General features: G+C 38.2%; 8 protein-coding genes and 1 non-coding gene across 9 annotated transcripts; 4 read left to right on the forward strand and 5 right to left on the reverse strand.

Moving 5' to 3' along the window:
- Positions 1–1,247: 1,247 nt before the first annotated feature.
- LOC135627317 (nuclear pore complex protein NUP54-like) lies at positions 1,248–9,778 on the reverse strand. Its single transcript, XM_065133369.1, has 9 exons — positions 9,278–9,778; positions 9,090–9,143; positions 8,912–8,971; positions 8,691–8,801; positions 2,345–2,410; positions 2,184–2,270; positions 1,973–2,074; positions 1,740–1,889; positions 1,248–1,654 (listed from the first exon to the last, which is right to left on the reverse strand). The coding sequence occupies exons 1-9, from the start codon at positions 9,710–9,712 to the stop codon at positions 1,520–1,522; spliced, it is 1,200 nt and encodes a 399-aa protein (XP_064989441.1). The 5' UTR covers positions 9,713–9,778; the 3' UTR covers positions 1,248–1,519.
- Positions 9,779–12,073: 2,295 nt separating this feature from the next.
- LOC103979622 (cytochrome P450 94B3-like) lies at positions 12,074–13,785 on the forward strand. Its single transcript, XM_009395791.3, has one exon. It carries the CDS (start codon positions 12,074–12,076, stop codon positions 13,604–13,606), a length of 1,533 nt encoding a protein of 510 aa, XP_009394066.2. The 3' UTR covers positions 13,607–13,785.
- A 285-nt stretch (positions 13,786–14,070) lies between these two features.
- On the reverse strand, positions 14,071–22,013 carry LOC103979360 (SNF1-related protein kinase regulatory subunit gamma-1). Its single transcript, XM_009395478.3, has 6 exons — positions 21,734–22,013; positions 19,702–19,874; positions 17,389–17,484; positions 17,033–17,308; positions 15,165–15,328; positions 14,071–14,620 (listed from the first exon to the last, which is right to left on the reverse strand). Exons 1-6 carry the CDS (start codon positions 21,996–21,998, stop codon positions 14,323–14,325), a joined length of 1,272 nt encoding a protein of 423 aa, XP_009393753.3. The 5' UTR covers positions 21,999–22,013; the 3' UTR covers positions 14,071–14,322.
- A 254-nt stretch (positions 22,014–22,267) lies between these two features.
- TRNAM-CAU (transfer RNA methionine (anticodon CAU)) lies at positions 22,268–22,339 on the reverse strand. The gene has a single exon. It is a non-coding gene; the product is annotated as a tRNA-Met (tRNA).
- Positions 22,340–23,363: 1,024 nt separating this feature from the next.
- On the reverse strand, positions 23,364–25,078 carry LOC135627328 (F-box protein At1g67340-like). Its single transcript, XM_065133391.1, has 3 exons — positions 24,753–25,078; positions 24,502–24,664; positions 23,364–24,373 (listed from the first exon to the last, which is right to left on the reverse strand). Exons 1-3 carry the CDS (start codon positions 25,019–25,021, stop codon positions 23,678–23,680), a joined length of 1,128 nt encoding a protein of 375 aa, XP_064989463.1. The 5' UTR covers positions 25,022–25,078; the 3' UTR covers positions 23,364–23,677.
- Positions 25,079–32,785: 7,707 nt separating this feature from the next.
- Positions 32,786–33,959, forward strand: LOC103979621 (arabinogalactan O-methyltransferase 2). Its single transcript, XM_009395790.3, has one exon. It carries the CDS (start codon positions 32,861–32,863, stop codon positions 33,722–33,724), a length of 864 nt encoding a protein of 287 aa, XP_009394065.3. The 5' UTR covers positions 32,786–32,860; the 3' UTR covers positions 33,725–33,959.
- A 1,325-nt stretch (positions 33,960–35,284) lies between these two features.
- LOC103979358 (uncharacterized) lies at positions 35,285–39,163 on the reverse strand. Its single transcript, XM_009395476.3, has 7 exons — positions 38,982–39,163; positions 38,855–38,895; positions 37,794–37,851; positions 37,089–37,182; positions 36,071–36,155; positions 35,915–35,980; positions 35,285–35,609 (listed from the first exon to the last, which is right to left on the reverse strand). The coding sequence occupies exons 1-7, from the start codon at positions 39,091–39,093 to the stop codon at positions 35,496–35,498; spliced, it is 570 nt and encodes a 189-aa protein (XP_009393751.2). The 5' UTR covers positions 39,094–39,163; the 3' UTR covers positions 35,285–35,495.
- A 536-nt stretch (positions 39,164–39,699) lies between these two features.
- Positions 39,700–45,968, forward strand: LOC135627338 (uncharacterized). The gene is made up of 2 exons (XM_065133408.1): positions 39,700–40,215; positions 44,712–45,968. Exons 1-2 carry the CDS (start codon positions 39,826–39,828, stop codon positions 45,642–45,644), a joined length of 1,323 nt encoding a protein of 440 aa, XP_064989480.1. The 5' UTR covers positions 39,700–39,825; the 3' UTR covers positions 45,645–45,968.
- Positions 45,969–47,340: 1,372 nt separating this feature from the next.
- On the forward strand, positions 47,341–57,559 carry LOC103979356 (cytochrome b-c1 complex subunit Rieske-4, mitochondrial). The gene is made up of 2 exons (XM_009395473.3): positions 47,341–47,655; positions 56,675–57,559. Exons 1-2 carry the CDS (start codon positions 47,472–47,474, stop codon positions 57,313–57,315), a joined length of 825 nt encoding a protein of 274 aa, XP_009393748.2. The 5' UTR covers positions 47,341–47,471; the 3' UTR covers positions 57,316–57,559.
- Positions 57,560–57,918: the final 359 nt, after the last annotated feature.

Here is a 57,918-nt window from a genome sequence, read left to right on the forward strand (position 1 = left end):
TTTGTCTCGATTCTGTCCAAACTCTTAAAGAGTTTTGTTATTTAGTGCAAGCGTAGTTAACTTTTCTTCCAAGTACTGCATCTGTTCTTGAGTTTACGATTGACTACTACTTTGTTTTCTACTTGCTTTTTTTAAGGATAAATTCTCTTAAAAATATTTTTTTTCGATCAGTGTTTTAGTTTTTATTTATTCTCATGAAGTATTTTTTATTTCCTAAAAGATGAAATTATTTTTGGCTTTCGTCTCGTGAATCGTTGCCTTTGCTTTATAATATCATCTCCTTTGTCTCTCAGACTGTCACCTTTGCTTTCGTTCATCTTGTGGTAGATCTCAATACCATTGGTTCCCGATTGAGCCAGTAGTAATTACAAAAGGATTCGTCACCACCATCGGTGCTCTCGTTTGTCATGGTGTCACTTTGTCACTTTCACCCCTCATCCATTGTTGTCATCAGGAGGAAAGAGGGGTTTCACAGATGAGTGGGGGGCGTGATCACTATTGTAATGATAACATCACGATGGGTGATGGTAGAGCATTTGTGATCGAGTCTCGAAAAGAGTAGGCAAAAGGAGGCGGGGGGGGGAGGGAGTGGGGTGGTGTTGGGGTGGGAAGGCGTTTGAGAGTGGAGGTAAGGGATGTGATGACTTTAAGACTAGCTCACATAGGCCCAAACCATCGTCGATCACCTGTAAAAGCAACATTAGAGGGACGAAGACAATAGACAAGACGAGTGTTGAGGCGACGGATAAAAGCACAATAATAGAGGCAGTATGTGACAAGCAATGGCATGAGACGAATACAATGACCAACAGCACAATAATAGACGCAGTATGTGACAAGCGATGGCATGAGACGAAGACAATGACTAACAGGGCAATTTCATCTTTTAGGAAGTAAGAAACATATATGAAAATAAATAAGTATTATCAATGAAAAATATTAGCTAATTTAGACGATAAACATTTTGACCTAAAGTTTCGAACAGTTACAAAAGAAAACAAATGCAATAAAGCAACATTGATTAGTATTATGATATCGAAATCATAAATGTATCAAAGTCAATGTGGTCTTCCCCTTGAACACAATCACAAATTATAAAGGAGCAATATTACCATAGTATGAAGCGTGCAATCTATATATTAGCATGGAAGCAAGTAATAGTCTATATTTTCCAAGAAAATTTAACAGGCCAACTGTCTGATGAGCTCAGGAGGCCAATTGGCATTTGCATATGCACCACTTCTGAATGAAGAGTAAATTTTCCTCTGTTGATAAAAGCCTGAGGCAGAAAATTCGTGACTGAATCCTGTCAAATAATAGATCCCAACATAAGTATACTTCACCCAAGAGTTGCCACTACCTAAAAATTGCCACATTTTGGCAGTCCCAGTGAGAATTTTGATGCCAAAGACAACAACTACTACATGCTGAATCAGCACTAGTTTTCATCCTTTTTCATTCCTATACAGTCTGACTTCCTTTCATATCCCATTTCCTTGCATGCAAAGGTTAGAAGATATCAGCTCATCAGACTCCGTCCTCTGTCGTCTTCTAAGGTGTCTGTGCCCTCAGACATGATAATCTCCAAGTCCCTCATATCCCGCTTCAAGACATTCCCCAATCTGGCAATTGCTTCGGTTTCCTGTTGCAGGACCTAACGACAGAACATGTACAAATTATGAGAAAAGGGAAGCGGAAGACGATGACTACATGCAGCCTACACGCCAGGCTTTCCTTACCTCCTGCAAGTCAGCAAGGCTTTGCTCTCTTATCTTTGCTGACCCCGGAATGTAGATTGAACCATTGAGCTCACCAGTATTAGCTCGCGCACGAGATATTGAAACCAGATTGTGCACCCTCCTTGATAACTCTGCTCCAGGTCCCTTCAGCTGAAGAGTGTCACATAAAAGCACTAACTCAACGAGAATATACAAAATGAGACCGGAGATGGGATCCAAAATAGAGGACCAACCTGTTTTGCTATTGCAGCCAACTTTTCAGTCAGTTCAGCTTCACCTTTCATCAGAGGCATCCTGTAACCCTTGCTCTCCAGAGCTTCCACTATCCTCATTATCTTTTTGACACATCATGTTAGAGAGTACGGTCAGAATTATAATGACATTTACTAATACCGATAAACACTTCTAGATTTTAACACTAACTACTAGAGTAGCATTTCCTACCCTCAGTAGACGCCTTAGAAGCACTTGTTCTTTCTGTTTCAATCTTTGGGTCCACTGGAGAGTGTCTACTTGAAAATGTCTTTGAAGCTGAAATAAGGTAATGTATTAGATGAACAAGTTAGATTGTACTGCTTGTAAGAGAATTGCTAAGAGAGACAAACCAGCTTGACATTAGCTTGGGTCATCCTCAGCCGCTCAGCATCTGAAACAAGAACTTCATCTTGAAGCTGCAGGAACATTAGAGATGGTATTACTGGACAAAGCAGGCACATCTCTGGCCAGAGTAATTTTAGTTTGTCATGACAAGAAAGTAGAGCAAAGTTCTAGATGGTAACTAATATTTGAGTAATTTAAACTCTCGTAGTTACATGATTGAGAACTTCTTCATGCTTCTTGCTTAGATATGTAATTTAACTCTCGTAATTCATTCTTCAAGATGGTTCACACTTAACACAGACAAATTTGATTGATTGATTGATTATGCTACAACAAAACACATCAAATGAGAACTAGAAGAAAGTTAATAATTAGTAAACAGATATCATGCAGACTATGGAAGCAATGTAGTTGGGAAGTTGATGAAAACACCAGTGATCCAGCAAAAAGGCAGAGAAATCAGCTAAAATTAGGTTCACACAGGCCTCTCTACATTAGATCTGGCTCAGCAGTGGCCAATCAGGGAATTCATACATAAATAAAGCTTTCATTTTAATCGTGCATAATTTTATAGCTTGGAATGCAATAGTAGATTGAGGTTAGCAAAAATTTGAAAATCAACTGTTATTGGTGGACAACCAACTGATGGGGCATAGGGAGTGATATCTTCACACAAAGGTTCAATAGTTATGCCAGTGCATCGCAAATAGCAAGAAAGCCATAACACAAGGATTTTTTAGCAACATCAACACCCAATAAACTAAGAAACCATGATAGCATTAGCATTGGTATTAACACTAGAACTATAGTGAGCTGTACAAGTAGAATAGTCATTAAACCTTAGTACGACTAAATCATCCTGTAATCAATAGGAATAGGACTCCGTAACTCTTGGGAACAATTATAATCTTGGTATAGTTGATTATCTGCTTGTCATTGACTGCTACATCTGCATTCTTATAACATCCAAATTTCTACCGACATCCATCCACAATGGATCAGCCAAGAAAGTCTTTGGAATCAACCATAGCACTCTCCAATGAAGCCTTTCAGCACTAAAGCATTCAGCACGAGCAAGTCCTCTGACATGATTACGGGGACAACCTCGTTTTGTCAAGCAACTATCCACTATTGAGCAAGGCATACCTCACTGTCAGCTTGGTCGACCAAATGGTCTGATTTGAAGCACAAGAATATCCAGCATGGAGAAGCCAAGGTGTGTCCGAGCACATAACACAAATTTAAGTCATGGTCCTTCCATTTTAATACGAAACACTTAATCACGGAATTTTAACCACAATTTCTGTATGTTTCTTTCTTTTCCTCTTTCTGATTATGACAAAATACTTCTTATTCATCTTCTGTATATATTCTAATAACTCCGCATATTTATTCTAAAATTAAAATACTTCAAATTATTAGCAAATTAATTTTGAAAGTCAACATATCATGATCTTAAGCATCCTAGATAAAACTGTCTCATTTTAAGAAAAAAAACCTCATATTTTAGATGCATCATGTAGGACATTCACATAAAAGTGTTGTTAATAGAAGGTGTGTCAAGTGTGGTTCACGCCTATTTGCTCTTTTCAATTTATAGGTGTAGATTTTGAAGAAAATTGTGTCAAAGTACTGGATATGCTCAAGCAAGATATTGTTTTCCAGCAAATACCTTATATATTGATATATGCAGGTATATACTAATAACATACTGAAGAAATATTTCAAACAGGTAACAGTACACTAACCAGCCTCTATAAAGATGAGTAACAATGCCATGGAAGATTTTACATCTCAAACTAATGCTAGATGAACAAAATAATGTGCAACTTTAAAGTCATCAGAACTAGGAATGACATTACAGAGAAGGATTGAAACTTCGTGTAATTTTTCAGAGCAATCATTCACCAAATATAAGAACACAATATCATGAGTTCCTTTCATTAAGCCCAATAAGTATATTCCGACTCATAAGTTAAAAGCGTAGGAAGCTTGTTCATCTAATTGTATCCACTAAAAAATGGTTAGACATTATCTACAAGGAACAAGAATATTCTGTATCTACGTACACCTAAATGAACACACCACAAAACAATACAAATACGGAACCTTGAGGATCTGAAAAAGGAAATCAAGATAAATGGTCCTTATCAAAGCTTATAACATATTTGATATTTGTCAACTAAAATTCCCAATGGACATTCAATGAATTTACTTATAACATATTTTGCAATAATCAAGGAGTTGAACCCTTTGACTAATGAATAAGCCAGTGTTGTCAAAAGGTGCTAGGCCATGTGCTTAGGCACTAAAGCAAAGCAAGGCAAGGCTTAAGCGCCTCAACAAAGTCCAATCAAGGCGCATTCAACTGAGTGCCACCTAAGCGAGAGCCTCAATTGGAGTGCTGTATGTCCCAGTAGCTCACCTGAGCCAACCCAACCCTCGGCCGAACCATACCCCTACTTACCTCGCCAAGTTCGCAAGCTAGGCATGGTTCAAACCAGAACCGAACCAGATCGAAATCAAACAGGCCTGACGGTTTGCCAGTTTCAAACTGAACTGGAACCAGGCCTAGGTGGTTTGATTTTGGTTCCAAGTTCCAACTACGTAGAATTGAAACCTAAACCAGAACCAGCAATTCCGATTTGTTTCCGATTCCGCTTCGAACTGACCAAATAAAAAAAAAACAAAATTAAATAGCCAACGATCAAAATTGATCATTGACCATTGGACAAAAGGTGGGAAATGACTAATTGCCTCAGTCAACAATTAGACAGTATTTTTGGCGCATTTTGGTCATTTCACAACTCAAAATAAATAAATAAATTTGCAAAAATTTTACATATTCATTTTTATGTTATTACATGTATGGAAATACATCCACTTGTCAAAGTGGAACTTTGATCAAAATTTTGAAATAAAATATGAATTTTTTTCTGCTTTAAATTATTTTGTATTAAAATTTAAATTTTAGAAAAATATATATAAATGGAACTTGAACCGCCAAAATCAAATCTGAACCGAACCCGGAACTGCTCGGATACAGTTCTAATCCCCAAAAACCTGGACCCGAAACCGTCGGTTCAAGAACAGGGGTCATCCCTATGCACAGCAGGAGCCAAACTCACGTGCGCCCAACTTGGCACCACCCGACCTGGTTTGATGCCTAGTCCAAGTGCATGAATCTGTAAACAACGCCCCCACCATGCAAGAACGAGACATTGTGTTGGCCCAATTCGCATGGCCCCATGCAGCAAGTGCCTAGCTCACGAGAGCCTAACCTCGTGCCCACATGATTGAGTCTAGTGTCCATCCCTGCATGGCCTGAGATTGCACGTGACATTGTCTAATCTACTGTTGTCAATACATAAAATGCTTATTTTCAACCTATGGCACCTCACATATATCATCAAAGACTATTATATTGGTGCTTAAGTTGATTTTTAGGCAGAAAACATGCCCTAAAATGTCTAGGATATGCTCATCTACATCTTACATAATACATATACAATTACCTAAATAACCATATCCAAACATACGCAATAATGTATATTAATATTTGTAAATGCATATATTCGATGTAGGAAAATATCAAATATTATGCATAATTTTACATAGTGTGGATTGAGATCAAGATTTGAACATGGACCATTACCTACCAACTGATATTTATAGGTCCAATCAATTACCAATAATGGTGTTTTGTCATTTTTTATTTGATTACTTTACTGAATGATAGTGGGTGGCAAAGAATTGTATATCATCTAGTAGTCCAGTAGGTTGCCAAAACCAACATCAGAGTGATATTTAAAAACCTTAGTTGACATGACAATGTCATGATATTTCTGTAATCATGTTCTTAGCATATAAATGCTTTGACAAACTGCAGTGCCATAATCAAATTCTTTTCTATGTGAATGATATTAGGGTGCATTAGAAAGTTATTCTAAAATTAGTAGGCAACTCTCATTACTATTTATGTATTAGATAATAAAATGGTAAATTCTTCTTGAGATTGTGGTGTTTTCACTTGATATATGATATGTCCAACCCTGAGGGTCACCTAGGTTATCCAACAACAAAGACTTATTTTATTTAGAAATGTAATACTTAGTAAAATCTTGGTTCCAACTATAAATGCAAAAAAAGCTAGTACAGAATCTGAAAGCTAAGTAACAACAACTAACACAAATGGTATTGAGAAGCTGGTGATAGCCATATATTGATCCACTATAACTTGAAATTTTGGAACTTGTGGGCATAGTTCAGTCAAATATGATAAAAAAAACTTAATTAATCATTATACCTGATTAACCAGAACTTGAATCAGATCCAACTAAAACTGATAACAACTAAGACCTAGCCTAAACAACAGACACACAAGTTAAAGCCAACTGATTATACCTATTGATTTGATTGAAGCTGACATGTCTCAATTAACTAAATTTTGGAGACCCTTTTGCCACATAAATAGTCTTTTAGGGCTATAACAGCCAAGGATCGCTAAGTTACATTTCAGGGAAGTGCCACCTCATATCAGTTGCAAGCCAGCCTGTTAGCAATAGAAGCAAGGCTATGTTGGCTTGCATCTCTTCTTTTTCCATCCCACATCACAGTGGTATGCTTCACGACTCAACATGATTCATCAGCACATACACATGGTCGCATTATGTTTAGTGTATGTAGCAACATACATCAACAGAATCTTATCAGGTAACCGACAGAATAGAGTACAGGCAAAGTCCAACCTCAATTGGATCTTGATTTTAAGGCCCTGTTTAGGTCAATTTGATTCACATCAAAATGATTTTAAAAGGTTTCAGTCTCTCTATACATAAGAACTACAATAAACCAGAAGGTGAGAAGAAACTGAAGTCAAATTCAGATTTGATTTAGTCTGGTTTGCTGATGCTAACATAAAGAGAACAGAAAAAAAAAACAAAAATTTAACTTAGTCCAATGGTGGCTTTCATACCACCAATGGAGATGTGCTCAATAACCACCTTGAGGCAATGGTGACAAGAAGACACAATTCTCAACAACAACAAAAAAAAGGTGATGGGATGCTACGAACGAGAGACAATAGACCACCTCATTGAGAAGTGTAGCAGTGCTATAACCTACAACATGAGGTCAGCCAATGAAATGATGAATTACATCATTAGGGAGCTCTTGTGAGTTGTGACAAGTTCATTGATAAGCTTGACGTGATATATGGCCTCCTCAGGCAGAGAGCATTGACCCTAACGTGGAGAGATGAAGGGGGAAAATGAGGAAATAACGAGAGAGTGAGGAAGGAGCTTTAAGTTATCATGATAGAAATGTGTGCAGCAAAGAAATTGATGGTGAGGACTGTTTATCAGAGAAAAGGGAGAATGAGAATGGAAACAAAAGAAGGACTAGAAGAAGAGAAAGTAGGAGAGAAAGGAGAGGAGGGACAAAGGAGTGAATGGAAGGAGAGTGAAATTGATGGTCAGGACTTTGCCAAGGTGGGTCTTTTACGAGTCATCTGAGCCACCCCGACCCTGATAACATCGCTTCAAGGTCAAGGAAAAACTGCCCAAATAGTTGACATCCATGAGTTTGGGGTCCCATTCCCATCCTTGATGCATGTATGAATTTCTGGTTGATCACATTTAAAAATAACCAGACAAGCCTATCAGTTCAACATATCTTGTGATTCCTTGACCTCCTCATGTCAATAAGCCAAACAAGTGTATCACTTGAAAATGTCCAACTATCATTTTATCAATGACATAAAGAAATCCTTGAAGCACCTATCACTGGGCTGCGATTTAAGAAATATGGCAACTCTATCGTATCATCTCAATAAAGTCAAATTACTGAAATTAACCTAAAACTATAATAGCTTTTCTCACATAGCCACCATAGCATCACCTATTATGATCTGTTCTTCCAAGTAAACAGACCCTTAAAAAACAAATGATGCTATTAAAGAAATCAATTGTCCAACACCATAAGGAGAACTCCTACCTTGGATATTTTAATGTGTCCTTCACCTAAAAATAAATGTGCACATTTACTTACTCTCAAACCACCACACAATTCTAACACAACAACATCAAGGTTCATACCTATTCATGTAGCGTGTTTCCCAATTTGTTGGGATGCAAAGCAATTAACAATTTACAGTCTCTCAAAGAAATGGGATGTGATCTCAATTTAGTAACAACTTGTCATCAGAATAAAAGAAGAAATGGAAATTAAGACTCAATAATGAAGTGAAATAGTCCTAACTTCATACAAGTATCACAAATTTCATGTATGAGGTGGATGATGGATCATATGATAATCAAAAGAAAAAAAAAACAAAAAGTAAGAAAACAGAACCTTGAGGCGATTGGAGAGATCTTTGAAGCCCTGCACAAGCTGAGGCCATAATCGATCTCTGTCTGAACTATCCATTCCCTCCAGCTTTGCCATTGCCTCTGCCCACATGATCTGCAACTCCAAATTGAGCATTTGTATCAATATCAAAATCAACAAACCTAAGGATTTTCCAAGAACTTAAGACAAAAAAATCAAGGAATTGGACAAAAGCAAGAACTTACATCAGATGCGCCAACAGGCTTCACACGTAATGCAGGATCTGTCACGCTTAACAGCAAATGCTGAAAATAATAATAAATTAAGAAAAAGGAACTCATTAAACACAAAACCCAAAAAATGAAGTGCAAGCCTCATAATTAAATCTTTCAATTGGAAAAAGAAAGGAAAGAAAAATCAGACCCTGAAGGAGTACTTAGGGTTCCCAGGCTCGTCTTTGTAAGCATCAAGAATTGCCTAAATACACCAAAACCCAATCCTTTAGTAGAATCCCATCACCAACATTCAATATTTATACGCATTTGATAAAGCCCTATTCGCTCTATTAGAAAATAAAGGAGTTCTCGGAGAAAATTCACGAAAGCACTGACATGAATGTCACGATCGGCGAGGGGAAGCTGGAGGGCAGCTACGGGGGCCATCTGGGTGGTGATCTGAGCATTTCCGAAAGGCGATGGGGTCGGCTGGAACCCAAACGGTTGCAACTGCTGCTGCTGCTGCGGCTGCGGCTGCGGCTGCTGTGAGAAGAAAGGCGAAGGGGATGGCATGACAAACGATGGAATCGACGAAGGCGCTCCGAATGACGGCGTCAAGGAAGGGGTTCCGAAGGCCGGGGTGGACGAAGGGGTGCCGAACGCTGGGGTCGAGGAAGGGGTGCCGAAGGCCGGGGTGGCGGAAGGGGTGCCGAAAGCAGGGGATGAAGAAGGGGTGCCGAAAGCCGGCGTGGGAGAAGGGGTGCCGAAGGCCGGCGTGGAAGACAGGGCGCCGAAGGCCGGAGCGGAGGACGCCGACGGGGTCCCGAACATTCTTGCTGCTCCGGAGGAGTACCCCTTCCTTCGTGAGGGGTGACGCTTCGCAAGGGGTTGCGACAGCTGGATAGAGGGTTTTTAGCGGGGCTTTTTTTTTTAGGGTTTTTTTTAATTATTTTTAACATTATGATAATTTTTTTAGTTATTTAAAATACGATAAAATTTACAGTTTTTTTATTTTTATTTTCTAATATATTAATTTTAAGATTAAAAAATATATATATATATTATGAGTTTTCCTTATGTAAAAACTGAGTTTTTAGTTCTCATTAAAGTATTTCAATCTAAGCCTCTAACACATTTGATGTTGGAAGTCGATTGTGTTCCACAAAGGTTCCTACAGTATATCTAATAAAATTTCATTTGATACTGAGTAATTTAAGAGTTAATATTGATATTTATAATAAATTATTATAAGATTGAGTTCTATAATTATATTTAAATTAGTAATTTAAAAATAATAATGGTGTATGATTTGTAGGGTCTTTATAGAGAATTTTGGTAATCATCAAAATTAAATTAGGAGTTATTTTACAGAAATACTTTCATATTTTTTTTTATTTTTTATAAAAATAATTTATTTATTTCATAATTTTATAAAAATAATTTTTTAATAGTATCCATGAGTTTTATATCTTTAACCTAACATACAAATATATATATATACTTTCATTTTCTATTCTAAACTTTAATAGGAACTCAGTTGATTTTGATGCACTGAGGTTTTATCCAAATAGCAAACTAATTACAAAACCTAATTATAAAGTAAAATTAAATAAAATATCCAAAGCAAACTTTTTATGACATTGTGTACATCCACCCTTCATGTACTTAAGGTTTAAGCTTATATTTCTACATCATCTACTCTCTCTCTCTCTCTCTCTCTCTCTCTCTCTCTCTCTCCTGGGTGAAATTTGCTAACAGTAAGTATTGAGTATCACAGAATTGGAACCCATATTTTGTGGCTTTAGTTTCTGCCAGAGATGCTGGTGATCTTTCAGCAAACAAAGAGAGTGTGCTATGAATGCATATATTGTAGCCAAAATAAGTTCTCCCAAACATTTGGTTCCTCTTCTGAAAGCAAAGTCCTTCAAATGCCTTCCATGACTGCATTATTTGCACTTCCTTTTCCCTATGCATGAAAGGTGTTTCTGCGCTTGCACTCTCCCATCCCTTTCTCACTCAAGTCACTGATCTGAATCAATCATTGAGCCAAAACAAGAAAGAACATTACATGTTTTAGTCCAAGTTCTCCTTGGTTGCCCAAATCTAACAAGATTGGTGGATTGTCTCATCACATTCATTGATCACACTTTTCTTATGTGCATATGTATATATATATATATATATATATATATATATATATATATATATATTTATATATTTTTTTTTTTTAGATGAGACAAATTTCGTCTTTTTCTTCCCTTCCACACATTGAAGTCGAAGAGGAAGGCAAGCATCCAAATCCTCCTTCTCAGTTCAGACTATCGAATCACTTTAGACAGTGATTGAAGTGATCTTTAAACTGCTTGCCAGTCTATACATCATATGTTCGTGGCAAGAAAACATTAAAAAAAGGAAGAGAGGATGCAATCTTTGCCACTAATTATTTTGAAGGTGACTTAATTAGCAAACCAAAAAATTGTGTATTTTTTATCACCAAAAGGAATCATGGTTTTCAAAAATATTAAAAAGTAAAAAAAATGTTTTTGATTTTATTTTTTAGGATTAGATAGAGGTATGTATCCTTCTCATTGAATTGAATTGGCCATTCCAATCATAGATTACAAACATTGTTTTAGTTGATTTAGGATTAATCATGCAAAATTTCAAGGGTTCCATCTTTCTCTTTCTAGCATTTGTTTGTTGATTTTTTGTTTCCTTGATTTACGACCCTGAAGAAACAAAAACATATCGAAAGGCATGCGTCTCCCCCACTGTCATTATCCAATGCCCGTTGCCTAAGTCGTGTCTGGAGTCGGGGTATCAAGTAGACTGTGGTTGGATTTGGGTGTCTTAATCAAGTAGAAATCGTAAGTCTCATACGGTGAGACGTGTCTTAGTCTCACCTTAATTTCGATCTCACACGTCGCCTGCCTTCGTCCCTAAGCAACAGTGAAGCGTCGAGCTTTTCCCACACGTGTGGGCGCCGCAACTCTTGCGCCGTACTCCCACGTGCAGAAAGAGTGCCACTTGGAAATCCCCCCATGTCATATATGGCAAAAAAGTCTTTACCCCGCCGACACAAACCGAGCCATATCAGCCCGCGTGCGATAACAACTCGTTTCCACGTGCCGCGTGTTCGATTGTTACTCGCCTATATAAACCGCGTGTTCGATTGTGTCGACGTGCATCTCGATGGCTGTGATCTCCGTCTCCTTCCTCAACTCTCTTCCTCTGTCATCTCTTCTTCTGCTGCTGTTGTTCTGTGTTGTACTTTGGCTGCGGTCTTTCGCTGGTTCTTCTTCCTCCTATGGCCCCAAGACGCACCCTGTCATCGGATGCTTGGTCCCGTTCTACAGGAACAGGCACCGGCTCCTGGATTGGTACACCGAGCTGCTCGCGTCCTCCCCGACGCAGACCATCGTGATCGGGCGCTTCGGGGCTCGCCGCACAGTGGTCACCGCCAACCCCAACAACGTGGAGCACGTGCTCAGGACCAACTTCCCCAACTACCCCAAGGGGGAGGCCTTCACCGACATCCTCGGAGACTTGCTGGGCTGCGGCATCTTCAACGCCGACGGCCAGCTCTGGCACACCCAGCGCAAGCTGGCCAGCCACGAGTTCACCACCAAGTCGCTCCGGGAATTTGTGGTCGAGACTCTTGAGTCGGAGGCTGAGGAAAGGCTGCTTCCGATCCTAGCGTCGGCGTGCGCCGACCGCCGAGCCGTGGACGTCCAAGACTTGCTCCGCAGGTTCGCCTTCGACACCATATGCAAGGTCTCGCTCGGGACGGACCCCTGCTACCTCGACGCGTCGTTGCCCGAGTCGGAGCTAGCGAACGCTTTCGAGGTCGCCTCGGGAATCAGCGCGAGGCGCGGGGCAGCGCCGATGGCTGCAGTTTGGAAGCTCAAGCGGGCGTTCGACGTAGGGTCGGAACGGAGGCTCCGGGGCGCGGTGAAGCTAATCCATGAATCGATAATGGAACTGATCCGGACGAGGAAGACGGAGATGGAGAAAGGCACGGAGCACAACGATCTCCTGACGAGGCTCATATCCGGCGGCCATAGCGAGGAGGTGATCCGCGACATGGTAATCAGCTTCGTGATGGCCGGGAGGGACACGACGTCCGCCGCACTGACATGGTTCTTCTGGCTCATATCCCGCCGTCCGGACGTCGAAGCGGAGATCGTCGACGAAGTGAAGCGATTCAAGGGACGACTGAGCTACCAAGAACTGAAGGACATGAAGGTGCTCGAAGCATGCCTCTGCGAGAGCATGAGGATGTATCCGCCGGTGGCGTGGGACTCGAAGCACGCGGCCGGCAGCGACGAGCTCCCGGACGGGACCAGGATCAAGAAAGGCGACCGGGTGACCTACTTCCCGTACGGGATGGGGAGGATGGAGAGGCTGTGGGGAAAGAACTTCAGGGAGTTCGATCACAGGCGGTGGTTGTCGGAGCACGGGGAGGTGGTGAGGGCGTCGCCCTACAAGTTCCCGGTGTTCCAAGCGGGTCCGAGGGTGTGCTTGGGGAAGGAGATGGCCTTCGCTCAGATGAAGTATATTGCGGCCGCGGTACTCGGCCGCTTTGAGTTGAGGAGGGATCACAGGCACAGTCGGCCGCCGGTGTTTGTGCCGCTGCTGACCGCTCACATGGCGGGCGGGCTGCAAATGGTGGTGGAGAAGAGGAAGGGTGAAGGTGCGCAAAGCTCTGAGTCATTCTGGTTGTAGTACATGATGATATGTGGAGGAAACGGTCTCTTTTAGCTGCTGCAGTCTTTGAAGGATTAGCTAATTTCCTCTTCTCTCTCTCTCTCTCTCTCTCTCTCTCTCTCTCTCTAAAGATTTTTTTTACAAATAATAAATCATAAAAGTCAAATTCAAGTCCAAAATCTTATGATATACTGTTGAGTTTTTAATGAAAGAGCCCAAGCCAACTTTTTATAACGTGATTTACAGCTACTCTTCTTGTGCTTCAAGGTTTATGCTTATCTAACAGTAAATTTTAAATATCACAGAATTAGAATCAATTATTAGAGCTGGGAACAGGAAATAACCTGCAACATGAATCGAGGAGTAGCTTTTGAAGGAGATTAAGATTGAAGCAGAGCATAGAAGCATTGGATAATTAGGAGCAGTTTTCTGAGATCGTCGATCACCATTGAATCTGTCCATTTGGGCCAATACTCCCAAACTAAGTACAACAAATGATGAGCTAAGCAGAAGAGTGGCTTTTGTACAAGGAGATGGAATTACAAAATAAGGTAAGCGATACAAACAGTAGTGTGCCAAAGTTGCAATAAGACCAACTTACAATCTACAAACAACAGATTCTATTAGGCAATAGAATGAGTTGATACAACATGCATATGCATGAAACAGAAGAAAGCAGGTTTAAACGACAGAACGACATGGTCAATCTCGAGTGTTGAGTTCGGAGTTATCTTTCACACCCTACTACTCTCCGGCAACGGAACCACTCCGTAAAAGAAATCACCGAAATAACCATGTGGTTCATGGACTAGTTTGGAGATTATGTCCCGAAGTGTGATTACTCCCTGCAGATTCTCCTCCTCGTCGACGACATAGATTCGGTGAATCTTCTCATGGTCTAATCTCAAAATGATATCTTCTAGTGTATCATCTCTTTTGCATGTAACTAGATCTCGTAACATGGGCGAAGCTTCGTGGTGTTCCTCCAAGTAACTTCGTACAGCAGTTAGGAAGTTTTTAACTGTGATTGACCTGCAGAAGAAGCTTGCAGATGTTAAGTCTCCATTCCCATAGCTTTCATTGAATCAAATAGCAATAATATTTTCTCCACAAAAGAATAGTATTGGAAATGCTAAATAAAAAGATTGATGTAAAATAAGTTCAATAGAAAAGATGAAGACATATTTCATTCTCATTGTGAAGCAAAATAACAAGAGCATAGGGTGACCAGGTAAGTTTACATTTGATTGCGTCGGCTCAAGATGTTTGTTTGGACTCTTCTGAGTTTTTCTGTTTTTGTTCGTTTCCTTTCTGTTTCATCCTTTGTCTGTATGTTTGTTACATAAATCTAACTTTTGAAAAGAATGACATGAATGTTTATTTAAGCAATCGATTTACGTGGTTTCAAGCTTATTCTTTTGGACGGATATAAACCAATTTCAAGAAATGGATTAAACAAGCACAAGTTTAGGGTGAAGATCTGAGACATATTAATGGAAGTAATTAAATTATAAATGTAAAAAAAAAATTAAACCTAACCAATTGCAACAAAAAAAAAAAAAGCTGCTAGGGGCACCTGTAATCTTTGTATATCTCAGGGGCAGTTAAAAGATACTGGACATCTCTGATGCTTATGTTTCCTATAGCCCTCTCCCCACTTTCGTTGACTACTGGAAGCCCGCCGATTCCTTTTTTTCGCATCAATTTGAAAGCCTTTAGAACTGGCTCCTCCTCATTTACCTGCAGATGATCAAAAACGAATTGCAGGAATCATAACAGCAGGTAGGAATAAATTTCACTATGGTTAAACTTCGATACACACCATACAAACAACATTAAGGTCATTATGGATAACTTTCAGTCGCCAGTCATATTTTATCTCTGCTTTTGGACCGTGTATGGAGAAACATTTATCCTTAAGTAAACAGAGGATCAAACTATAAACTGCTATTGCCATTTGTAACTTGCAATAGATAAATGAAGATAAAGATCCATGGGAGACAATAAATAAAAATACTAATATTATATAAAATACGAAAGAGTTGTTCCATGAATGCTAGTAAAGCCTCAACAAGAATACAAACAACTAATTCAATCTCTTTAGAAAATATTTCTAGTAAAGCAAAATCTACAAGGAAAGACGAAGACAGATAATATATAGTCTGCAAGATGTCAGAAACAGCCCAACTATTTAGAAGATCCAGACTCATCATTCTTGCAAACTTGAGAAGACATGACATGAGGAATTTTCAAAATAGATGTCCAACTAATCTAATGCATCACAATCAGTACAAACAATTGGTTCTAAAATGACTAAACCAAGCACTCTTAAGTTCTAAACAACTTTCTGAAAAAGAATCTATGAAGTGCAACGAAGGTTTTGACCTCATGGAATAATAGCAGAATGAAAACACCAAGCTTAACAGACAAGGAGACTCCCAAATAAATGACACCACAGGTGCTCCTACTTTGTTAAATGAGCAGACAAGCATGAAAAAGAAGGAATGTCAGTGATAAAGACAAGGCTTGATCAGAAGGGTGGTCAGGACACGATAAATATAGTGCAAACGAGAATGCAGAAAATGTAAAGATGGAAATGATAAGGTAATTAATTGCCCACAAGCAATCATAGAAAGAATTCCAATTTACAGCAAAACCAGAGAAACTGATATCCTAGTCGTGCTCCACAAACTTATGAGAAACCCCTATATGACACAGAGGATTCTCCTTGACTCAAGTATAATACAAATAATGCTAGAATTTATTAATACAACCTACTTACCACACCTTTTAGGTCGATGTAAACTTCAGAGATATCTAATTCTTGGGACTGCCTCATTGTACCAGACTACAACAATATTTTTTTGTTCTAAAAAATTGGGATTAGCTTAGATTTAAAACCACTAAGCTATATGAAGTGAATGCCATTTAATATTTCCAAGTCCAATAAATTTTAATTAATAACTACCCATGTCTTTTATGGTCTTCATCCCCTGCCTAGAAACTTTAAATAACACTGACTCATCTCCTTATTGTTAGTTATGATAGAGTTCCTCGAGGCAGATTAATCAATACATATATTGGTTAATTAAAGGCATAAATGTGATTAGTTACTGGTGTCAGAATAACAAGCAGTAACACAAGTGAATCTTTGGTCATGATAGGGTTGATCCAAGGGCCACATTCCAATCCTTACCATAGCCAAGAAAATCACCATTATTTATATCCAAATTCTCCAATGATGCATGAATATTGTAAAAATATTTATATATAATCATGTTTGTCCTCAATTCTTCAAGAACTAGTTCTCTCATGATTCTTTCTGACATGTTGGCAGGCACTGGAAGGTTATTTTTCATTCTAGCATGGTTGGATAATCAAAATGTGGTGCAAGAAATATTTTTGAAAAAATGATTAAAAAATAAATAAATAGCAGATAATCACCTTAAGAAGTCTATTAGGCTTCATGATTGGAAGGCCCAACTCATATAATTTTTTAGATCCCCAGTTCTCGAACCAATGAAGCCCTACACATTCTGCCAACATGTGAACCACGGCAGACTGTGTAATGACATTTTCAATCTTCCCTTCACCAAGATCAACTACAGGAAGGCTCTTCATTCTATACTTCGATAGCAGTAGCAACATGGTTAGGAAAGAGTCAGAATTCTGCAAGGCGAGAAATGGGGCCCAGCGAAAGGACCCTGCAATATCTTCAACCTATGGAGACGTCAAGTATTATATCAACATTAGACAAACATAAGACAAAACACGTTTATCAAGAATCAAGCAAACACAACCTTTGTATTTTTGTAAAATTCTGATGATGTGAGAGTTTCAAAGAAGCAACCGCCCATTGAGGCAGCAGCTTCCGGGTTTGAATTTGCAATTTCAAACTGCAAAACAAATAATACAAAAGGTTAGAACCCTATCGGGTTTCAAAATATTTTGTTACTGTAACTAGAATGTGTTGAGCAAAAAAGTTCTCTTGAACTAAATGTGCTAATGCAATTGTGTTATAAATAACCATATTCTAGCAAGTTCAAACAACAAGCACCAGTGCAGCATCAAGAAACTCATTGAGCACACTTAATGTCAGGTATAAAGGAAGGACCATTTGCAAATTAACTGTAAGGGAATCGCTTGAAAAATTGTCTCACAACAACAACAAGCTATGATGTCCCAATTACTCGAGTTTGGCAGTTCTGTAGCAGATTAGTAAGCATAAAACCATTGAGAAAAAGAGATGGCAAAATACCTGCATAACAAGTTAAATTACACTTATAAAGCTGTTGGATTTATAAGTGTAATTCTTTATTGGCTCAAAAAGCATAGTATCAAGGAGTAGGTAGGTTAAATGTTGAGGAGAAAACCTCAGTTGGTGGAAACTTGATTTGTTTCTTTAAGCACCTGGAAGTCCCAAGGCTCTGACAAGTTTGAAGATGGGATGATTCACAAATTTTCCAACTATACTAGGAGCTGACTTATATCAGAGTATATGACACAATTCTGCAAGAATCACACTTAGTGATATATTTTCTTATATCAAGACAAGACGATGTCATGGAATTATATGGAAGAATTACATAACCTGGTGGCTGGTAGAGGCAGACAGGTGATCAGTGATGAACAAACAACAGTGGTACGAGGCAGAAGGAGCCATAGACTGTGCCTTTAAAAAACCTATACTGTAAGATTGACTGTCTGAGAAAGGGATGGTCCGCAACCCAGTTTATGCCCGAACCAGTATACAATGGCCAGCACAAATCAATCAAGGCAAAATGGCAAACCTTTAGATTCATTTATGTCCTTGTTGTTTGGATAGACGAAGCTGGAGCACTTAATTCCCTCTTAGTATTCCCACGATGGCAATAATGATTATCAGCAGTATTTGATGTGCAATAATAGTTTTCAATATTGAGATAGTATACTGTTGTTCCTCAACTCATGTCTTTCTGTCTTTTTCTATACTTAGTCAAGTCCTATTGAATCAACAAACATGCATTGTGATATCTTATGACTACTATTTATGTTTTTACAGTATGTTGATAATTTGTGATATTTAGGTATCTAGTATGCCTCTGTTTTGGACAAAACCACGCACCATATATGTTTTATTGATTTTACAGTTAACTTCAGCATCAATTATGTTGTTTTATTATATTTTTAATTTTTAGTTTTTGTAATTTTCTGAATTATATTAGTGTTTTATTGATTTTACAGTTATCTTCAGCATCAGTTATGTTGTTTTATTAACTTTTATTTTTTTAAATTTTTTTCTGAATTCTATTAGTTTCCTATTTCTATTTTCAATTCAGTTTTTGTTGAAACATCAATATGCCAATCTATCACTCACACCAACCCAATTCCACTAAATGATTAACCCAAATCTAAATAATGATCTTTTAAGCCCTAAATCTGGATAACTATAAATACTAAGGCATTTATTATGATAATTTCTCTTCTCTCTCTCCTGAGAGGGCAGGTGTGCCTAATGATGACCTGACGTAGAAACTTGAACTTAATATGGCCAAACTATAATTTAGAAGAGTTGAGGGAATTTTTTAAGAGAAACGTTACCTGTTCCCACCTGTCTATCTCAATTCTTTATCTATTGAGAAAAGTGCCAAGGCCTACTTTATCCTTGAGATAAAAAATATGTTTGCATACCATAACATAACTTAATAAATAAGGAAGCAGACAAGTATGCCTCTGAATATTTAAAGGCTAAATGTTGGTGAAGTTTCATATTCAATCATTAGCCACAATACTCAATGAACTAATTCTCATTAGTAGCACTACTTGGACTATAGGCACTGATTTCTTAAGGAGTTTAAAGAATTTACTCAAAATTCCAGAATAGGAGATAAATTTCAGTACTATTCCTCAACAATTAATATTATTTTTTTATCAAATAGTAAGATTGATATAACAAAATGATGCTCTAAATAGCAATTTTTTTTAATTTTTAATATAAAAGCTTGTTTTCTCTTTAGACCAAAAAAAGAAAATTGAGGATTACATTCCAACTAAGTGAGAAGTTTGCACAAAAGAATTTTGGTATTTCAGTATGACCAATAAAGACAGCAGAAAGAAGAGCACTTTATTCAAACCTGATGTAGAAGCCATACAGCAATTCCAGGAAACTCTACAATGCCAATGTACTTATCTATCCAGCTAGCATCTTCCGGTGCATTCACATTCCTGACAGGTGCGCTTAATATCTTGTGTTTGGATAAAGTTTCAACAGCATCAGCTAGACTTGCATCTGAAGGTATATCAATTACTGAAAAGAAAAACCTCCAAGGAAATCAAAATCAATGTTATCCTAACCATCTAATTCCGGACTTGCGCTTAAACCATAACATGCTAGATGATCAATGCTACTTAACATGATGGGTTTTTTCATCAAATGACCAGAAAATTTAGTAAGGCCACTACATCTCTTAACAAGATTTCACATATCAGATGCAAGTAAATTAAGATCTACTGTAAAAAAGATGAAGACAAGTTCCTTTAGCAGAAGTGCCTAATGATATGAAATATGATTTTGGTAGAAAAGCTTCAAAATATTGCTGTCTCATCTTATTCATTTGCAAGAGATGCAAGAGAACCAGAACAGAGAAGAATTGCATGAATCTTCTCTCACCATTGAGTTCCATGTAGCACATTTTACCTAATTAAATTCGAGCAATTAAATTTGCTTTTATTCTTTTTAGTAAAGTCTTATCAGATCTTCCTCTATCTCTCCTTATATCACTAATCCTAATCAACTCAATGAATCTAACGAGTTTCTATAATTCTCCTTTGAACATGTTCATATCATCTTACATGATTTTTCCTCAATTTATCTTGTATCAAGGCTGTACGCCTGTACCTACTTGTTTGTCAATGAGAACATTTCTAATTCTACATTATTTTGGTAACTTTACAATTTATGGCAATATTCACATCTTGATGACATTAGCTTGTACATGTTGTTTGATTCATAATTGACTATAATATAATTCAGATCAAGAGATCTGAAGTTGGATTCAGTTAGTAGTAATCATGCAACTACTTGAATAAAACTTACTTTCGCTTCATCTTCTGGAATTAATTATTATATCATTTATTAGTTAAAAAAATATGGCAATGATTTAAACTTAATTTATGTAAAAGTCTTTTAAGATCAATAGAGGCAATTATTATATACTATTTCACAATTATCATATTTACTAAAGCCACCATAATAATTTAACAAACTCCGAAACTTCCAAGTCCATCATAAGCCTATTATAAAGAGTAATTAACAGCTACAGGATGGCCCATGTTCCATTGTAACAAGCTATAACAATTATAATGGGCAATAAAAATAGTAGAACTTGGTGTTAAACACATATATCACCATCTATTTCATGAACACTTGCGAACTTGAAGGAAAATGATTGAACAAAGTGAAATCTGTTAGATATACGAACATGGAAGTAAATAACGAACTTCTGTCAAGAATTCTCCTTTGTTAGAAGTCCCAAACAACTTTCAACAAGTTCAATAGGGTCCTAGCCACCTCCCCAAGTAACTGTTAATGTTACGACCAAGACCATCTAGCCTCACAACCAATTGACTTTACCAGATTAATAATCCAATACAGCGAAGTTATGCATACATGGGTCAAGAATAGGAAAACAATAACTCCTGATCAAGAGGTTCCAGTTATGCCAAACTTCTGGACACACAAGGATGTATCAGCTCCTCTCACCAATCGCATCAAATTCCCCAATCACACATCGATCAGTAATCTAGAACGTCAGAACAAGTTCAGAAATCACACAGAACTTCAAACACATCCAGGAAAGTTCCGCCCATCTGCGTATTAATAACTGCCACCCTTTGTAATCAAATATATGGGTCAAACGCCTGCATCCTAAGCCCTCCTACTCTAAGGAGGCATTTTGATTGCCCTCATCAACTAAATCGACCCAGAAATCCAGCATTCTTAGCCAATCTGACGCTTAACTGCAAATTATTGGCACCAAATCAAGCTTGTTAACTAAGAGAAGAAAAACGAATAAGAACGATCGAAAGAGCTGCTGTGGAAACTAAAGAATTAGGACTAGGATAAGACAAGAAGCGAAGATGGAAGAAGGGGGACAAGAAAGGGACCTTGGGAAGGCGGGGCGGCGGGGAAGGAGGAGACGGGGAGGTCCTCGAAACAAGAGTTGAGCTTCTGGGAGGGACTGAGCTGCGGCTGCTGTACGTCCCATAGATCCTCCAGTCGGTGCCCGATTTCCGCCTCCGGGGTTCGCGGTGATCTCCCCACCGGGCTCTCCATGCCTCCATCCATGGCTCTCGCGCGTCGATCGCGGACAGATACAGAGAACCAACCGGCAGCGTCCTGGCCGGCGATCGCGACGCTCTTATCCGACATCGACCAAGACAACAATAATTTTCGTACCCATGCACCTATCACCCGTTGGATGTACCTGATAATGGACCCCAGCGATGGACACACGGGCTGGGCCCTCCCTGCACGGGACAGATTCTCGATCGGAGGCAACTGTTTCTGCCCACTTCGAACGGTAGTTCGGCGAGCAAAACCTTTACATCATAATAATAACAATAATTTCTCTATGATTAATTTTGATCGTCAATTACATATTAATTTTAAAAATAATAATAAATAGTGAAAAATATAACTATCAGAGCCAGGTTTCGATCCTGGGACCTGTGGGTTATGGGCCCACCACGCTTCCGCTGCGCCACTCTGATGGTTGTGATTGTTAACCAAATTTAATATCTAAATATAAGATATTTATAAAATGGGATTCATTTTCACGCCAACTATTGGATCAAATCATGAATCGGGTCAACCCGAAGACTATCCATTCGAAACCTACTTTGCTTGACTAATATACGTACGTAGGTCAACCGATCCCAGGACTGCGGATCGCTGTTTGCTTCACGTCGTCTGCTTCTCATGCACGTAAGCCTCCCCCCTTGTCTCCCTCCCCAAGCAATATGCATGCACGTGCCATCACGCAGCTCTCGAAGAAGCAAGCAGGCGAAGTCCGTCAAGCAACATCCAAATCTGAGACCGAGACAGCTTCTCCCTCCACTTGATTCCCACATCTCCCCATGCATACTACTGCTGCTACGTCAAGCAACTGCACCGCTCAAAGCTTCAGCAACTCTACGAGTTAATTCGGCCACGAATGTCTTATGAATCACAGCGATCACTAAATTGCTATTCACCGAAACGTCAACAGTAGAAAATTGTCCACTTGCGTTCGACTTCCAACGCTTTCGGTCCGTCCCATCTGCCACCTTTCGAGAACAAACAAATCGACCAATTAAGTCCCGGCCATTCTCCCTGAGATGTCCACACGTGTGTCTCGGCACGGCACGTGTGGCGACGCAGGGAGGACACCCCAACCTGACTCGACGACGCCGGCGTTCTTCTTCACAGGAAGCGAACACGAGAGCAAAAGGCCAGACGGACAATAATACTGACGTGAGTGCATCCAACGCTCAGGATTCTTCATAGCGCTCATCGCTTACGTAGAACGCCAGTCCTTGACGTCCTTCAAGTATGGGTGCAGCTGCCTTGTCCAGTTGGGATATGGCAAGAGTGCGTCAAAGTTCGAAATGGTTTGATCATCTTCTCTACCCTCCGGTAAATTATGGAGAGAGGAGAGCACTTTATTCTGGCCAGCCGCAGAGTACCGCAAGCTTAACCCCAACGCAAAGGTGACTTAATCTGGTCCACCGCGTGTGACCATAAAAAGGTTGGTGACGGGAAACATTACACGAAGCATCATCATCAATAATACCAAAACAAAAGCTGCTTCTCGAGTCACGCACGCACGCGTCCTTCTCTCGACACGCATATTTTATGTGTGCATTCATACCAAACCACCTCCCATTAAACTTTAATTGGATATGATCGATATTGCATTATGTTATTTTTTTCTCTTTTTACTAAAGAATTATGTATTTTGAAAATTATTATTATTATTTTGATTTGGCCTAATGTACAAAAACGGAGAGGAAAACAGTAACGAGAGACCCAACAAAAAAAGACCGGACCTTTGAAGCGCCGGATGGCACTCAATCCATCACGACCGCCTCCCCAGCACCGCCAGCGTCAAGCCACCGCTCCGTGGGAGCGCACTCCGCCTTGTGCGCCAGCTTCCAGTGGAGCGCCTGGCACGCCCTGGAGCAGTAGTTGACCGCGCCGCATACGGAGCAGCGGCGGAACTCCTGCCGTCGCGTCTCCGGTCGGCCGCATCCGCGGTGGGAACAGAGCCTCAGCCCTTCGTCCCCCGAGCCGCCGCCTGTCCCATTTGAGGCGAACCACTGCACCATGAACCGGTTGGCCGGGTGCGCCTCCGGGGCCGGTAAGCTGCAGCCGAAGTCGCTGAGGAGGGAGCAGCCCGACGCCAGCAAGTGGCGGTGGTGGTGGTGCCACGCGGAGGGTGGGGCGGAGGAGGCGCTGAGGACGGCGGCGAGCTCTCGCGCGTTGGCCTGGACGAGGAAGCGGCGGCCCTCGGCGACGTTGCGGCGGACGCCGTAGCCGTCCTGGAGGCAGTGGCCGAGCTCCCGCAGCGCGTCGATGTGGCCGAGGAAGGCCGCCCGGGCGCACAGGGCGACCCCCGCGCGCAGGTCCTTGTCCCCCTTGGATCCGCCGCTGCCATTGAACTGGATCACTGCAAGGGAGTACAGAGCCGCCGCGTGGGAGCCCATCGCCGCTTGCGCCATCAGTGACGCACCGCTCGCGCGGTCCTGCAGGCAGTAGAAACGGATCTGCACGAAACCAAGTACCCACAAATCAAAACAAAGATCGAATCTTTACACTCGGATCTGTTCAAAATCTCTCCTTTAGCCCCCCGCCCCCCCAAAACAAAAGATGAAACAGGGGAGACGAGGCTTACCATGCCCAGGATATAGCGAGCTTCAAGGTTTCCGGCGTCGGCGCACCGCTTGAAGAACCTGTCCGTGGATTCCGACCAGTTCTTGGCTCTGATTGCAAGCGATTTCGCCGAGGCCTTGGACAGAACCAGCGGATTCGTTCCCAATCCGTGCAGTCTCTTGCATCTATCACATCCAATTCGACTTTATCACGAAAGCCGAAGTAAATGAGTGGAAGATCTAGCCGACACAGGAAAAAGAGGAGGAGTAGTACGTTATGAGCACGCTGACGAGATCGGAAGGGGAGGCGGCCGAAGCGCTTAGTTTACAGAGGATGGAAACGACGAGGTCGTCGGGGAGGCCGTCGAAGAAGTCGGGCCTGTCTCCGGCGGGGTTCTCCGCCGCCATCCCCGGCACGGAGTCGTCTCCTCCGACCAGGAGCCACCGCCTCCTCTTCCTACTCCGGCTCTCCTCCTCCTCCTCCTCCTCCTCCTCTACCGCCCACTGCGGCCTGGGGTAGCAGAGGCCTCTCCTCGTCCGCATGCCTCTCTCTCCCCCTCCAATCAAGCAGCCTTCCACGCGAAGGCGAAGTATGCGTCTCAGGGCAAAGCGAGGTAGACGCAGTTGCCATTCACATTTATAGCAATAGGGAGCCGAAATGACGGTTCGACCATCACGTAATTACGGAAATGTCCGCGTAACGCACGGTCAGCGATGCGTTGACCGGTCGCTTCCCGCGGGAGCACGCTTCAACCAAAAGGCTTCAAAGCTCCCAAAGCCTCACGTCACATGTAACCACAATATCATATGCCTTTGGCATCCCACCACCACTGTTCTCCCTCTCCCTTTTCCTTCATTTAGTCTCTCCACATCATAATCATAGTTATTGTAAGCTTGAGAGAGAGAGAGAGAGAGAGAGAGAGAGAGAGAGAGAGAGAGGCTTCGTTTTAGGAGGAAGAGGTTGTTAGACGTCAGGTTTTGGGCTACAACAGCGGTAGGACTTCCAAACTGGGGTGGTTCTGTAGCTGTTCGATCAAAAATAGAAGGAAAAATAGAAGGAAAGGAAGGCATGCATGCATGCAGGAGAGAATGGTTGCGACGTGGAGTTTGTGAGCACAGATCATTAATGGGAGTCTAATTTGGGCTCAGGTGCATTGCTACCTCCTACCGAGTGCACTTTTATTAGGGTGTCTCTCTCTCTCTCTATCTGTGGCTGCTCTATTTTGTAGACCATGACAGCTCCATTGTAGAAGGAGAATTACAGAAGAAAGCCATGGAAGGAATAGACAATGGCTTCTCATAAGCTGGCTAAGTTTGTGTTGTGATTTTAGGGTTTCATAGCTTCACGAGATTGGCAAGTGTGGAAACTCTTCATCATGTTTTCCCAACACAAAATATAGCAACAAGCATGTCTAGTGTTCTATAGATCGATTATATCAAGATATCATTTCAAGTAAAATGTTCATTCATAGACACTTCCATATCATTAATATTGACTTATTATATCGAAGAGATACGATTATCTTTTGTGTCAAAGCAAATCAAAACATCCTATTTATGATATCACATCATATAAATTTAATATTTCACTATGTGGTAAGATAAAACTTATAATCCAAAAAAAATTAAACTCTCAATCCGTAGAAATACGACTGATTGATCGAATATTAACTTGAATTTTACGATAAGTAAAATCCATATACTTTCTCACATTTGGTTTGTCTTCTTCGAATGAGAAGAGGTAATTTGAGAATAGGAAGTCATCTACCACACGTCAATCACATCAGATGTGATGACCACCATTTTTGACTCCAAAAAAATAATGATGACGTGCACGTCACATCAAAAAAATAATGTTTAATTCGTATACGTCTTCATGGTAGGAAGATTTCACCCAATATGTGTTCATTCCACCCCCTACTAGCTAATAAAAACCTCAAATTAATTACTATTGTTGGTGTTGCATGTCATATAGCCTCTCTCTCTCTCTTCTTACATGACGGCTAGTTTTCGTGTCACCTCAAGCTTCCTATGAACACTAGAAGAGATACATGATCGAGAAACAACATTAAATAATCAAGGATTAGAGTGCATTATTACATCCTCTAGAAAGTGTGTCGTAGATGAAGAGACGTGGAATCCTTCATGAGCGTTAGTGGGAAGAACTAAGCAAGAGAACGTAAGAAACATTATTATAGGGGACATCAATTCTAGTGAGATGTGGATGGTGGGTAGTGTCCTAATGAACTAAGTTATCGCCATCTATATGTTATTGCAAGGCAGATAGAACAATCTCGTGTATTGACATGTCGTTAGGCGCCGGCATTGTGTCACGTCGGCCTAAACAAACAAAAGGGTCATGTCATGATGTGAGATAATGTATGGAGTTCGTCAAACATGTCACATCGAGGGAATAATTCAGCCAAAACAAGTAATCTTGTGAGAATAATATCGTGATTGGTACGTAAAATTCTCCTCGCATAAATCTAGAATCTGTATAAAATAATATTTTAAAAGTATAATACTTTTTGTAAATATAATTTATATTTAAAAACATCGGTTTGATGCCGATACACTATTATCAAATTACATATTAGTAACATATAGGTTGTGTAACTTAAAATTTAAATTATTAGTAATTATATGTCTATAAAATGTGAATATATAACTCTAGAAAACCTAAAGAAACAAATGTAGGATAAGTATGGATTAGATAGAGGACCGAGTAAAGGTTTAGATATCTCATAAGATAGGGATTATGGGGTGGCAATTTAGGTGGCTGAATAGTCACTACTAACCCACCACGTAGGCTATACTCCTCTTGGTTTGTCACAGGGCTCTTTATGACCATAGCCATGTCATCATTTTTGTAATATCTAACTACTCCATGGTGTTTGATAATCAATTATATTTTTTTCAAAAATCAAAAAAATAATGGATAAAGATCTAACGATACAAGTGCTAATCACTGACATGTTTTAATAGTGAAAAAAGACTCTCTACTTATTGATCATTCTTAGATCTTACGACCAACATAAGTTATATTTGGACTTGTTCTCGTGTGGGGATATAAGGTATGCTTTCTTGGATAATTTTAATGTTAGTAGCCAATACATTTAACTTTGATGCAATTTAATAAGATTAACTTTACCTAACCTATTTTTAAAGTATTATCATATCTGAGAAAAAATTCTTTTTGAGACAACTCTATATGAGAATCACCTATTCGAAGAAAATTTTCTCTCTACGACAAAGGATACTCTTATACCATATCTTCTATCTTATTTGAGTTTATTCCTATAAAAAAGTCAAGATTGCATTTGAAAAGATGGTCTTATTAATTTCAGTTATTTGTGATCTATAAGAACTTCGAGAATTTCGATTTAACTCGATGAGTTTATAGTGAAAATATGCCTGGAAGAGCCATTTTATATAGTGTTTGTTTTCTAAGATTGATTGTGTTAACAAATACCTAAACGTATTATCATATTCGGACCGATTAGATTTTACGTGTCGAACTCCAACTGATCAAAAATATCGATGGTATCAATAACATAGTTACTCGATTGGCATTGACATTAATCATGATTAGAGCTCCATTTTACCATCATCTCTCTTGAAGTTGATTTCTTGATACCTTCAATGATGCCTGTCCTCTTATGCATCCACACTGTGAATGCTAAAGTTTTCTCAAGCTACCCAAATGCAAATCTTAGGGATGGGGATAAAATTGTCGCATCTCATTATAGTCAATAATAGATAACACATGTTTTGAGGAGAGTCATAATCTAATACAATACACTTTCCCTATTGTAGGCAAACCATATATTTTAACATGCTATGGGATCTCGTGGCACCTTATCACCACTTTGCTGTCTTCCTTGACAACTACATGCTACTAATTCAATCATACATGTAGAAACCATTTGCCATTACATCAAACCAAGGTTGACCAAGCTATCCTATCTCTTAGTTGAAACACCTCTTTCAATTGGGAGATTGGAGTAGTTGGCCTCTTTAATTACAAGTGGTTTAATCCCATCTCAGTGACATTAAACAAATGCTATCATTAATGCTTAATTGAGTCAAATGTTCTCCATCTGTCCAAGATATACACAAGATTTTGTCCCACCTTTCTTCTCACCTTGATTGAGACTTGCATGTATAGGCCTTGCCTATTCTCTCAGTTCATCTTTATTTTTCTCAGCTATGGGACAAGAAAGCCAATCCCACTTACACTTTTATAAGTCCATTCCATGAACATGGAAATATATAGACATCTTTTGGATAGTGGGGTTAGGATATTTTTCCTTTTATTATATTTGTAAGTGGAAGAGTTTTCATTCCACCATGGCATGAGTATCTCTTGCATTATTCAATATTAAGTTGATTTTAATATTATTTATTATAATTTAATCCAGTGCGATAAATGATTCATTAAATCTAAATCATCGATCAAAAATATTTAGGTCATAGTTAATGATATATTATGTTCACCGAGTGTTCGTAAATCAATTCAAATCTTTTTCTAATATTCAATGTAGGATTAAATGGGTGTTACATTAAAATAAATATTTATATTTTTGCATCTTAAAAATGATGTCTTGGGATGGAATATTCCTGTAATAGCTTGTTTGAACTCGATGTAAGATAAGTAATATTTCTTTATACTGTTGTGCATGTCAACTTCATCTATGTTAGGTCATTTGAATTCAAGCAGCATGATAACAATGACTTATATTAGATGTTCTTTTAGTAATGCTAAGTAACAAAATAAAGTTGTAGATAAGATGAATAAATAATAAATTCTAGTAAGCAAAAGTTTTATAATCAATTATTTAGTATAATGAAGAGATTGATGACTATATCATTGATAGAGAGAGGCATCCAATGTTTTTATGTGATCATTAGGTAACCTTTTTACTTTTAGAGATTATTATAGGATAGTTGTCAGTTTATGAATCTTAATTTAGGCACTCAAAAGGCAAAATGTATAAAAAAAATCTTAGTTAGATATTCCAGTGGATATGTGAAGCGAACTGAGAGAAATAAAAAAATATTTTTATTCGGGAACAATCATAATAAAAGAAGTGAGAATCAACTAAAATGGTATTAATATATTTTGAGGAGATATATAATCCTTGTAATTAAGATGAGGTGAAATTACCAATGAATCAAGAATTCATGTAGCTAAAACCCATTTAATGCCACACAAACTATACAAGATAGAAGAACATATTGTTTCTTTTTGTTAACCACTTGAAGGTTTATTATGGTCCTAATCCAAAATTACAAGACGAAGGAACAAAATATTGTTTTGATTAACATCTTTGAAGTTCTTTTATTTTCTTAACACAGGCTAGCTTGGTGATGGTGTACCAAATACACTTATCAAATATTTAAGATTCGAAACCTCATCCGATAAGCTTTTATAAGATGCTAACCAATTTAACCGATAAAGACGACAAAATCACTACATGATACTAAGATCAAGACTTGCTTTTCGTACTATTTGGAGGAAAAGAAAAGTTCACAATCAAAGATCAGGCGATTAATCTCTATTGAGACATTTGGCCTTCGGTTCGAGTTCATATGTGAGCATCAACATTATTTGATGTAATATAATTTTTTTTTTAGATTACCTACAAGAGGTCAAAAAAGAACTATTGCAAATACCATTATAGAATTCTTCTAGTTAAACAATAACACATTTCGGTCAATCGCAAAAATTCTTGATCCCTCTTCATCCTAATATGAATGAGGCTCGATATGGTCATCAATCAATTGTTTTATGCACGTAACAAAATGAATCAATTCTAACATGTCATTATTTTTACTTAATAAGATGAATTAAGTGAAACTAAATGGTGACAACAGCTTCGATGTACATTGATTTTGATGCCATTAAGAAATCAATGCATCCATGCAAACTTGTAATCTCGTCATCATGCACGCGAGAGTGCAAGTTAAGTAAAGGTTCGCCTCGAGATTCCACATCAGTAGCAGTAGCAGTAGTAATGGTAATCCTTATTCCTTCATTCCTTCAATCTCATTCTACATTCTACCTACTGACAAGATTCAATAGTTAAACATGTTCATGAAGACTTTTACTCTCTCTCTCTCTCTCTCTCTTTCGTTGCATGTTGCTTAACGCATTTGGCCTGTCAATACTTTGCATGGGAGTGAGTGCATGCACGTGATTTCATGTACTTCTCGGTGCCTTAGATTCCAAGCCACCATTCATTCTCTTCTTATACAGTCGTCGTGTTTCTAAGTAGGCAACAAAAGAACGAGAAGAAAAGAAGACTGCATCGATCGAGTCAACCCTTTTCTATTTGGTACGCTTCAGGAGTTCGTATTTCTTCGAGAAAACGCTTCACTAATTTGTTGCGTAAAGATTTGAACTACATTTAGTTTTTATGTTTCACTAGTATTTTGTTGGGATATCTCATTAGAACCAATAAAGGTAAACAATATATAACATGATACAATAAAAAATTAAGGAGCAAAAAAGAAGGAGAATAATGTAAGCATAAGAATCATAATATATTATTATTATTATTATACGAAAAAAATTTAATATCAAAATCTAAAATCAAATAATAATATATCTCTAATTTATAATTTGTACCTTTTTAATATTTATTAGAAAGTGTCTATCTGATTTGTAAGCATATCATCGTCGGATCCGAGATCTATAGTAAATTGATTTGTAAGCTTAAGCCCCTCAAAAGGAGACATTCTTCGCCTTCCACCTAAGTTACACAAGAAAGGCCCAAAGCCAATCCTAGGGAATAGTAAAGCTTTATAGGATCTTTTTGTCCAAGTGCGGGAAGTATGCATCTTCAGATATATGTCTATTTCATCAAGCCTCTATTCGAGATAGTACTTAGATTGTTACGTCTTTTGTGTAGGTCAAAACTTACCAAACAAGGAATTTTGCTACCCGAGGACCATTATAATTACGATCGCTATTCATTGGGGCTTCGGTCGCTAGTTCTCCTATCATCAAGTCACTAACTTCTTGAACCTTCCGACACTTGGTAGGCGTCAGCCCCCATACATGGTCTTATATTTTGCGGAGGACCTATGTTTTTGATAACCAGTCGCCTGTCCCTTGTCATTACGACCCCCTTTGTGAGGAGGCACCCATTCTCCCAAAGTTACAAGACTATTTTATCGAGTTCCTTACAGAGAGTCATCTCATGCCCCTATGTATTCTCTACCTACTCACCTGTGTCAATTTCGAGTATAGGTACCATTTTGCTAAAGGTCATTCTAGCTTTTCCTAACAATATGTGTAACGAGAGCTAAACTTATATTCTCTTTTTTTTTTCTTATCATTTACATGTCCGTAATATCTCATTGATTGGTTGAATATGTTATCTCTCAATCGTTAATTATTTCACTAATATTTTGATGGGATATCCCATTTGAACCAATAGAGATAAATAATATACAATATGATATAATAAAAGAATAAGAAAAAAAAGGACTATCATGTTATCTCTACATCTTTATTCTTTAAAAAGACTAAACACGATTCAAATTCAAAATCTTACGATAATTATTACAATCTTTACCGACTTAATACATTTGATTATTTTTTACTTAAATAAATATTATTATTTTAGAGAATATTCTGTCAAATGTCATACATGACAACTTCTCTAATATTTCTACTTCAATTTCCTATATTATCCAAGGAGGAAAAAAAGAAAATCAATAAAAAAAAGATAAATTAAAGCTTTTCTCTATCTCTAACACTATCCCGATTATATACAAAATTACGATGATGATGTCACATCAGCATCAATGACGATCCGACCGTTAATGATCTCGTAGCCACCTAAATCCCTATCTATTAATAACGTATCCCAATTGACCCACCCATATGAGATGCCAAGCCACATTTCCTTTGCTAATCCATCCGTATGCTGTTCGTATGGCATCTTATCATTGTACATTTGGTCATATTGACCGAGAGGAATTTGGCTACGAAATATATCCAATTTAATGAGATCATAAGAAGCGGTATTATTACTAATATGCAATGCATCGATTTTTTTCCTTATTAGCGGACGTTAAAATCGGTAGGGAATTATGGGGACCGGTGATTGGCATCAATCACGAGATCGAAGGGAACCACGTGTCCTGATCTCACTCGTCCGTTCAAGGCCCCACCGGCTTTTCGCATCCAGGCGCGGTGACCCGATCCTCCCGGTGAACGAGGTGCGTTCTCCGTTTGCGGCCGGGAAAAGCTGATCTCGGAGACTTGACTTCCGCTGCAGTAGATGAGCACATAAAAAGGCGTAGAAGCGGCAGCAGAAGAAGAAGAAGAAGAAGAAGAGGAAGCATATCCCTCTTCGTTGTTGTAGTTGCATGGGTAAAAGATCGATCAGGGAGGCGATGCGGGCGTTGCCGGAGAAGCCACTGTTCGCCGCGGCCGCGGGGGCTACCCTCGTCGCCAGCGCGCTCCTCGTCTCCAGCTTCCTCGACCGCGGCCTCCACTGCTCGCTCAATCCCGGGTTCTCCCGCTCGGCCGACGCCACGTCCGAGCTCGCCAAGGCCCTCCTCTACTACGCCACCACCACGGTGGTGCCGCAGCAGTCCAGAGACGAGATCCGGCTGTCCTTCGACGTGCTCCGACGGCGCTCCCCCTGCAACTTCCTGGTCTTCGGCCTGGGACGGGACTCCCAGATGTGGGCGGCCCTGAACCCCGGCGGCACCACCATCTTCCTCGAGGAGGATCCGCAGTGGTACGCGGCGGTAAAGAAGGACTCGCCCGAGCTGCGGGCGCACCACGTCAAGTATCGCACCCAGCTGTCGCAAGCGGAGCAGCTTCTGCGGGGTTACCGCAAGAACGCGGAGTGCCGGCCGGGCCGGGTGGACGGGGTGGAGGGCCTGCAACACAACGGCGGGTGCCCGCTGGCGCTGGTGGGGCTGCCGGGGGAGGTGTACGAGCGGGAATGGGACGTGCTGATGATCGACGCGCCGAAGGGGTACTTCCCTGAGGCACCGGGGCGGATGGCGGCGATCTACTCGGCGGCTGTTATGGCACGGGGGCGGCGCGGGGAGGGGGAGACGGACGTGTTCCTCCACGACGTGGACCGTCGGGTGGAGAAGTCGTACGCCATGGAGTTCCTCTGCGAGAAGTACCGGGTGGGCGGCACGGGGCGGCTGTGGCACTTCAAGATCCCGCCGGCCAACGACACGTCCGCCATTGCCGCCGACACCTTCTGTTGATCTCTCTTTCTCCTCATCTTTCGCCTTCTTCTATATTAATGTTGCCGTTGTAGTAGTAGTACCGCGTGCGCCTTTCTTGAAGCCGGAAGGGGATGATTGCTTGCTTTAAGATTCGCAAACTCTCTCCGATCGGACGGACGGGTATCGTTCGCAGGCGACTTCTTACAGTGTTGGATGTTGAATTAGGAGGTTGAATAGGTCATTTAGTGGCATTATTTTTCTTTATTTTTTTCCCCTTAATTTGTCTTGAACATGGTTTAATCTGATGAATAATATATTTATAAATTTAATTTAGTAAACAAAATAAATTAAACTTTGGATTCTTAATGTCTTTATGGTTACATACACTCACGGAGACGTATTTTTACATAAAAATGTATAATAATATGTATTTATAAAACAATGTAATTGATAAAATCTATATCAATTCTCAAAAATTTATGAATGAGCAGAATTTATAAAATAAACAAATTTAAATTTTAAATTAAAATCCTATTTTGTATCTTAATTATAAAAGTTACAAGCATTATATATTAAGGGAAAATAAAATAAAATCACTTTACATTATTTATTAGCCCTTTTCAGTCAACTCATTAAGTTTGAGATACTAAAGATCATTAAAAATCATTACAAAGGTAAATAAACTATTTTTTAAAAAAGTAAATAACTAGTCAACGCATAAAAAAAGCCAAATGGAAGTTGTCGGCATAAAATCTCCCAATTGTGATGCATTTGAGTATCATTTTGAAAAACTTACCCTTTTCCATAAGATTAAGCATTAAAACCTAATATGTCAATATTTATGATTCAAAGTTGTTGAAACTTTAAGGATTGCTACTGTATATCAACTAAGATCACCTCAGTAAATTTTAGATTCTAAAGGTCATTCATTATACTCGAAGGATCCTCAAAATAGTGATGCTCTTTGGTCCAAAGCCAAAACCTATGATTTTTTTAGGTAATTAGCCTAAAAAGTAATATGGATAAAACTAATTACTTTATTAAATTCTTTCATAATATTAATAATATAAAAAATGCCAGAGCCAAGTCTAAGTTAGATACTTTGAAGAGACCTAATATAAGATTCCTACCTAACTCTATTACAGGCAACCAACATCTCAATACGACTCACCACAAAATAAAATAGATCATTATTATTATTTTTTTTTTCAAAGGATAAATATAAAGACGAGATTCGATTCTAAGGCCTCTAATACACTATCATCAAACCAATGTTTAAGATGTAAAAATATATTGTATGATCTACCCTAAGGAAAATGTTGGAAAGGTTATCAATAATGAGACATGCAGTTAGGATAACACCTTAGCTGCGTTTGGTCCAATTGTCTTGGCTAGTCATACATTGTACCCGTACACACACTTCAATTAACACAATCTAACAAATGTTTTTTTAAAATATTATGATATCTAAAATATTGATTCGATGTGGCATCCAAAACTCACTTCTCAAAGATTGAAAGTTCAACATGATAATGACATTGTTAGAATGTCGCAAAGTCCTGGATCAATTCTCGCTTCCCATTTATAAAAAAAAAAAAAAAAACATAAACATGAAGATATTATTATTTTCTGCAGTTTAGTCATCGTCATGCTATAACATAAATTTTAATAAAGACACAAGTAAATTCTGTATTCAATCTTCAAGCAGCAAATAACAAGTATGGGATTGACCAACAGATTTCTAAGAAATAAACATGATTTTGGTACTTCACAAAACCATAAAGGCTAGAAAATATAAAAGCTGGAAGACCTATGTGGATGTCTTGGCAGCCATTTGTCTTCTGCTAACAATCTCTTCAATTTGATCCGATGTCAGAATTGCAGCACTGCTGTCAAAGTTAGCCTTATCCAACTGTTCATGGAGCTGCACCAAAACGAAATACATGAAATATACAAAAAATGACCAATATATTGAGTGGCAGCATATTAGATGCACAAACTTCCTGTAATATGTTGGTATGAAGTTGACATGTTCAATATCAACATGCGAGTAGTGAAGCAGGCAACCAGTGCAGTCCAACTGGCCTTATGAAAGTATGATTGCAGAGAATCGTCTGACTGTCCAAACATCTATCACTACATACGTATTTGCAGATGTGCACACAGGCATACTAACATGCACATGAATACTGCAGAGAGAGAGAGAGAGAGAGATCAGTATTCACATACAGCTTCAAGAAGTGCAGATTGAGCATCTGGATGATACTTCCTCATTTGTTTCAGCATGTCGAGTTGCTGAGAAGGAATCATTAGCATGCTGTCAGTATGCTAATGATATGCATACTTTAATTGATATTCATAGATGAACAGAATTGATATACGTACCTGCTCTTGCATTGTCTGCTGAGTCAGCATTTTTTCTTCAAACTCACTACACTCAAGTTCAGCCTCATCAATGGCTATCTCTTCCCTGTTGTTTTTTGGTTACACCAAATATTACTAATCAGCAAGTTATTAAAATTATTATCTGATGTCTGCTGCATAAATCAAGTTATCATGCTTGCATATCCATCATTGAGTTTCCAACAATTATTTCAATAATTACATATCCGGTTTGACGATGGACAAATATGCAAATATACTTTTCATGCTTGTTTGAGTTATAGCAAATCAGAGATACTCAAACCAATCAATGAAAAATTCAACCAGAGGAACAGGATGTTTGAAACAAATTGACCATAGGCTCGCAATGTAATCTAGCATTGTGTATGGAAAGAATTAATTTATGACAAAATGTGGAAGCTTATTTGTTGAATTACTTTTACCTATGGAGTCTATTTGTTGACAAAATGAGAATTAATTTACTTTTGATTTTTATAAGAAGGAAAGATGATGTGACATGGGTGGTTGAAACCCTACACCTTTCACTAACCACACCACTTTCCAATTATGCACAAAAATGATATGTAATATGTAAGATATATGATGCTGCCAAATTATTCATGCCTCAAGCTCGCATAAAGGTTACTGAGAAATATACTTCTTAAGCCTTATCTCAATTAAATCAGAGCCATATGCAGCATTAAACCTTTGTTTACTTAGTTTTCTAGACACCAATGTAGAAAGCCAGGAAAATAAGAGCAGAAAAAAGTTGATGATTTTCCTGCAATATGACATGATGTATCTAAAAGCCTCTGTTGTAGAAGTGATATGAGCTTTCTCTAACATGTCAGTTGCAACATTTTAGTGCTTAATTGTTGCCAATGTCAACTAAGTAAAACAAGTGAAGCAAAAAAGAAAATACCATTTCACCAAATGAATAATTGGAACCAAAGAATCTAAAATTCATGAAGAGAAATCTGGCCTTCAAATAGTAAGAGAATGTATTAATGAGAATTCATACTTTGCAACAAATCGATAAAATTGAATCATCAAATCCATGTCATTCTCATACATGGCATTCACCTTCCCTAAGCAAGTGATTCCAAATCGTGGATCTGCATCATGTTAAGCTGGTATGTCAAAACCTTGTGGTTGTGGAAGAATTAATTGTGCAAAACATGGAAGTAACAACTACGAAAAAAAACCACAAACCAGATAAACTCATTTCTTCACAACAAAAGATATAGGCTAAACTTTTACATAAATGAAAACATTACGACAAATAATTCTAGCTAAACACCAAATTCTGGGAAGACAATGTATTGCAGAGAATCCATATCAACTACTGCACCTTCTCATAACTCATTGGTTTAACTGAAGTTGGATCAGAAAATGTACAAAATTATAGGACTGATATGCATGACAGCAGACTATATGATCGAGTTAGTTATATGAAGTACTAGCTATTGGAGAAGTATATGCAATCAGTACTATTTCAAAGACTAATGTGCATATAGCCTAAAAGGACAATGAAGCATGAACAACATACATACACAAGTGCATTTGCAGAAGTGAAAAATGACAAAAAGAAGAAAAAATCATACATGTGCTATGAATTAATTTTCCATGGACCCAAAATTAGATACCTATGAAGGTTCCAGTCCATCATACTATAATAATAACTTTTCAAAGGTTGCCATACTGATATAAAAGGGCAGTATCTAACCAATTCCCATTTCAAGAAGTATTTCCTCTTGGATTGCGGTCGTCACAGCAACTGCCTCCTGAGAAAATAATCATGCTTGTTATTTCCTAGTTCTGCCTAAGTGATGAGATAAGTCGGACAGTAAAGATAAAGTCACTACATTATTCAAACTCATAAAGAGCATAATAAGAAAAAACCATACATGATCCTCTATCTTAGAGAGTGTGCACAGGCTAATAGTATGAATTGCATGTTGATGTCTAATTAAGTATAAGAAAGAAAATCTTGTGCAATATAGTTTTCCCAAAATGACACAACTTCAAACATAAAGAGGTTAATCAAACATTGTTCTAATATAGCGATTTAACTTGGCCATCATAAGGTTCACTAGATCTAAATTACTTAGCTTACAATATGAAAGTCCATAGGTCTAGCACATTCTCATGGACTGTTTCCACTGATGGACCATAAGCAGTTCATCCATCGGAAACAAAGGGAGAAAAGGGATGTCAATGCGAGGGTAAAACAACAAGATTTGGAGACAAATAAGCTATTTCTCTTCAGTAATGTGAAAAAATCTACAATTATTAATACCTTTTAAACTGCATATTTCCAGAAGTTCAATGTGCTACTTCAAAAAATGACAATTAGTAGCTTTTTTTTTTTTGCAACGGAAAAAGGAGTAGTTGTGAGCAATTAGGAATTCCATTCTCTCCACAAACGAAAATACTATGTCCTAAACATAACATATGATCTCTGATGCCCTCAAGCACATCAATAAGCTTTCACATATGATTGGGCACCAAATAGACCGAGAGCACGAAACTGCAGATGTTAATGACGTGCAGGAAAAGAGAAAGAAATTAGTCCTTGAATCAATGATGATGGGATCAACCTAAAACAAGAGAGAGAAAAATATATACATAAATTTGGAATCCACCATGACGAGTTTTAGCTTAGAATAGCAATTGGATCAGTGTTGGAAGAAATAGGTTTCTATTCTGAACAAAATGGTACAGAATTTAAAAGATGGGTCGAAAAATTAACAGGGAAGGAAGCAAATGGCTGCGACAAATTAGCACCTTCTTGTCCTTCACGGCATCTGCGATCCGACTCTTGACATCTGAAGAGCCAAATCGAACAGGAAAAAGAAATTAAACGGGCGATGGGAAGGACACGAAAGCGGTACGAGTAAGAGGGGAGACGCACCAGGTTGGGAGGTGAGGGAGTCGAAGCGGGCGAAGAGGTGGAGAAGCTGATCTCTCGAGAGCATTTCTGAGCTCTGCAGCGCCATCGCTGGAGGGCCGGAAGCGCTCGCCATGGCGACGAGCCCACAGCAGACCCGGCAGAAGAAATCGCAGGATTCTGGTCGTACAAAATTAGAGGGAGAAATGAGCCCAAGCGAGATAATATTATTTATTTTCGGTGTATTTTTCTTGTTTTCAAAAATTGTTTTAAGTGTGCTGCACTTTCCTGACCAATAAATCATATTTATTGGCATTTTAAATAGCTCAAAAATTTCCATTTGCCGCATTATATGAGATAATGTAAATATTAAATAGGATGAGATGCAAAATAATTCTTTAGATTAATTTAATATATTTAAGACTTAAAGACGTCAGGCTAACTTCGAAGATATTCCTGACAATTATAAATGTTATTTTCTAGGTCAATTTTATATCAATATAGAAAATATTATATTTTGGGAGAGTATGAGTAATAATTAAGGATTTATATTCAATAAATTATAAAAAGTGCCCACAGTAATCTCCTAAAAATATTTATTATGATTTTACTAAGATAGGTTGTGAGCCATCCAAAGCCCAACCCAAGCCATGGGCCGAGACGCTCTGTCTGAACCGGGCTCCGGTTCATGGCACATTAAAGACCGGCGTTTTCCCACCACATCCTCGAACCGAGCCGACCCGGGACGACCAATCTCTCGATGTGAACGAAGCATCGGACGAGGTCGTAGAAGCAATAGATAGGGAACAAGACGGCGGTGTCCGTCTTCGTGTGACGCCGCCGATAGTGGATCGTTGGGGGTCTCGCCATGGACGACAGCTTCGACGCCCGGGTGAAGCGGCTCTTTGGGTCTCGCCTCTTCGAGACCGTGCCGGATAGCAACTTCCCGGAGTCGTCTTGGTCGGTGGTCGGCGGGGAGGTCGAGCGGCAGCGCTGGAACAGGGAGAGCGGCGATGGCCGCGACCGAGAGGGCGATCCCTGCGCCTCCGCCTTCGAGGAAGGCGGGTGCTTCGCCAAGAAGATGAAGAGCGCCAGGAGGGACCGCGAGAGGAGGTTCGAGGACGATCTCGACGAGGTCGATGATGACGAGGAGGACGAAGAAGGTGGCGGTGGAGAATACGATCTTGAGGATGATGGAGATCGAGAGGAACGGGAGATTAGGGCTTCCGTTGGGCTCGATCCAACCCTAGACTACGAGGTACCCTCTCTTTTCACTTATCCCCCCCCTTTTTTTTTGTCCCGTTTCGTGTTTACCGCCTAACTCAGCTTGCTTCTGTTGGTAATCATTCTGGAGTTTCTATAGCTATGCTGCTGGTTTACCTTAAACTATTACCGTAGTTTAAGGTTAATTGTCATATCCATATTTTGTTTTGGCTAGGAAGATATACGATTAAGGTTATGTTAGATGTTTTGCTTCCCTCTTGCTTCGAGCATTTCTTTTCCCCACTGTTTTTTGGATTTTAGCTGGTTAGTTAATCCATTTTGACGCTCAGGTTTGAAGTGGTACCATCACGCAGAGCATTTATATATTGCCTGTTAATATTTTCTATATTCAAAACCTTTTTTACCCCATGTTAAATTTTCATGCACATTAATTCGAGTATGCGACGGACAATGATGCAATGATACTTAGAGGATATCCTTACTTGAAAATCCTTGCACCTGATGCTCCTACTATATCACCCCATGCCAAATTTTCATTGTTGAAACCAAGCTATCTTCTGCATTTGACATGTTAGCAACCATTTGTCTCAACACTCATTCATTTAAATCATTGATATCATCAAAGTCAATGGGATCAATGTTATCCTGCAAAATACAGTGATCCTTGATTGAACCAAACCAACTGGGCTCAGTCAGATTGGCTTGTCAGATCAGGCTCGATTCACCTGAGCCGACCAGTAGCAGGCCCAAGCGCATGCCTAAATAAATAAAACTCTAGCTTTGCACATGCAAGAAAGAGGATTGAAAAGATGTGGAGCTAGATTTATAACAATTAAAGCCTAAGTGACCCATTAGAACAGAAACGTTGAATTATATAAGTTTAGCTAAGTATGAAGTTGCCTTGGCAAATTTGTTCATATAGTTGACAACAAAGAAAGGTGTAATGCATGCTTGTGTAAAAATAGCACTTGCAAGAAGATATATAACAAAAGCAAAGAAGTCCAAGTAATGTTATAAAAACAGATTAAAGCAGCTACAATTGATCCAGATCTTACCAATCTTAGTTAACACCTGATGATGTATCACATATTTATAAGTTCTAACTGTCTACTTAATACATAGTACCATTTTATGTTTTGACAACCAGCTTTACTAGGGTGACTCCAGAAATTTCATCATGTGGGCCCAAAAACATATTATTTAAAAATGTTGTGTATAGAGATAAAAAAATTGATTTTTTTTCGATAATGAAGCATTGTAAACCATCATATATCTGTAACTGACAGAGAATTTTGAACTGAGCTTGACTTCATAATTTGTGATTACGTAAAAAGGAATGATCCTTTTTCATTAACCAAAAAAGTCATGACAAATGAAGATAAGATAAAGAGGGACTAAGGAGATATTGTAATTATGAAACCAATCCAACATTGCGAAGGGAGCTTATACTTAAAGATGACAAACAAGGAGCAGTCTTTAGATTTAAATGAGCTGCAGATGATGATGTGAATTTTGTGGAGGATTAAAATGCCCTAATGTTGGGTTACTTATTATGTTTTGAATACATTATTGTTGATATCTCAAAGAGCTTGATAACTGGTGATGATTCACCACAAATTTATAAGAAGGTTTGAAATAAAAAATATGTATGAATCAAGTCAGAGGAAGGGGTCATTAGTCAAACATCATGTGTGTGCCAAGCAAACATACTAGGACTGAAAAAAGCAAGATAGAGAGGATAAATACACACATTTGGTGAATTATTGCGATTGTCTAACAAGCTTATGTGCATTCACTTCAACAGATTTATTTGTGTTATTTCCCGAGTCTGGTGTACCATATAAAATGCTTTGTGCTTATTGACACTTGAGACCTGTTTAGGTGTCTTACCTGCTAGTTTGATGAGCTCTTAATGCATATAATAAAACCTTTACAGAAACAAGTGAATGTTAGCAATGCCAGCAACCTTGTCATACTTCTCATGGTGCAATGATGTGCTATAAATTTTTATTTAAGACAAGTGCTTCGTTGGAAGATTTAATTCTGGAAAGGATAGATATGCCTGTTGTCAAATCTGCCCACAGAAAATGGTTTCTTTATGTGTATATCGTCTGGTGAAATACAATGTCCTTTTTATCTTCTCAAAATGCTTCTTCAACTTATATGTGCAAGTCAACATATTTTTCAAGATTGCATGCAGATCAAGAGTTGACATTTAAGTATCAGCTCTAATGATGATTGAAGATTTGAAGTTTGAGAACATGGTCCTTTAACTAACATCTAATTTGTTGATTGTTGAGCATTGTCATTGAGACTATGAACATGAAGTACCATTGCAAAACTATTTACTCCACAAAATTCAAGTGCAATTAGAGAACTTTGTGTTCTGCATGAGAATCATCTTTGTTATAATATTTATACTTAAGTTGTCAGACTGATAATTGACAAATTCCTACTTTGATTATATTTTTATATATTTTCATATTATTTCAGGCAATTTTGGAGGTTCTGTAGAGTTTAGCTTAGAATTTTTCTTAAAAAACTGAATATATATAGTATACATTAGAATGGCTATCTTCCTAACAGGATGTGTATTCTGAGGATTATAGAATTTTATAGTAGATGCATTTTGTGGTGTGACAAGATCAGATTTTCCTCAACAATTCTTTCAAGTGTATGAGTATGTAAAACCTAAATCATATAGTTAGAATTAATTTTCCACTTCAGCTCTCTCTGTCTATGTGCTCTACTTATCTATCTAATCTCTCTTTTTTTTTCTCACTTGTTTTATTCTCTATTGGAGGTTACTACTTTCTTCAAAGTAAGATGACACTCAAAGGTGACACACATACTGTTAATTTATGAACTTAATTAAGACCTGATGTGAGAGTTTACCACTGGCTTAACCTAGACCCACTAGTTCAACATCATCACAATTGTAAGTGGCATCACAAGTAAACACAGATTAATGTTATTGGTGTTAGTATCTTTGCTCTGAAGTCTTTCATGTCTTTGACCTTATAACTTTTAGCTGACTATGCTACCTAACAAACTATTTATGATCAAACTTGGAGAAATGGATAAATATGGGCTTTATATTGATTTTGTAGTCTTCTCTGTATGAATACTGTTGTTTTGGCATAAGCACTTTTAAAGGTCCTAAGATATTATTATCCTGTTCAACATGAAACATTTTTTTGTTCTTCCTATTAAGCATGTGAACTCTCTGTAAGAAGAATAGGGGAGAGTCTATAAGAGGGTTAATCTATTGTTTCTTAATGATTAAGAATCTGCATGTGCTTAAAACATGAGAAGGCAGAGGGAAGTACAAAGAGCTATGTCTCACAAAGGAAGTAAATAAGAAAAAAGAGATTGGTTTCAAAGATGACCTGGGGCATGCATGGTTTCAGCAACAGAAACATATGATATAGTCTCCATATCCTGTTTTTTTTCCCCTGTAGCTAATTGGTTTTTTTGGGTTGCTTTTAAACTTCTAGATGAATATTACCTTTTTCTCTTTCCCTCTCGTTTGAGTCGTTTCTCAGGAAGTGCTTTAAGTGGTCATTTGGTTGTAGAGTGATGGAATAAGGATTGGACCCATAATAACTTGCCAAACAATCTTATTCTATTGGATTCCCCTTGACAAGTCAATGACAGAATAAGGATTTGTCCCTTAATAACCTGCCAAACAACTTATTTTATTGGACTCATCTAGACTAGTTAAATGCATATAATTATTGGTCTAGTAGGATAACAGACAAAAGAGTATATTCAAACATATGATAGATAGTGGCTATCGATTTATTTGTTCTGCTTGCCTTGTCAGAGACAAAAAAGGTAATACTTTCTTGTACGTTATTCTTGTTAAAATTTTGATCATTTATCATTATTTTTGACTAAAACCAAATAAGAAGACTACTGCTAATTACCTTGCACTATATTATGGAGTAATATTCTCTTATTTGTTGTTATTTAACCAAAATATACTCCAGCCGAAATATCATCTTTTAGAGTGGCTATAAACCAAAATATAACCGGTGCTTTTCTAAGAACACTCTTGGCTCTGTGAGAGTAACATACGAATGGGTGACAAGTAATGTCTAGAAGTCCTTATCCTTCAGATAGATAATGCTCATGTTAATTTATTGTTTATGCTATTTAAATTCAGTTGCATAATACATGCATATTCATCGAATGGTGGCTTTTCTTCACTTGCGCTTTACATGCTTTGCTATGTCACTGACTCAGTGACGAAGCTGTTGGATGTGGTTCTATTCGTCCATATGGACCTGTGAGATAGATCAGTAAGGTTGATCTATTTAGTCTTAATATTTCAGCACTTTCAACTTCTGAGATTGTATTTTCTTTTTGAGAAGCTTTGAGAGGCTGAAAGCCTTTTCTATCTGAGATAGTTTGATGTTCTAATATCTTATTTCTGAATGCTCTGTTAATGGCAGCATGAATTTTGAAACCAGTACTGTTCTTTGCTTAGTTGCCGGGTAGTCTCTGACTAGACAATTTTTCTTTCAGGAGGAGGAGGATGAATATGACAGGAGAGCACTAAACCATGACAACATGGGGGATCGTGTGTATATGAGAGATGTCAAGGATCATGGCCCTCACTTGAACTTCCACACTGTGGTTCCCGATTTTATTGATGCTTCATCTGAAGAGACCCATGATTTTAGTAGAGATCCACGTGCTGACCACTTTGCAGCTGGTGTAAGGCTTAAAGAAGACAAAAAGGCAGTAGAAAATGGTCATTCTTCTTTGACTCGTATTGATGAAGAACATCCAGAACAACTGCCTATCAAAATAGCTGATGCTATCAATTTGAAGCCTATTTTGAAAAGGAAAGAGAGTCAGGTTGACCCAAAACCGAAGAAACGTGTTAGGTTCAATCCTGGATGCGAAGGTGATCAGTTAAAGACTATTGAGGAACACAAAGATTCTCACATGGTTCCACAGGTTGTGGAGAGAGGTTATGGTCCTGCAGTAACAAGGGAAACCAATTCCGACTTGTCCGAAATCTCACAGGGGATTCCTGATTATTTGAGGAACCCATCCAAATATACTTGCTATACTCTTGACTGGTCGGATAAGGATGATGATGAAACTAACAAACAGGCATTTGAAGACTTCAGTAATTTGGTAAAGAGATCAAACCTCGATCAGATGTCACTTGAAATTCCAGTGGAGATTCCAAAGTCCATCACTTTTACACCTCAGAGGAAGCCACGTGATGCTATGTCAATCGATACTGGCTCCAGAGATATTCATGAAGACTCTGTCAGTGAACCTGATGTGTCGGCTTGCTCGACAGGCATAGCAGCAGGTTATTCTCCTGAAAATGATGTGCATGAAATGGAGGAAGATGGAACTTCTGTAGCAGAAGTTAGCATTCGCCCTAGAAGAGCTGGTCGCAACTACCGATCGAAGTCATCATCAGATGATTGTTCATAACTGTTATGACATGATGCAATGCTATTGGCTCACGTGTTCGAACTTTGTGAATCTGGTTAGTATTTGGTTGTCGCCTATAAATCTATAGTAGTATGATACCAGTCTTTCGGTATATGTTGAAAGATAGTTTCTGTATGCTAATCAAACTGTTATTTGGGTGCATGTTGCATTGCATGTGGGACTCCTATTTCTCATGCAAAACCCATTCTACTCGGGATTCGAGCTGTTTTGAATGTACTTTATAAGTTGTACGATTAGAAAGAATGTTCACTTTTTTTCTATAATGATGCGATTATAAATCTCCAAGGAAACACCTTTTCTCTACATGCTGCATTTTCCGAAGTAATTCTGGTGAGGGTAGCTAAAATGCATCATGCCAAGGTAAGATTCAATCAGCGAAGATGTGTTTTCTTTCAACTTTTGGTTAAAAACTGCTGTTTATTCATTAATCCAGGATGATGATCAAAATATAGGGAGAAGCATTCGAACAAATACCCATAAGGAAATCATTTCCCCAGGTACATGCAAATATTTGATGAGTAGCATGATTTGGATAAGGAAATCAGGCTCGATATAAACTAATACATTCTTTTCATGTAGATTATTTGGTTTGCAAGATTGTCGATCCTGAAATGATATGTAAATCAAATTGACGCAAATTTATCTGGAAGACCAGCCTTTTTTCCTGACCTTAGCTATCAACAGATGAACATTACAAGAACAAAACATGTTTATTTTTTGATTCAAAAGAAAATTTCGTTTAATCTACATTACTGAATTAACTCTAGTTTATATGTCGTCAGAATATATTTTTTTTTCCAAGTTGTTATGTCTTAATATCATATAGAGCAGATATATAACAAAATTCAAAATATATGCATACTTCACATTGATTAATCAAGTGTTAATTTCTTAAATAAAATATGGAGTGAGATAATTATAATTAAATTTTGAATGCCAAACTTTTCTCAGTTTTAGCCTTGGCAAAGATATGTTATCACCTATCCAATGTTTCCATTTTTTCAAAGCAACTTCCAATGAAGTAAAATAAAAGAGATCCAAAAAGAAGTGATGGAGAAGAAAAGTGATCAAGAGTCTAAGAGAGAGTATAATTCAAATCATATAATTTTCATTAATAATTTTTCATTGTGTATTTCGAATTTAATTAAATAATTTTTATTTTTTTAATTATAATCAAAATAAATTTCAAACACCGGAATCGAACCCATGATCACATGGTATTTTCTATGTAATTAATTATATTTAATATCTTAATTTTTATACTTTAAAATTTTATATTGATATTAATTTATCTATTTAGATGTTAATTTTACTAACAAAAATATAAAAACTCACATATTGTCATCGCTCTCCTCATCCACAATAATCACTCGTGACCCAGCATCATCATCATTCACATCATTTGTATCATCAACTAAAATATTAAAATTATTTTTAATATTAAACTTACGTGTTTCATTTTTATAACTATAAAGATATTAATATATTTTTTTATAATCATAAATATATTAATATATTTTTTAAAATATAATAATTAAATATTAAATATAACTAGGGGTAATATATAATTACGAATCTTTAATCGATGCACAGTTGCGTAGAGCGAAACAAATTGATGTTCACTTCTGAGCCACTCGTTGTAGCCGTCCATATCGGTGGCACGAGCGGCCAGGTCGATCAACCACGTTAAATATGCCACATCCCTGGAAGCGGTGATTCCTTGATCTGACTCCTCGCGTCTTCGTCTTACCCTCGCGCGAATCGTATCCCTACCGAAATCAGACGAGAAGAGAGGAGATTGATTCGATGCTGAGGGTCGCCGGAAGAAGACTCGCTGCTTCGCTCTCTTGGAGGCCCAGCTGCGCCTCCTCCACCTTCCTCTCCCGGACTCCGATCCCCGGTGCCGCCTCTTCCGATGACGATTCCAGATCTCACGTCGTGCCTTCCGCCGGCTCCCACTTTGAATCGGTTCTTCTCCGGTCTATCAGAGGTTTAGTATTCCTCCTTTCTATGAGATCCTTTTTCATATTTGCTTCAAAAGAGTCAAGACCCGTAGCTAATGAATCGATGGCGTTATTTCTTCGTTTTTGTTGTTGGAAGAGGGAGATATGTATGATCGACGGATTTATGTGTGTATTTTGGAAAACAGAAAAAAAAATTGGCTCCTAATTAACTTTTCGATTAAGGATTGGCTGATTTGTGTGAATAACACAATGATTAACACAGATTAATAAATGAATCCAAAAAAGCCGATTGATGTGCACATTTATTTTGGCTTATGGCGTTCCGTGAATGGACTAAGGACTTGAAAAGGGCTGCTTTTCTTCTCATGAAACTGTTCCTTTCTTGCACTTTGGTGATGTTCTGATGTCCTGATGGCAGAGTCTCTTGGTTTCTCTGTGATCAGCTCTCTTATGTGGTTTAGAAACTTTGGCCCATCATTTATTATTCTGTGTCAACCCACCTTCTGTCTTATCGTGCAGCCAATTATTGTTTGAGATCACTTCTGTAGGCTTTTGTGGAAGGGGGAAATAGCAATTCTTAGAAATAGGAAGTAGTAATTTTGTCATATATCTAAGCAAGCATTGTTTGATTGATCATAATTTAGTCTTTGGTTGAGGCAACTGTTGGAGCCGTAGGTTGGTATTTGTAGATGGGGTAAGATAGGGGGAGGGGGGGACATATTGTTGTCTGGAGATGTGATGAAAAGAGGAAACTGTAAGTTGTGAAGATTTTTCTAGAAATAAAAGGAAGATTTATGTAGTTGGTCTTTCTTCTTTTATAAAGTTTTTATGTTGAGGTTTGTGTTTTATCTTGGGGTTAGTTGTTTAGGCGATGGTAAATTTTGGGCTGTGATAGTCATTTAAGGTGGTAAAGAGAACGCTGAGATACATGGAAGAAGAAAAGGGAGCCCGATGTCATGTCAGGATTGGCCCTTATTAAGAATAGCATTGTTTATATAGTAAACACGAAGAAATGATCTTCTACATGATCATAACAATTATATTTGAACTTTTGAGGCGATGCTCTTCTCGATAAGATAGACTTGTTACTTTTATGTAAATAGCTAAATGGAGGAAGATCCCAGTGCACGAGACTTCCCTAAATGCAGGGTCTTTAGGTTGGAAAGGACTGGTGTTAAAGTAGACAACATTTTCCTTCCAATCAAAAATGTTGTTTCCATGACTTGCATATGGAAGTTTTGCCATGTTCATGCTAATGCTAAGGTCAATAGATCATGACCTCCAGTATGGGACAAGTTGACAATTGTCTTGGTGGCTTTCTTAGGACTTTTGTTCCTTTTATCACATGTTGGTTCCCTCATTTTTTGTTGTCATAAAAAATTTTAATAACATTAACTGATTCTCTATTAAGTATTAGTATATTCTTTAATTGCCACTAGACACCATTAGCTATATAGTAATCCTTAATAATCTGCTTAGATTGAGAGAATTTGAGGGTTGAGGACATACAGGGAGAAAAGAACTACAACTTTTTTAGTGACAAGTTTGGGCTAAAGGATGGAAACAAAATTGTGATTTTAAACCCATCCTACTTTCGACTTCCTTCCCCTCCGATTATGTTATTGTTCCGGACGGCATACCCAGTGGTGGTGTTGGTGGCGCACGAAGTCGGCGGCATACCAGAGGAGATCTGGGCACCGCCTCCTCTGTGAAGCTCTTCCCCTCTAGCTTTCCTCCCCTCCAGTTGTGCTATTGTTCTAGATGACATACCCAGTGGCGGCGGCGTCGGTGGCGTTCCAAAGGAGATCCGGGCGTCACCTCCGACCTCTGTGAAGCGCTATGTATCCCTTTGTTTAATCCAATGTTCCTGTGCACTTATTAAGCTTTACTTGATGATATCTTAGAGCAGCATAGCATTGCAGGTCAAGAAGAAGCTTTTAGCACTTCTTAAGCTTTATCGACCTCTGTGAAGCGTTATCCTCCCGGACGGCCTATCCGATGATGGTGTTAGTGGCACGCGCAAGGCTGGTGACTCTCCTGCTTCTAATTTACGATTCGAGAGAGTTAGGGTCTACGATTGATGGTATAGATGAGGACGAGGCGTCAAGGCAAAGATTCTATTATTGAGTTGTTGAATGATGAAGACTTCGATAAGTGTTTAAATTTTTTTATTTTGAATCACTATGTTGAATGCAGATTTGTTGAATCATGGTTTTCAACTCCTGTTTTATTTGAATCACTGTGTTGAAAGAGTGATTGTTTAATAAGATAAGAAAAGACAAATTCAAGTCAAATCAACTAATTAAAGGTCCAACAAAGGAATCAAACATTTTAAATAGGGAGCAAAATTACACATATCAGAATGTTTCGATAGACAACATATATGTTTTGATGGCATATCTAGCCTTTTACTATATTTTGAACATAAAAGCCAGGAAAATGCACCCCACGTACTTGTATTTGAAACACAACCAACAAGCTTATATTGTATGATTAAATAAGGGTAACATGTGTTACATTTTATCTTAATAATGTAAATTAATAACTTTTTTAAAATACTAGAATAAAGTACATAATTTGTCGAAGATCCTAAAAACACTGCCAAAGTATTGATAGGTAATGCAATTCAAAAAATGAATTAACTCTTTTCTTTATGTCGAATATGTCAAGGACTACTTGATCTGTAACTATCGAGAAACACACTTGATATGAGCCATTATATATAATAAAAAGGCTACTTATAGAGCATCAATAATGAAGCTCAATGTATTTTGATCAAGTTTATGCCAATGAGAAAAAAAGGCCTTCTAGAAAAGTGGTATATTTAATGATTAGATGTATAAATGATAGATATTGTGATGAGAATTTTATAATTTATAGCTATATCTTTCTTATAAAATGTATAGAATTTTTATTTAATGTCAGTTGAGTTATCTGTACTTTTGTTTCGTTGATAGTATTTTTTCTTCTTATTGTAGATGGTTTTTTTGTTGACTATGATAGTGGTTTCAATGAGAGAGAGAATGAAGGGGATGAAATAGAAAAATGGTTGACGGATGTAACAATACAAGGGGAGGTCGAGGAAACTGATTAAGAGCATATGATTCATGAGGCAAATCTTACTCGAGTTATATATACATTGGACCAGCTTAAGCAATCTGCAGCCATATTATCAAAAGATGAAGAAGAGAATTATAGTGATGGTGAAGATGCAGCAGTTGGTGTCAAAGTGGATGACAAAAACAAAAGTAAAATATAATATCCATATTTTGATGTCGAAGGTAACAAGAATAATCATGATTTTTAACATGGAATATGTTTTGCTGATGCTGAAGAGTTTCGTGTTGCGATCAAACAACCTGTTATTTTTATGGGTAAACAACTCTGATATGTAAAAAATGATAAGGATAAGATATTGTGGTATGTCAAGCTAGATGTAACTGGATGATATATGCATCGAAAATATAAGGACGGATAACTTTGCAAGTAAAAACTTTGAATGCAGAACATTTATGTGGGAGATCATTTGACAATCCTCTAGATACAGTGAAGTGGTTGGTCGATAAATACTGTGATAGGATTAGAATGAATCCCACTTGACCAGCTAAGTCTTCGAAGGCAACAATCCAACAAGAGTATATTTTGAATATTCATGTACACAAAGTGTATAGAGTGAAGAATGAAGTATTGTCAATGATCACAGGTACTGAAAGGGAGGAATATGGTTTGTTATGGAATTATTGCCAAGAGATATATAACAAAAATTCGAGGAGCACATGTGTCATCAAATATAGATCTGACAGGAAAAATGATATATTTCGTAGAATTTACATTTGATTTGCTGCACTGAAGGAAAGATTCTTATAGTGTAGGCATATTATAGGCATTGATGGATATCATTTGAGTTCTACATCGAAAGGTGTGTTATTGATTACTGTTGGAATTGACCTAAATAATCAAATGTATCCATTTGCATATGCTGAGAAGGAGAACAATGATACATTGAAATTGGTTCATCGGTTTACTGGTCAGGGATTTAAATTTCTTAGTTAGCAGTGCAGATGAGTGGACATTCATCACCGACAAATAAAAAGGTATATTGGAGGTCATTGCACATTTGCTTCCTGGCGCTGAGCACAGATTCTGTTTGAAACATTTTTACAATAATTTTAAGAAGAAGCATAAGGGATTAGCACTGGAGAAATTATTTTATAGAGCTGCGAGAGCTACAAGGTGCATGACTTTAAGCAAGCAACTTTATACACTTTGTGTATATGAACATTCAAAGCATACTCTTGTTGGATTGTTGCCTTCAAAGACTTAGTTAGCCAAGTGGGATTCATTTTAATCTTATCACAGTACTTATCGGTCAACCACTTAACTGTAGCTAGAGGATTGTCAAATGATCTCCTACATGAATGTTCTGCATTCAAAGTTTTTACTTACAAAGTTGCCTGTTGTTGTATTTTCGATGCATATATTATCTAATTACATCCAGCTTGGCTGACCACCATAATCCTATCCTTATCATTGTTTATATATATGAGTTGTTTGCCAATAGAAATGACATGTTGTTTGATCGCAACATGAAACTCTTCAGCATCAACAAAATATACTCCAAGTTGAAAATCATAGTTATTCTTGTTACCTCCAACATCAAAGTATGGATATTGTATTTTATTTTTGTTTTTGTCATCCACTTTGACACCAACTGTTGCATCTTCACTATCACTATTATCCTTTTCATCTTTTGATAATATGACGGCAGATTGCCTAAGCTAGTACAATGTATATATAACTCGAGTAAGGTTTACCTTATGAATCATAGGTTGTTGATCAGTTTCCTCAATCTCCCCTTGTACTATTGTATCTGCCAATCATTTTTCTATTTCATCCCCTTCATTCTTACTCTCAGTGAAATCACTTTCACAGTCAACAAAAAAACCATCAACGTAACAAAAGTAAAGATAACTCAGCTGATATATTAAATAAAAATTTTATACATTCTATAAGAAAGATATAGCTATAAATTGTAAAATTTTCATCACAATATCTATCATTCTATACATCTAATTATTAAGTGGACCACTTTTCTAGAGAAGGCTTAGTTTAGGCCTTTTTTATCATGTCTTGGCATAAACTTGACCAAAATGCATTTAGCTTCATTAGTGATGCTTTATCAGTAGTCTTTTTATCGCATATGGTGGCTCTTATCAAGTGTGCTCCTTGATAGTGGTAGATCAAGTAGTCCTTGACATAAAGGAAAGAGTTAATTCATTTTTTGAATTGCATTACCTATCAGCACTTTGGTAGTGTTTTTAGGATTTTTGGCAAATTTTATACTTAGTTCTAGTATTTTAAAAAAGTTCTTAATATACATTATTAAGATAGAATGCAACACATGTTACCCTTATTTGATCATACAATATAATCTTGTTGGTTGTGTTTCAAATACAAGTACGTGGGAGACATTTTCTTGTCTTTTTTGTTCAAAATATAGTAAAAGGCTGGATATGCCATCAAAACATACATATTGTATATTGAAACATTCTGATACATGTAATTTCACTACCTATTTGAAATGTTTGATTCATTTGCTAGACCTTTAATTAGTTGATTTTTGACTTGAATTTGACTCTTCTTATCTTATCAAACAATCACTTTTTTAGCACAGTGATTCAAATTAAATAGGTGTTGAAAACCGTGATTTAAACTATGATTCAACAAATCTGCATTCAACATAGTAATTCAAAATAAAAAAATTTAGACATTTACTGAAGTCTTTATCATTTGACAACTCAATAATAGGATCTTTGCCTTGACACCTCATCCTCATTTATACCATTAATTATATACCCTAACTTGAATCGTAGATCAAAAGCAGGAGAGCCCCAGCCTTGTGTGCACCACGGACACCACCGTTGGATAGGTCGCCTAGGAGGATAGCGAAGCCGGAGGAGAGGATAGCGCTTCACAGAGGTCGGTAAAGCTTAAGTGCTAAAAGCTTCTTCTTGACCTGTAATGTTATGCTGCTCTAAGATATCAAGTAAAACTTAAGAAGTGCACAAGATCATTGGATTAAACAAAGGGATACATAGCACTTCACAGAGGTCGGAGGCGGTGCCTGGAACGCCACCGGCCTCGTGTGCCACCGACATCACCGCTGGGTTTGCTGTCCGGAACAATAGCGCAGTCGGTGGGAGAAGTTTATGTGAAAACCCTTTTTATCGACGTCGTTGAAGTTTATGTGAAATTAATTTGAAACAGATGAGGATAATGAAATTATTTTTTTACCCCATTTATTCGTGCTCTTTTTTTACGTGATAGCACGTGCAATTTTTTCCATCGATAGTGTTGATGACGTAAGGAGAATTAAGGTTAAATGTTTCAGTTTCGTAAGTATAGGAATCTCAACGTTGCATTTTAAAGTGTAGGAATCAAGATGATAAACATAGTTAATACATGGGGTAATCTGTAATTAGCTCGGCTTTAGATGATACAAGCTCTTATTTATGCATATATAAGGTTTAAAGTATATGTCAAACCAGTCTGTACCAAGCAGTATTTATTATGCGAAATAGCAATTTCATTTAGCAATGGTTCACCACCGGACATTTGCTTGATATGCTTACCATCCATTGTCTACTGCTCAATGCAAACTAGTATTCATCCTGTACCCACACCCCATTAGCTCTTTTCTCCCCCCTTCCCACCCAATTTTATATCATCTTTTTGCCTAATTTCATATTAGTCTGGAGATTGATATCTAGACTCAAAATAGATAAGGCTGGTATTTTGAGGGATTGTTCGAACTTCGAACAATTATGATTTAGACGATTAAGTTGAGTGAGCACCAGTTCAGGATTGGTTGTTATAAAACTATTCTTTAAGGCACTAATCCTTTGGGTATGCCGTCCGGAACAATAGTGCAGCCGGAGGGGAGGAAAGTTGGAGGGGAAGATAGCGCTTCACAGAGGAGGCGGTGCCCGAATCTCCTCCGGAACGCCATCGGCCTCGTGCGCCACCGACGCAGTCGCTGGGTATGTCGTCCGGAACAATAACGTAGCCGGAGGGGAAGATAGCTCTTCACAGAGGAGGCGGCGCCCGGATCTCCTCTGGAATGCCATTGGCCTCGCGCACCATCGTCGTCGTCGCTCGGTATGCCGTTTGGAACAATAACACAGCTGGAGGGGAGGGGAAGATAGCGGTGCTTCACAGGGAGGCGGCACCCGGATCTCCTTTGGAATGCCATTGGCATTACACACCACTGATGCCACCGTTGGGTTTGCTATCCGAAACAATAGCACAGTCTGAGGGGAGAAGTTTATGTGAAAACCCTTTTTACCAACGCCACTGATGTTTATGTGAAATTAATAATTTATAACGGATGAGGATAGTGAAATTATTCCTTTTATTCGTGTCCTTTTTGCACATGACAACACGTGTGATTTTTTTCGTTGATAAAATTGATGACAGGAGGAGAATTGAGGTTAAATGTTTCACTTTTGTAAGTATAGGGATCCTAATGTAACTTTTTAAAGTGTAGGGATCGAGATGTTAAACATAACTAACTACAGAGAATAATCTGTAATTGGCCCGGCTTTAGATGATACAGGCTCTTATATATAGTTATATAAGGTTTAAAGTTTGTGTCAAACCAGTCTGTACCAAGCAGTATTTATTATGCGAAATAGCAATTTCATTTAGTAATGGTTCTCCACTGGGCATTTGCTTTATATGCTTACCATCCATTGTCTACTGCTGAACGCAAATTAGTATTCAGCCTGTACCCACGTCCCGTTAGCTCTTTTCTCCCCCGTTCCCACCCAATTTCATATCATCTTTTTGCCCAATTTCATATCAGTCTGGAGACTGATATCCAGACTCCAAATAGATAAGGCTGGTATACTGAGGGATTGTTCGGACAATTATGATTTAGATGATTAAGTTGAGTGAGCACCAGTTCAGGATTGGTTGTTATAAAACTATGCTTTAAGGCACTAATCTTGGTTCATCTAGGAGGACCTTTGGCCAGAGACCTTGACTATCTTTTAGTTTCTAGTCAGTACTTTCTAGCTTATGTACAAGTGAGCTGTTGGGATTTCCTATGCAGCTAAAATTTCTGAATGCAGCTATAACTAATTCGTTTGGGCTCCTCAAATCTTATTTTTAAGCCAACATCCAGCTCTTGGCATTTCATCGCTGTGCTAGGCATTTAAATTGTGATTATGTTTGCACATGGATCTAGTCATTTGATGGACCATATCTGTGTGCTTTGTTCCCCTCGTGATGGTGTATTTTATTTCAACCAATATTTCTTCAGCTCAGTATTGAAGTTTCTTTTATAACTACATTATATTGTGGCCCAGAAAATATTTGACATCGAAAAGTAGGCAATGTGCAGTATTTTAATTCTGACTAAATGTATGAGCAGCCTCTTTTTTGTTCTGTGATTTTGTTCATGAGGCTTTGAGTTGCTTAAATCCTTAAGCAAGTTATACATTGGCTTGTATACACTTGGCGTTAGCTGTCAGAGATGAATTTCTTTGCCCTCTTTTTTTCATTTACTTTCGATGCTTATCAAGGATAAAAGACACTCATCTAGGGTTTTGTAATATGTCCGATTTGATCAACGATGGCATCTGATGAGTGTGTGGGACTGAGCAACTGTGGTGCACTTGTTTGATGGTTGAGCTATGCGAAAAGCGTGTTTATTTTCTGCATCATTTCACTGGATCATGAACTACTTGCTATATTAGAAGCAGAAAGATTAATTGTAATTTGAGAATTGGCTGACAGCTGGTGAAAAAAATTACAATAACACTTCTCACATATGTTCTTGTAATGTTCGATGAGCATCATAATACTTGTATTCTTTCCTTAGTGGGTAGTAAATGTCCTCTTTTTTGAAGCTTGTAGTAAAATAGTAATATTAGTCACTGTTGCATGACACTTGAGTAATCTTTTTAGGAGCTGTAGTGTCTTCACTTTTTGCTTATAATCATAAAGAATTGCCTAGATTTATCTGATCCTTTTATCATCCAGGTCTTGCTACTCAATCACTTACTCAAAATCAAGATCTGGGGTTAGTGGATCTTCCAGCCACCGTATCAGCTGCAAAGAACCCAACCTCTAAGATTGTCTATGACGAGTACAATCATGAGCGCTTCCCACCAGGCGATCCTAGCAAACGAGCATTTGCATATTTTGTTTTGACTGGTGGGAGATTTGTTTATGCCTCTTTGCTTCGCCTCCTGATTCTTAAGTTTGTTTTGAGCATGTCTGCCAGCAAGGATGTACTTGCCCTAGCATCATTGGAGGTTGATCTCTCTAACATTGAGCCTGGGAACACAGTGACTGTTAAGTGGCGTGGCAAGCCAGTTTTTATAAGGCGACGAACTGAATCTGATATAAAGATGGCAAACAGCGTGGATGTGTCATCCCTTCGTGATCCACAGGAGGATTCGGCCAGGGTGAAGAACCCTGAGTGGCTTATCGTGGTTGGTGTTTGTACTCATCTTGGTTGCATTCCTCTACCCAATGCCGGAGACTTTGGAGGCTGGTTTTGCCCTTGCCATGGCTCTCACTACGATGTCTCTGGCAGGATCCGCAAAGGCCCAGCACCTTTTAATCTAGAGGTTCCAACATACACCTTCTTGGACGAGAACAAATTACTCGTCGGATGAAATTATCCTGGCTGAGAGTAGATGATGTGGTTCTCTAACTTCTCATCCTTCAAATAAATTTTTACTTGTTCAATGTCCTTTTAAATAAATTGGACGCCAGTTTTATTCTGGCTTTGAACTGTCAATAATTGTTTGTTGCTACTACGTAAAATCATGTTATGTTACCATATGAAATGAATTGGTATCATGAGCTAGAGTTTGGTATTGTTTAAATTACATTTATAATAATTTCATGTTTCAGGAAGTGGACCATAGAATTCTGAGTCATTGTGCTGGTAAATCTACTGTGTTCTTTGTGGATTGTTGGGCATTTGTTTGCTGCATCATAAAGAACTCCAAACTCCTCGAATGCTTAAGGTATGAAACTTACTATGCATTTGAAGAGAACTCAATAAGCACAATCAGGACATCCATCTGTTCTGGAATCCAAATGCAACATCGAGGACGAAAACCTATGAATCACTCAGCTCTCTATAATTTAGCTTTGAACGAGTCGCTTGATTTCTGTGCTAATCTTTTCTCGATCAACTCACTACTACCTTTTAAATTCACAATAACCTCATGGTATTGAAACCACAATTATAGCAACAAAAATTGATGACA

Source organism: Musa acuminata, chromosome BXJ1-3 (genome assembly GCF_036884655.1).
Source record: "Musa acuminata AAA Group cultivar baxijiao chromosome BXJ1-3, Cavendish_Baxijiao_AAA, whole genome shotgun sequence".
NCBI classification, from domain to species: domain Eukaryota; kingdom Viridiplantae; phylum Streptophyta; class Magnoliopsida; order Zingiberales; family Musaceae; genus Musa; species Musa acuminata.

What these genes read in the sequence shown, in the direction of transcription:
- LOC135627317 (XM_065133369.1), bottom strand. Translation starts at nt 9,712, where the DNA reads ATGTTCGGGACCCCGTCGGCGTCCTCCGCTCCGGCCTTCGGCGCCCTG. An exon ending in AGCCTGTTGGCGCATCTGAT is followed by an intron (nt 8,802 to 8,911) that starts GTAAGTTCTTGC and finishes TTGGAGTTGCAG; the next exon opens with ATCATGTGGGCAGAGGCAAT. An exon ending in GCCTTGCTGACTTGCAGGAG is followed by an intron (nt 1,655 to 1,739) that starts GTAAGGAAAGCC and finishes TTCTGTCGTTAG; the next exon opens with GTCCTGCAACAGGAAACCGA.
- LOC103979622 (XM_009395791.3), top strand. Translation starts at nt 12,074, where the DNA reads ATGGCTGTGATCTCCGTCTCCTTCCTCAACTCTCTTCCTCTGTCATCT.
- LOC135627328 (XM_065133391.1), bottom strand. Translation starts at nt 25,021, where the DNA reads ATGCGGACGAGGAGAGGCCTCTGCTACCCCAGGCCGCAGTGGGCGGTA. An exon ending in CTCGTCAGCGTGCTCATAAC is followed by an intron (nt 24,665 to 24,752) that starts GTACTACTCCTC and finishes TGGATGTGATAG; the next exon opens with ATGCAAGAGACTGCACGGAT. An exon ending in CTCGCTATATCCTGGGCATG is followed by an intron (nt 24,374 to 24,501) that starts GTAAGCCTCGTC and finishes GGTTTCGTGCAG; the next exon opens with ATCCGTTTCTACTGCCTGCA.
- LOC103979360 (XM_009395478.3), bottom strand. Translation starts at nt 21,998, where the DNA reads ATGTCGGATAAGAGCGTCGCGATCGCCGGCCAGGACGCTGCCGGTTGG. An exon ending in CTGTATGGCTTCTACATCAG is followed by an intron (nt 17,485 to 19,701) that starts GTTTGAATAAAG and finishes TTTGTTTTGCAG; the next exon opens with TTTGAAATTGCAAATTCAAA. An exon ending in AGCCTAATAGACTTCTTAAG is followed by an intron (nt 15,329 to 17,032) that starts GTGATTATCTGC and finishes GATCATCTGCAG; the next exon opens with GTAAATGAGGAGGAGCCAGT.
- LOC103979356 (XM_009395473.3), top strand. Translation starts at nt 47,472, where the DNA reads ATGCTGAGGGTCGCCGGAAGAAGACTCGCTGCTTCGCTCTCTTGGAGG. An exon ending in TCTTCTCCGGTCTATCAGAG is followed by an intron (nt 47,656 to 56,674) that starts GTTTAGTATTCC and finishes TTTATCATCCAG; the next exon opens with GTCTTGCTACTCAATCACTT.
- LOC135627338 (XM_065133408.1), top strand. Translation starts at nt 39,826, where the DNA reads ATGGACGACAGCTTCGACGCCCGGGTGAAGCGGCTCTTTGGGTCTCGC. An exon ending in ATCCAACCCTAGACTACGAG is followed by an intron (nt 40,216 to 44,711) that starts GTACCCTCTCTT and finishes TTTTTCTTTCAG; the next exon opens with GAGGAGGAGGATGAATATGA.
- LOC103979621 (XM_009395790.3), top strand. Translation starts at nt 32,861, where the DNA reads ATGGGTAAAAGATCGATCAGGGAGGCGATGCGGGCGTTGCCGGAGAAG.
- LOC103979358 (XM_009395476.3), bottom strand. Translation starts at nt 39,093, where the DNA reads ATGGCGAGCGCTTCCGGCCCTCCAGCGATGGCGCTGCAGAGCTCAGAA. An exon ending in TTTTATCGATTTGTTGCAAA is followed by an intron (nt 36,156 to 37,088) that starts GTATGAATTCTC and finishes AAAAAACAACAG; the next exon opens with GGAAGAGATAGCCATTGATG. An exon ending in AGCAGACAATGCAAGAGCAG is followed by an intron (nt 35,981 to 36,070) that starts GTACGTATATCA and finishes ATTCCTTCTCAG; the next exon opens with CAACTCGACATGCTGAAACA.